The sequence below is a fragment of the Triplophysa dalaica genome, chromosome 5 (assembly GCF_015846415.1).
Source record: "Triplophysa dalaica isolate WHDGS20190420 chromosome 5, ASM1584641v1, whole genome shotgun sequence".
In the NCBI taxonomy this organism is placed as follows: Eukaryota; Metazoa; Chordata; class Actinopteri; order Cypriniformes; family Nemacheilidae; genus Triplophysa; species Triplophysa dalaica.
Genome location: NC_079546.1, coordinates 24,475,152 through 24,547,240, shown reverse-complemented (window position 1 = coordinate 24,547,240; position 72,089 = coordinate 24,475,152). Strand labels below are relative to the sequence as shown.

The 72,089-nt window shown below is 38.7% G+C and overlaps 1 protein-coding gene across 1 annotated transcript; it reads right to left on the bottom strand.

The window, feature by feature from the left end:
• Nucleotides 1–20,566: 20,566 nt before the first annotated feature.
• On the bottom strand, nucleotides 20,567–64,526 carry LOC130421458 (uncharacterized). The gene is made up of 43 exons (XM_056749335.1): nucleotides 64,513–64,526; nucleotides 61,001–61,049; nucleotides 60,825–60,910; nucleotides 59,409–59,437; nucleotides 59,307–59,328; nucleotides 59,152–59,179; nucleotides 59,006–59,066; nucleotides 57,940–58,083; nucleotides 55,601–55,788; nucleotides 53,947–54,050; nucleotides 53,742–53,860; nucleotides 53,504–53,668; nucleotides 50,136–50,335; nucleotides 49,892–49,992; nucleotides 49,645–49,763; nucleotides 48,546–48,713; nucleotides 45,966–46,165; nucleotides 45,716–45,816; nucleotides 45,490–45,608; nucleotides 45,240–45,407; nucleotides 43,010–43,209; nucleotides 42,767–42,867; nucleotides 40,345–40,463; nucleotides 40,089–40,256; nucleotides 31,698–31,897; nucleotides 31,448–31,548; nucleotides 31,198–31,316; nucleotides 30,942–31,109; nucleotides 28,515–28,714; nucleotides 25,807–25,907; nucleotides 25,572–25,690; nucleotides 25,311–25,478; nucleotides 24,440–24,639; nucleotides 24,196–24,296; nucleotides 23,937–24,055; nucleotides 23,681–23,848; nucleotides 23,382–23,581; nucleotides 23,130–23,230; nucleotides 22,895–23,013; nucleotides 22,646–22,813; nucleotides 22,283–22,482; nucleotides 22,034–22,134; nucleotides 20,567–21,892 (listed from the first exon to the last, which is right to left on the bottom strand). Exons 2-43 carry the CDS (start codon nucleotides 61,018–61,020, stop codon nucleotides 21,693–21,695), a joined length of 5,583 nt encoding a protein of 1,860 aa, XP_056605313.1. The 5' UTR covers nucleotides 61,021–61,049; nucleotides 64,513–64,526; the 3' UTR covers nucleotides 20,567–21,692.
• Nucleotides 64,527–72,089: the final 7,563 nt, after the last annotated feature.

Here is a 72,089-nt window from a genome sequence, read left to right as displayed (position 1 = left end):
ATTGAAAAGAGATGTATCACAATATTGTTTTGATGTGTAAGGCTGGTACAAATGTGTCCACACCAAAAGGGCAACACAGAGCTTCATTCAATACAATGAACTTCTCACAGAGTTTGCATCTCTGTCTCAGAGAGCATAAACAATGACTGAAGATGACAAACTCACACACTTCCCCGCTTCTCTTTCTCTCCCACTAAACTCAACCATTTTACAGAATATAGATGTAACTTTGTCAATAATGAATAATTTATCTTTGTAAATCTTTTGGAAAAAACAGACTACATTATTTTAAATGTAGGTTTAAAACGACTGTAGAGAAAATCAGGATATAGAGAACATGTAAGGATTCTGACTTGTATGCGCAAGACTTTAAACAACATGAGAATCGGATAATTGAATATACTCTAAAAAAACAACAACTCACTAACCCTTTCTCTTAACAGGCAGTGGTCTAGCTTTAGTTGAAACCAGTAACTTTCTATTGGCACCTAATGTATTATGTCTCCTGTATGACCTATCGCTTATTGCTCCCTAACTCTTTGTAAGACCCTTTGTTAACAGCGTCTGCTGAATGACTAAATGTACAAATGTATACCAGGAGAATCAATCATGTATCCCTATTTCACCATTATTATCAAACGTAGTAACCAAAATACAAATAATATCATTCAACAAGGTTTTCTTTTTCATCTTTTGAAGTCAGATAATATTCTGCAAGGTTAAAATAATATTAACACTAACAACACAGAGCGCCAGTAAGACAGAGTCTGTGCATGACTCGGCTACGCCACTTGGACTCCGCCACTGGGCCAGTGGGTGGTTGCTGGTTCTTCTCACATTTTTCACCACCTTACAGTTGTGTTCTCATGACAGTTGGTTTATTCTCATCATAACGATTTATTTTCATATTCTCATAACTGTAATTGTGTTTTTATATAGTTTTTTTCTAATTTGGCTACCAGGTTAGGCATTGGTTATATCGACTCAAAACAATATTTTCCGTAATTTATTTCAATAATGATATTTTGACAATTGTACGGGCATTTCTGGGTTAGGATACACAAGCAGCTTTATTAAATATACATATATAAGCATAAATGCATGGCTCCGGAAGGGCAAACCTGTATCAATTAAGCCATATATATATATATTTAATATATATGTGCGGTTAAGGATTATATTTGGTTCCAAAGTTTGGTTCCAAGATAAGTTCAAATGTTTTTTTTATTGTGCATTCTACGTAATATCAATAAAACTGCAGTTGCTTTGGTTTGTAGCCATGATGACAAAATAAAAAAATTCGGAACAATTTATTAATGCAAAACACTTTTGTTTTTGCCCCCATTTTTCATGAGCTGAACTCAAAGATCTCAGACATTTTCTATGTTATTTCCTAACCCTAACCGCTGTTATTATTTTATTAAATGTTTAAATGTCTTCCGGTTCCTGTCTCCTTCCTTCCTTTTAATGAACCTTGCTACATTGGTGCTGAAACCAGGGAGGAAGGAGAGAAATGCTGTCGGAGAGTCCTCGCTGCCGAGTGGCCTCGCGGTGCTGGAGAGTTCAAGCAGCGCGGACGAAGGGCGTCCGCCAGTGGCTGCCCGAAGCCGTGGCTCTGGGGAAACGGAAGTGCACAGTTCGGCCTCCGCCAAAGCTAAGTGCGCCCCTGGGTCAACCTTACCGCCATCCGCCAGAGGCCGGAGCCTGCGTCCATCCGCTCAAGGGGAGGAGCAGGGGACGGGGAGCCACTGCCGGCTTGAGATTACTGTTCCTTACACTGAGGATAACATACAAAAACCTCATTGCTAGTGCTACCTTACTTTCCATTTTCAAAGCATAAATAAACAAGGTAATTTCACTACAACTACAGTGTAACATTTTGTTAAATCTCTGTTTCATAAATACTGACATGAACAAAGTAAAGTTAATTAGCTGACCAACCTTTACCCACATGGTCTGTCTCGATGTCAGTCAACCTATTCTGAATATTCTTATTCAAATTATACCCCCAACTGGTGTAGATTTGTGGGGGTATGAATACTAATGTGAATCTAATGTTTTTAGATTAATGTATTGTTTGTTTTGAGACTTACATTTTTGCAATTTTACGTGTCTAATTCATGCACGGACGAATTTTCCTACCCTTTTGTCATGTCAAACCTGTATGACCTACTGTCTTCCACAAAACACATAAGAGATTTTAAAGAATGTAGATAACTGGTGCCGGTGCTGTTTGGTTAAAAACATTTTTCAACACATTTTCTTTTGTAATTTACTGTAATTGGGGACTGCTTAGTGGAGGAGTTCATGGCTGTGCCCTCAACAGATGAATGGCGGTCCATTGCAGAGGGTTTCGAGGACAAGTGGAACTTCCCACTTTGCTGTGGAGCACTGGACGGCAAGCACGTCCTGATAAAGGCACCCCCCAAAACAGGTTCACAGTTCTTCAACTGCAAGGGAACTTTTTCCCTTGTTCTCCTTGCTGTTGTGGATGCAAGGTACCGTTTTCGGGTGATTGATGTCGGGGGATATGGCCGGACGAGCGATGGTGGGACTCTGTCCAACTCAGCCTTTGGCCAGGGACTCCGTGGTGGCACCCTCCATCTGCCACCTGACCGTCCTCTCCCAGGAGCTGACCATAGAGGACCCCAGCCCCACGTCTCGCGCCTTTCGCATCATTTGCGCCGCCTCATTCGCGCCATTGGTGCCGCAAGTAGGTCTATCGCGTCTTTGCATTGACTTAACATGTAAATCACTCGTGCTTGAAGCGCCATTCGCGTTTGGTCTGAACACACAGTGAGATTGTGCGTGAGGGGCAGAGATTCCGACTAGAGATAGTAGGGATCACCTCTACGCACAGCTTGGGCTCTGGAACCGCACTCCTCGAGGGAGGATGGACTCTTCACCACTCTGGAGTGGCCCATGGTGAAAGGCGGCGGGCTGGTGTGGGTTTGCTTATAGCCCCCCAGCTCAGCCGACATTTGTTGGAGTTTACCCCGGTGAACAAGAGGGTTGCTTCCCTGCTCCTCCGGGTCGGGGATAGGTCTCTCACTGTCGTGTGCGCCTATGGGCCAAACGGCAGTGTAGAGTACCCGACCTTCTTGGAGGCTCTGGGAGGGATGCTGGAAAGCGCCCCGACTGGGGACTCCATCGTTCTGCTGGGGGACTTCAACGCCCAAGTGGGCAACGACAGTGATACCTGGAGGGGCGTGATTGGGAGGAATGGCCCCCCTGATCTGAACCCGAGTGGTGTTCTGTTATTGGACATCTGTGCTAGTTACAGCTTGGCCATAACGAACACCATGTTCAAGCATAAGGGTGTCCATCAGTGCACCAGGACACCCTTGGCCGGAGGTCGATGATCGACTTTGTGGTTGTTTCATCTGACCTACGGCCGTATGTCTTGGACACTCGGGTGAAGAGAGGGGTGGAGCTGTCAACTGATCAACCCCCTGGTGGTGAGTTGGATCCGATGGCGGGGGAGGAAGCTGGACAGACTCGGCAGACCCAAACATACTGTGAGGGTCTGTTGGGAACGTTTTGCTGAATTCCCTGTCAGAGAGATCTTCAACTTCCACCTCCGGCAAAGCTTCGACCAGATCCCGAGGGAGTCTGGAGATATTGAGTCTGAGTGGACCATGTTCTCCAACTCCATTGTCAACGCGGCCACTCGGAGCTGTGGCCGTATGGTCTCCGGTGCCTGTCGAGGCGGCAATTCCCAAACCCGGTAGTGGACACCAGAAGTAAGGGATGTCGTCAAGCTGAAGAAGGAGTCCTATCGGGCCTGGCTGGCTTGAGGGATTCTCGAGGCAGCTGACAGGTACCGACAGGCCAAGCGGACTGCAGCCCGGGTGGTTGGGGAGGCAAAAACTCGGGCCTGGGAGGATTTTGGTGAGCCCATGGAGAAAGACTATCGGTCAGCCTCGAAGAGATTCTGGCAAACCGTCCGACGCCTCAGGAGGGGGAAGCAGTGCCCTACCATCGCTGTTTACAGTGGAGGGGGGCAGCTGTTGACCTCGACCGGGGATATCGTCAGGCGGTGGAAGGAATACTTTGAGGATCTCCTCCATCCCGCCGTCACGTCCTCCATTGAGGAGGCAGAAGATTAGGGCTCGGAGGCGGACTCGTCCATCACCCGGGCTGAAGTCACCGAGGTAGTCAAGAAACTCCTCGGTGGCAGGGCACAGGGGGTGGATGAGATCTGCCCTGAGTACCTCAAGTCCCTGGATGTTGTGGGGCTGATTTGGCTGACACGCCTCTGCAGCACCGCGCGGCGGTCGGGGACAGTGCCCTTGGACTGGCAGACCGGGGTGGTGGTCCCTCTTTTTACGAAGGGGGACCGGAGGGCGTCGGGTTTGGGGACTACATGATTTCATCTCTGCTCTTTGCGGATGATGTCGTCATGCTGGCCCCATCAGACCAGGACCTTCAACATGCACTGGGACGGTTTGCAGCCAAGTGTGAAGCGGCTGGTATGAGTATCAGGACCTCCAAATCTGAGGCCATGGTTCTCAGTCGGAAAATGCTGGCTTGCCCACTTCAGGTAGGTGGAGAGTTTCTGACTCAAGTGGAGGAGTTCAAGTATCTGGGGGTCTTGAAATATAACCAGCTGCTTGTACATTATCCCTTACATAAACATCTAACATCTGTACATTTTCTGTCAAGCTAACTTCTTATAAGACCTTTAACACCAGAGAGTAAACTAAAACTCATATACTTCAAGTTCTTTAAACGTTATTTTTAAATTGATATGGCTTGTTAAGTCAAAATTAGATCCTTTTGTTATGAATTTAATTGTCTATTCTTTCTCATTAGGAAATGCAGAGACAACTCTGTTTGAAGGGGAAACCGACCACCTTTTGCCCACTGCATCATCTGTGCTTCTTGAGAGTGATCTTTTGGTAACGGCTGGAATAATGATTGGCCTCTCATTATTTAATCAAGGTTTAGCAGGGCTAAGCCTGGCAATAGTATATTCTTTGACAAGTGAGACCAAGGACACAGCCACCACAAAGCTCTGTTTAGAGGACTGCCCTAACATTGAACATCGGGACACAATTGCTCTAGTGAGAACAAGAAAAAAAATGTATTTGTGATAAAATTCTTAAATGTAACAATAATTGGATATCTGTACTAATGATTTTGTAATTCATCAAAACCCATGCATAAACAATAGGTAATTTGACCTGTGTGTGACACATGTCAATTGAGCTGCTATTCAAAATACATATTTTGTTACTAGTACATTGTCCATTACACCATCACACCCTTAGATTTCCAATCAAGTGACAGAAATGTTTTTATATGTACTTTTTTAAAGTTTTTAAAACACAGGAAACTAATCCTTAATAATACATAAAATATTTGTTTATTGATATTTGTATATTATTTGTATATTGCAGCTTTTGAAAGATGAATTGACCGAGGATGACACCTTACGTGTGACCAACCTGTGTTTGGAGTAGTACTTTACAGTGCCAAACAAGATGACTAACAAGATGTTGCTCTTCCAACAGCTTCTCAGTCATGCTGTAATATATTGTGTATATATACAGACTGTGTGTGTGTGTGCTTAAGTATTTTTTCAAAATGATCTTATAGAGAATATCATGTAACATTATAGACAGTAATGTTTTATATATAGTAAAACATGACAATCTTCAGTATTCCAAAATAATTGTAATGTGTTTTCTGATTGCTGTAAATTTTTTTAATGACAGGTCCTTGGTCGACTCGGTGCTCAACTGAAGCAGTTAAAAAAGGGATTTAAAGAGACCGGTGTTTGGCCTCTTCTCAGCTTTAGACCAGATGTGTTACCCCTGCTGTTCCCAAGAGAAAGTGAAGCTGAAATCACATCTCAGGTCAATTGACCAATAAAGCAAACATTTGAATTCAGTTATGAAATACTATTTTCCTAATACCATGACCATAAGCCAAACATTTTATGTTTGAATGGATTGCAGATGATCTTGCAAGCGATTCAGTGGCCACAACTACAACATTCAGCTGACAGTGAAGACAGCGAGTCTGATGATTTGCATCCTGAAAACTAAACCTCATTAGTGGATTTGTGAGAACCTTTGTTGAACACGCTAACATTTTTGTATTACATGGTATTTTATAAATATTTTCCTCAACTCTTTTCTGCCCAGATATTAAAGCTCTATTTCTTTTTATCTCAGCATCACCCAAAAACTTAAGGAAACTTATAAAATTTTGGGTTGGTTGGGAAGTTGTGCCACGTACCCTTAACCTGGAAATTGTTCGGTCCACTGGACAAAATCTGTTTCCAAAGGCATATACCTGTTATGAGTGCCTGCGCCTGCCAGATCACTACACATCTCTTTCTGCATTTACTGCGGACATGATGGTTTGTCTAAGGTCTGTGGAGAGTGGTTTTGGCCTGGTTTAAATTCAATCAAATTTTAGATTTAAAATGGTTCTATATTAAACATGCAAGCAATATAATTATTTCATTTAAAAAGTATGTTTGGGGTCATCAATCACCGCCAGTTGTACCATTTAGCTCACCTGAACCTTACTGAGACATTGTATAGTCCCTGGATATCATTTGATAAGACCTGAGTTGAGACTTTTGTATGTTCAATAGTAAAAAACTTCACTGTTACATGTTCAATAAAACGTTTGGCCAACAACTGTTATTTATTCAATGACATCTTTTGGTACAAATTAACAGTTGAAAGCACATTACATCCAAAAAGATAAACATTCAATTAGTAAAGTTTGCAAATATTGAACTGTGCTCAAAAATATGACCATGCCATTGGACTCAGAGAGTTGTAAAGGATCAATGTGTTGTCTCAACTGTTCCATTTGTTCTGGAGTTACAGGGCTCTCAAACTGTGGAACAGTCACCACAGTGAGCGCATCTTCAGAGTACCCACTGTCCTCCCAGTCAATATAAGGAATGTTCATCTCCTAGCATAAAACATAAGATAAATGGGTCAATTATTTAACCATGACACCATTAGATAACATCAGGAGTTAATTTCTGGTTACTACAGTATAACAAAACTTTCTGAATGACAATTGCTTCAATACCTCTGGATTAGTAATGTGATTCTCCATCTGCCCCATCTCCCACAGCTGGTTTGGTGTGAGATTTTGCTCTGTTCTCAATGGGTGGTTGTCCCACAGAACACATCAAGATTTGCTTGAAGTCGGGGCAAAAATACATAATGGCAGCAAAACAAGTGAAGAGTGCTACTTATATCCAGCATGTCCTCTTCCTCAAGTGTGTGCAATATTTGGTAGAACAAGCTAGTGACACCCATCCAGAGGTCACGCCAGAGTCGCTCAACTCTTTCAAAAAAATAAGACAAGTTACATTTCAAGTCTATCAAATAACTATGAAATTATTTCTTTAAAGGAAATAATCAACCTTACCTCTGATTGTGGACACTTTTGCCTGCTATAAAGCAGTTAGTGTCTGGCCCACGCACAGTAAACATGAGACGAGCCACTCCAACATTCTCTCCTCCTTGATCAGCTCCAACTCTAAACAATGAAACATTAATGCAGCTGTCTTGCTCTTTACTGTGTATATCTATAATTGCAATCATATGCACTGTAATATGAATTAGTTTTGCTTTGAAATAGAGTTAGGTTGTCTGAGATTTTTGTTGCTTTAGCGGGTATCCAAATTCCTCAACAGCCTGACTGAAGAAACACAGTTTTGTGTCAGATCGGTTGTTGTCTGCAGCTCTCAGATACATTGTCTAAAAAAGCATTCAAATGTTTTTATGTGTTTAAAAGCACCTATCTGCACAAAGAGATAATGTGTTACCCAGTAAACATATGACCCCCAAGTTATAAAATTAGGTATGCGTCATGATGCTAATTTTCAGATGTTCATTTGAAATATTTCGAAATGTTGCTCACCTTACGTGAAAAGCCATCAATCCCAGCAAATATCACAATATTGTACATAAAGAAAAGTTATTATTTTAAACAATGTTTGAAATGACATCATAAAGATACAAAGCATGTTAAAAATAAAGTAACAAACAGAGGTTACCTGATAAGTTTATGGTTTGTGTCAATATGTACCAAGTACTTTGGGCATGGCACAGAATATGTCCGTCTGATGACACGCCCCAACTGAGTCATTCTTGACAGAATCCCAAGACTATCTATCCAGTGCATTGCAGCTATGACTCTGTTCCAGTGACCTTGTGCTTTCAGTGCTCCTTTCATCAATCTGTAGCCAGCATGTGGCATTCTTTCCTTGACTTGTAAAACAAGTTGATGGAGTTCTGCATCAGTGCAGGTACTGAACAGTCCTCGAACTGTTAGGCTGTTATCTGTCATCCTCCTGAAGAGTGTAGCACGAGAAACTCCAAGCAAATTAGAAATCGCTGTAACAGGAAGTCCAATCTCCAGTAGATGAGCAATGTGCTCTATGGATATTACAATCCTTGGACGCCCACTTACACTTTGTCTATCCACTTGAACTTCTGGATGTGTCAATGGTGCATCTCTTTGAATCTGGATTGCATTATATAGGTCAGTTAATCGTTCTGTCACATCCTGAGACATATGAATGTGCTGTGCTAAAGCATCAAGAAATACAACTTCTTGCCTGCATAGAGAAGCTAAATAGTCTATATCCAGTCAGGGTTATTGAAGAGCATGCGTAACCCGTGTAAGAAGTCTTTCTAGTATGTAATGTTTAAATAAATCCTACAGAGAAATGGAAAATTCCTGAAAATAATGTGAAATTAATACAAACATGAGAATCAGGCTGGACATGAGTTACACCATGTTTACAAATAATACATGTAGTGGTAACTGTTAGGTTCTATCTGCTGTGAGTAGTTTTATGATAACAATCTTTTTGTGTTTCATTTGAGTTTGAACATAAAACCTTTAAATTTTCTTATTAAAAGTTAAAAAATGTACACAATATGAAGAAAAAACATCACATAAGTAAACAAGTTGCCACAGAATAAGAATATATGAAGAATTTAATTTTGACAAAAATCGCAGATAAAACCTTATAATTCCAAGGCGACGAAATCTTTACAAATGCCACTTCAATGAATTTCTAAACTATAGGTGTTGAAACTTTTGGTGGCCTACGGTTCTGTAGAGTTCAGTTCACACTTGTTTCAATACACCTGTGCGGATGTTGCTAGTAGTTTCCCTAGCAAGACCTTGATTAGCTTGTTCAGGTGTGTTTGATTAGTGTTGCAATTTAGCTTGTTGCTATTACAATCCATTAGCTTAGCATATTGTTAAGAAACTTGCTATATCTACTGTCTTTAAATACAGTGATAGTAACAGATAACGTAACTATAATGCCACAGAGAATTGATACAAATATATTAATATAGCAATGTTCATATTCAAAATCACACATGGCTGATCTCAACTAGTTCCAAGTAAGCTCGCAAATCGGTTAACGTCACTTACCCATCCAGTTTCGCGGTTTACATTTACATTGTCCATTTGATGCGGTTAAAGAAAGATGCGTCCAACATCAGTTTCTTACTCCAACTTTTACTGCGGTCAGGCCAGCCTGATCCTCCACTTTAAAAAAAACGCTTATGTATTGTTTCAAAAAGATTTTCTTTTATTTCTAATTTTTAATACAAATGTTTTTCAGAATGCAAGTGATGTTGCTAGGGCAGTGAAAGACGATGTAAAATAGGTTTTTACACAGTTTCTATGCTGTTCAGGGAGGTTTTGCTTAGATTTAGTGGTTTAATTTAATGTTTTTATATCAAGGGTCTCATAAATGCGGTTTTATTTGATATGTTTGGACCTAGGAACTAGAGTGAAGTTTATTGTTTCCTAGATTGTCAGTTTTAAGTGCAACCCATCAGTTAAGACTGCTGACTGTTTATGCTGCCTGCGTCCATAATATTGTTTTATGTGTTCATAATTGTACATTGTACCTTGTTCATTTGTAATTATTATTTGTTATTATTTCTCTCTTGTAGACCACATTTCATTATACAGTTTACCGACAAATGAAATAAATGGACGACCAATAAATACTAAATACTTCAAAGATCTTTCTCCTTCACTCTTGATTCTCTGAGCTTGGCCGCCTCAACCAGTAATACACTGAATGTAGTAAAGTTTACCACATGTATGTTAAAAAAACGACCTGTTTCCAGGAAATAAAACCACCTCACAATTACAGTACACCATCCCAGATTATTACTCATAAAATTTCAGTACTGTCTGGTCTGATAGTTTTTATATAAAAGCTCTTCTAATGTCCCATATGCTGGTTTATTCTATATGTTTGGATGCATGTTAAAAAAACTGTTTCTAGAAAATAATTACACATCACAGATTATAATTTATACAATATCAGGATTTTCTGGTGTGTTTTCTAATAAAAGCCCTTTTAATGTCACATATATGCCGTTTTATTCTCTAGATATATACCTCACTTGTTACTTAAAATATCAAAACTGTCCGATGTGATTTTTAAATCAAATTTGATTTTGCTAATAGGAATATACTTTTATTGCTTGTGGTTATGAGAGTAATTTATATCACTTAGTAATAGAAACCAGGGGAGACAATTTTCTGTTGCTGTTATTAAGTTATTTATTCTATTTTATTGTTGTGTGTTTTTTCTTTGTTTTTGAACAGCCTTTGGTCTACTGTGTAGTTGAAAGGACTACATTAAATGTAAAACAGGTTGGCCTGTGGAACTCCGTATGTGTGAATAAGCTGCATCTGCATACAAATCAACCTGTTTCTTTATTTTTTTTATAAATCTCAATTTTGACTCTTCATCTGTGAAAGCGAAATGTTTTAAATATGTGATTTTTTTCTATAGATATATTTTGTATATATGCCAATGATAGAAATATGATATATATATGCTGATAAAAATTATGTATATATTATACATTAAACCAACAAAATTTCTCAGTCATTGAATGATTTACTAAAGGCTATTGGCACCCTTGGTAAATATGAACAAATGCGGCTATATACATAAGTCTGCATTGTTTCTCGTTTTGATCTTTTATGAAAAAAATCTACAAAATTCAAACATTTCAAATAATTTAAACAATTTGAAGTGAGGCGATTGTCTTAGCACACCAAGGTGTGAAACATGATGTTGTCCAGTCACGACTTCTTGTTGCACAACATCAGGGCAAAAATGTTAAAGTTTTAGGGGTGGTTTTCCGGAAAGAAATTAGAATAGACTAAAATAAATAAAATAACTGTCCAAACTGAAATAACTTATGCTGACATATTTGACGAAAAGCTAAACTTGAAGTTTACTAAACAAAACTTGAAGTTCACTATAAAATCTATAAAGACAGCCTGCATGCCTTTAATATCGAATTAGGCAAAGCTAGACAGACTTATTTCTATTGACTGCAACAACAGTCACAGGCATTTTGCTACTGTAGAGAGACAAACAAACCCACAAGTCAAGTCCTCTCCTAAATGCTTTCTGATGACAAGTTTGCAACTTTTTCCCTTGAGAAAATAAATAATTTCAGAATGGCAGTCAGCAAAGCCCAACATGGCACTCAGGTCAGTCTGACTTTATTACAACAATCTAAGAAATTAGCAACACTATCTGAATTTCAGAAAATTGATCAGAAAACTTTGGAGAAAACATTATCGCATCTTAAGTCCTCAACATGCAACCTGGACACACTCCCCACATCCTTTTTCAAAAAAGTGTTTAACTGTTCAGAGGCAGATCTTTTAAAAATAGTAAATACGTCATTTCTCTCAGGAACTTTCCCATACTCCCTAAAAACTGCAGTTGTCAAGCCTTTACTAAAATAAGACCAATCTAGACAAAAACTTACTGTCTACCAACAAATCTTCCTTCATAGGCAAGATCATTGAAAAGTTTGTCTTCAATCAGCTGAACAAGTTCCTAAACTCAAATGGCAATCTGGACAGTTATCAGTCTGGTTTCTGTCAGCATCACAGCAGAGACATCTTCTGCACTGTAACTTTAATAACTGCATTAACTCATCTGCTGCACTGTAACTTTAATAACTGCACTAACTCATCTACTGCACTGTAACTTTAATAACTGCATTAACTCATCTACTGCACTGTAACTTCAATAACTTCATTGACTCTTCTACTGCACTGTAACTTTAATAACTGCATTAACTCATCTACTGCACTGTAACTTTAATAACTGCATTAACTCATCTACTGCACTGTAACTTCAATAACTTCATTGACTCTTCTACTGCACCGTAACTTTAATAACTTCATTAACTCATCTACTGCACTGTAACTTTAATAACTGCAGTAACTCATCTGCTGCACTGTAACTTTAATAACTGCATTAACTCAACTACTGCACTGTAACTTCAATAACTGCATTAACTCATCTACTGCACTGTACCTTTAATAACTGCATTAACTCATCTGCTGCACTGTAACTTTAATAACTGCATTAACTCATCTACTGCACTGTAACTTTCATAACTGCATTAACTCATCTACTGCACTGTACCTTTAATAACTGCATTAACTCATCTACTGCACTGTAACTTTAATAACTGCATTAACTCATCGACTGCACTGTACCTTTAATAACTGCATTAACTCATCTACTGCACTGTACCTTTAATAACTATATTAACTCATCTACTGCACTGTAACTTTAATAACTGCATTAACTCATCTACTGCACTGTAACTTTAATAACTGTATTGACTCATCTACTGCACTGTAACTTTCATAACTGCATTAACTCATCTACTGCACTGTACCTTTAATAACTGCATTAACTCATCTACTGCACTGTAACTTTAATAACTGCATTAACTCATCTACTGCACTGTAACTTTAATAACTGCATTAACTCATCTACTGCACTGTACCTTTAATAACTATATTAACTCATCTGCTGCACTGTAACTTTAATAACTGTATTAACTCATCTACTGCACTGTAACTTTAATAACTGCATTAACTCATCTACTGCACTGTAACTTTAATAACTGCATTAACTCATCGACTGCACTGTACCTTTAATAACTGCATTAAATCATCTACTGCACTGTAACCTTAATAACTGCACTAACTCATCTACTGCACTGTAACTTTCATAACTGCATTAACTCATCTACTGCACTGTAACTTTAATAACTGAACTAACTCATCTACTGCACTGTACCTTTAATAACTATATTAACTCATCTACTGCACTGTAACATTAATAACTTCATTAACTCATCTACTGCACTGTAACATTAATAACTGCATTAACTCATCTACTGCACTGTAACATTAATAACTTCATTAACTCATCTACTGCACTGTAACCTTAATAACTGCATTAACTCATCTACTGCACTGTAACATTAATAACTGCATTAACTCATCTACTGCACTGTACCTTTAATAACTGTATTAACTCATCTACTGCACTGTACCTTTAATAACTGTATTAACTCATCTACTGCACTGTAACTTTAATAACTGCATTAACTCATCTACTGCACTGTAACTTTAATAACTGCATTAACTCATCTACTGTACTGTAACTTTAATAACCGCATTGACACGCTATGCCACCATAGATTGAAATACTGAAGCACCCACAAGGTCCGCCTGCCTAAGATGGCCCACCTGGCTCACCTGAAGTTTGACGATGAACATCAAGATGATTCAGAAAAGGTTTGTAGAAAGTGCTGAGAGACCACAGTTGACTCATGTTTTTGGAGGGAGAGAATTGCTGACTATGACCCCAAGAACACCATAACTACAGAGAAGCACAGTGTTGGAAACATTTTGCTTGAGGGCTTTTTCCCTGCAACGGGTACAGGATGACTTCACTGCATTGAGGGGCTGAGGGACAGGCATGTGTATCGTAAAATCTTGGACGAGAACCTCCTCCCCTTAACTAGATAATTGAAGATGGGTCGTGGATGTGCCTTTAACATATTGCCAAGACACCCAAAGAGTGGCTTAAGGAGACGCACATTAAATGTCCTAGCCAGTCTCTAGTCCTATAGAAAATGTGTGAATGAGCTTCAACTCCAATTTACTGAGCGACAGCCAAGAAACCTTATAGATTGACAGATGAGTGGACTCAAATATATCCTGACACATGTTCAAACCTGGTGACCAACTATCAGAAATGTCTGACCTCTGTGCTTGCCAACAAGGGTTTCTCCACCAAGTGCAAAGTTTTGTTTTGCTCGGGGATCAAATTCTTATTTTCACTGACTGAAATCAATTTATAACCTTTATATAACATTTTCCCCCTGATTTATTGTTGTTGATATTCTGTCTCTATCAGTTAAAATAAATCTACCATAAAAATGATGGACCCTTCATTTATTTGTAAGGAGGCAAACTTAAATCAGCAGGGGATCAAATAATTATGTTCCTCACTGTATGTATGATTAACAATAGTTTTAGCATTTGTCTTTTGTTTTAGTTCTCAGTTTAGGCATTGACTCTTTGTTTCCAGTGTAAAATAACAGCTTTATCCGGTTGTGTGAATGTAGATATCACTATGTTTTGGAAATGTTTGAGATTAAGCTTGAGGGAGCTGTGTGTGTGTGTTTGTGTGTGTTTGGTGATGGAATGATATGTAGAAGACTGGATTTATAGATATGCTAACCATGTTGTGCCTAGACTAGGGCTTCTGTTGTCATACAGTATTGAAGATATGCTGTGAACTGGACATCCATGTGTACTGTAGATATTATCCAAATTATCTTTGTATCAGTACCTATTGTATTATTGGTCCTGTTTGACATATCGCTTATTGCGCCCTGAACTCTCTGTTAGTCGCTTTGGATAAAAGCCTCTGCTAAATGACTAAATGTTAATGTAAATATATAGTTTTATCATTTTAGTTTATTAACAATTTCTGAATAAGCTCACGCCCATTGAGAATGAGAAACCCCTTGATAAAGCAGAGTTATATACACTGCCCGTTCAAAAACAGTCAACAACTCCATGGATTCAACTAAGCAAATAGGTAAGAGCCGTCCATTGGATTTAGGGCCCAGAGAATGAGGTCAGTTAACTGAATGACTCAAAGTTATGCCATCAATGGGTTCTTTCCTCCCTGATGGCACAGGCATATTTCAACATGACAATGCCAAGATTCATCGGGCTCAAATTGTGAAAGAGTGGTTCAGGAAACATATTCATCATTTTCACTCATTGGCCACCACAGAGCCCACACCTTGACCCTATTGAGAATCTTTGGGATGTGCTGAAGAAGACTTTGCGTAGCGGGTAGACTCTCCCATCATCAATACAATATTAGTTTTATTGTTTAGATTTTGTAACAATTTCTGAATAAACAAAATGAAAAACCTATTAATAAAGCAGATTAGCTTTTGTTGAGAAAAACAAGCACATCTAAATTTTCAGGTGAAAGTGGAGTCTGTACAGTAGTCTAGGTGTCGACAGAGACACTTACATACAGATGTCACGGTTTGTGAAACAAACACTCAAGACAAGCAGATACTCCAAACATGTATAATTTAATCAACAGAGACACAGGAAAAAGCACAACACCATAAACACATTCAACACCGATAACAAAACTATGTGATCATGATCTGCTGTTTTCTATTTGTCTTTCATAACATCAGTTTTACCTTTTCAATGTCTTGCAGTTTGTGTTTACATTGTGTGAGCATATTTTTATTGGTTCAATAAAGCAATAAGCCCCAAGAAGCCCCAAGAAGCCGTGGGTTACAGTCCGCTTCATGTCGTGACTAACAACGCCCCTTAGCTGTTATAAAATGCACTGTAACCCACGGCTTCGCGGGGCTTATTGCTTTTATAAAACAGTTACTCCATATGCTTAGCAAGGTTTCATTAAATAAACTAAATAAAATGATATTTAGGCTATGTGGTGCGGTCAGCCGTTATATCGGGGTATTTTATAACTACTTAGAACTCCTCTCAGCCAATCAGAATCAAGGACCAGAACTGGCAGTTTTATAATGTTTGTTATACAAAGTATAGAAATTATTTTGCTATTAAAGATATTTTTTTGGGCCTATTATTCATTTTTTATGTGTATTTCACAAATATACTTATACATTTTCTATTTATATATTTGCTTCAAAATTAGATTTATTTTCAAGTGTTTATTTTGATTTAAGCCGTAAAACTTAAAAGTACAATAAAATCTCAAAATATAATAAATACATATATGAATTTTTTTCATTATTCAAATCGTTAACTCATTTTTTGATTATGATATTAGTATTTCTCTTCACTGATACATTACTAAGCTATTCTGTAACAAATACCTTAAATATAGCTCAGCACACTGCTATATTGCACGCTTGTTCCCTGCTGGAAAACAATAGAACCCCATAACAGAAATTCTTAAGGTTTGCATTAAAATACCATCATGAACCAATAGCCTTTTCTATTAAAACCACAATCTATTTAACCTACGAAAATAATTAGATATATGACAAAAGATTAAATAGACTAAAATATGTACCAGGGTTTTTTAAGGCCATGTTACTTTAAAAAAAATATTCTGCCTGAAGTACTTTGAATAGACTGGTTAGGAGTGCTGGTTTACTGGATATTTCAACATTTCAGTAGAACAGGCTGAGCTGAGTTAACCAAATCTGCCTGTAACCTAGAGCCAAAATGTACATCGTAGAATATGTATAAATGTGATAAATGTGCAATAATTGTGAATCACACAATGTCAAATGTAGCCTACAATCGCTAGACTGATCTGTCCCACAGACCTGGTATCAACAATTTGTTTTACACCTCCATCCACAATCAGCCCAATTATTGTTTGCCATCACGGATCCAGTACCATCACTGCCGCACATGACCCACACTCGGCTAACTTGTTGCATGCCACTGCCGGAAGTGCCCCAGCAGTGCCATTCTGAGGCCACATTCGGGCCGAGTCTGTCTGCTATGTGGGAATATCACAACAACAGCCTTCTTCCATCTTAGAAATGTTGCCAAATTACAAAATATTTTATGTGTTGCTGGCGCAGAAAAGCTTATTCATGAATTTGTGACCTCACGGCTTGACTATTGTAATGCTCTACTTAGCGGTTGTCCTGTATCATCGATAAACAAACTACAGTTAGTTCAGAATGCAGCTGCCAGAGTTCTTACTAGGTCAAGAAAATACGATCACATAACCCCAGTTTTATCATCGCTTCACTGGCTACCCATTAAGTATCGCATTGATTTTAAAATTATTTTAATTACTTACAAAGCCCTGAACGGTTTAGCACCTACTTACTTAACTGAGCTTTTATCACGTTACAACCCATCAAGCTCTCTAAGATCTTAAAACATAGGACTTTTGATAACACCTAGAATAACTAAATCCACCAAAGGGGGTCGGGTAGCACCTTAACTCTGGAAAAGCCTACCTGATACTATTCGAGGGTCAGACACACTCTCCCAATTTAAATCTAGATTAAAGACTTTTAATCTAAGAGATCTTTTCAGTCAAGCTTTCATTCAATGCATAGTTAATGAACAGCTACTACGCTAATCATTCTCTTTATTCTCTTTCTGCCTCCGCCTCGGGATACCCATCCTGAGGTAGGAAGAAATTCCACCAGGTCCAGATGATCAACATATGCCCATCCCCACCTAGAGATTACGCCAGATACAGCTGCAGACTGACTGACCATCCCAGCTCCATCTAAGGCAATTCCACCACCAGCCAAGAGAAATATGACCATCGGACCATCCCAGCTCAGACCACTACATCTCCAACCAAGAGCAAAGACGGACTACTTGACTTATTAATGCTGAAGTTACAATGCTTGGTATTTAATGCTAAACTTACATCACATGTCAGCAGTTTGAAGTTAAAGCTGCATTCAGTGGGCCAGATTGGAGGTTCCTAGATGGTTGTTTGTGGGTGTTTGTGGGGAGTGAGGGGGCTCGTTGGTTGTGGTTGTGGGGATTCATTTGTTTGGGCTCTGTGGGTCCGGTTTGGTCTTGTTTTGTGGTCGATGTCAAACAACAGAGGAATTGAGTTACAACATGCTATTACTACCTTCCTTGTTGTTCCTCTGTTTTCTGGTGTAGGTCGTGAAGTGGGACCGGGTTGTACCTGCACGAGTGGGACTCTCTGGGTTGCGTTTGCCGGGCTCTCAGTCTTCCTCGTGGATATTTGCTCTGCGGCTTTTGGTCGGGGCCACTGATTACAGCTATGACACTTCAGGGGGATTCTGGCCCTCCCGGCTGAGCCTGGTTTCTCCCAACTTTTTTGTCTCCACAAATCAATCATTGGAGTTTGGGTTCTTCGCCACAGCAGGGCAGTGTTGGCTTGCTCACCGGGAGACTGCATTTATTTATTCATTAATTAGATATTATTTACTAGAATGATCTTGCTTGTTCTATGAACACAATGCTCTGTGCTGTGTTTTAGTGTTTCTGTTTTTCTGTTTGCCCCTTTAAAGCTGCTTTGCAACAATGCACATTGTGAAAAGCGATATATAAATAAACTTGAATTGAATGTCATGTCAACTTTGCCTACCTAGAGCAGTTGAAATATCGGATATCAAGAGTTCTTTCTCCAATTTGAAAAAGCACATCCAGATAATTAAATTCAAATGTTTTTCCCTCAAAATGATTTGGCCAAAATGGTATAAAAATCCTCTCTGAAAACATGAACTTTAACAAATATTTTTGATGATGCAAACAGATGGCAACCAGCTTGAGTAAATGCAGCTTTATAAATGCAGCAAACATGTCTGCATTGTGGACTCATCAAAAGTGCCAGAAGACCCAAAGATGATAATGAGCGGCAGTTTAGACTTTATGTTATTATGTAGTCAATAAGAGGAAGGGGTGGAGCTGTTATCGCGAAATAGCTTTCAACAATTGCTAAACACACTGCAGAATGGGATGTTTTCAAATATATGCACAAATTGATGTATTCTGTCATGTAAACTCATTAACCTGCTTCCTGTCGGTTTACTATAGATGCATAAAAAGATGTAAAATATTAATGTGTTCAAACATGGGGATTCAAAATTTTTGTCAATGAATGTCAAATAATTCATTAAACATCAGTTTAATATTAAAATCATGTTTATTTATATAAATCATGCAAGCAAAAGTTTATCAATGTGTACAAATGTGAGGTCCTCAATTTCGAAAAACATCCAGCGAAATTAAAGCAGTACGAATGTGTCGTGTAAAGAAATAACTCAGTATACAGAGCTACGTTAGAGATGTTCTTCTGTGTTAGGTTATATGAGACCAGGCTTCTTTTTCATTGCACTTATGTATTTTGCTGCCCTTATGCTCTCCCAATTGCTTCCATTGCTTACTCCACCTGTAAGTCGCTTTGAATAAGAGCGTCTGCTAAATGACTAAATGTAAATGTATTTGGAAAACATAATGTTTATGTTTGTGTTGATTTTGACATGAGTTATTATTATAGGATGAATCCTGTTGAACTTTCTTACCTTTCTGAATACTGCATTGTGATGAAGCCAGTATCCACGGCCTTGAACATCCTTCAGTCCGAAACAAATACTCGGATGGGATGGCTGCTTCCCACCACCTACCTTATTGATTCAAAGCTCAAAAAGATGGAGGCTTCAGTCAAGCAACAGCATTCCTTATATGCAAGCAGCAGCATGTTGTGGATGTACACATTACATGCCACGCTGCTTCCCCACAGCAGCGTGGCAGATCTATTCATGAACACTACCATGTTAAACCCTCTGAGAGTTATCATGACAGAAATTAAACTAGTTCTTTATCAAACTCTAAATGGTGCAGTCCTAACTCAAACCTATCCGACATAATAACTACTTCACGGCAAAGTGATTGGTTCCCAACGTACCAGCAGCCAATGAGCTTGCTGCTATATGTTTAAATCTTAACTAGTGATTGTTGCAGCAGTGCAGCATGTTTTAGATGGTGTTGAGATGGTGGTCTAGTAGGTTAAACCACTGAACTTGTAAATCAAAGGTTGCTGGTTCGATCCCAGCAGCCACCACCAGTGTGTCCTTGAGCAAGACACTTTACTCCATGTTGCTCCAGGGGATTGTCCCTGTAATAAGTGCACTGTAAGTCGCTTTGGATAAAGAGGCCTGCCAAATGACTAAATGTAAATGTAAATGTTTCAGAACCCTCCTCCTTCCCCAGCTCCACCCGTATAGATCTGCTACAAGGTGACCACATAAGCATGGGGTTTATTCATACTTTATATGTGCAGCAGGAGCAATCCTTATACGCACACAGCACCGGTCCGCAAGCGGGCAATAAAACGGTCTATATCGAGACATCTAAAATATTCTGTCAGGTGGGCCCGGAGGACAAGTAATGGGCAACACTGGTGTGGACACATATAGACTCACAGCAGAGTTAGAGTTCATTTAATCTCTCCTGCCCTTTTAACCAATACACACTATTGGATGTTATTGGCCTTTCAGATTTTGCTATGAATAACATCAGCTGCCAGGCACATTCATGAAAGGAGAATCACAAAAGTGGTGCTTTTAACAAGATTAGAGCTTGATATTTTTGAGTGGATTTTAAATATCTGTCCCTGTCATGTGTGGTGGGTATAAAACAATGAGCCAGATAAAGGTAAACTAAAAAGTACTTTTAATCAGAAAAGCTCAGAAATATAGGAGATTACATTAAAAAGATTACACATTCATCACACACACTTTCAAAAACTTTTAAATGGACTCTTTACTAATCATATTTAAAACAGTTTATTAATGGACGTACTCAACAACCCTAAACACTGGGTTGTTCCAGAAATAAACTCATCTACTTTTCAAAACACACTTTGTACCAATTTACATAAGAGAGAAATAAAGAAGAAAAAGTTTAACGCACAGAGTTTTGTGCAAGTTCTATTCTTCTAAACACATAAATGACTACCCTGATAGGACACATACTTCTGGGAGACGTCCATTTCTGGATTATCATCTGGATCACATTTTTTTTTTGTTTAATATTTACTCATCTGTAATACTGTGAGCATGTTTAGAAGATGTTTATACTTTGTCTGTTTCACACACATTTAGTTTTAATCATTTCCTAATGTGATTATCAGATGTTTTTATATACAGCAGATGTGTTCCAGATCTCCAGATCTTAAAGATGGGGTTACATGCTATTTAATGCATTCTGACTTCTTTACACTGGGAAACATGCAGGCTCCTCATGCTTAACATGGTCAACTTGTTAAAAATTGAGTTAGATGTGTGACATTATATTATATATATATATGTGATATTTCTGTGCTCAACACACTCCCCCATCACTCCAACTTGTTTCGGAAGTTTTTTATAAAAACTGACAAATAGGGCGGTCCCAGTGCTAAAAGATGCTGAACATGAACTACAGGCGGTAAGTGAAACCAAGTCATGTGTCTGTGTTTTGTTGGCAATTGGCAAGTGCATAATGTAAAATACACGAAGGGACTAAATGGATTAATGCGATGATGTGATGTTATTATGCTCTTGTTCTGCCTTCAGCAGCTCCTGTTTTTACAGAAATAATCACACAGCTGCTACTCTGTTTTATAAATGTGATCAAACGAAATACTATTCTAGATACGACGTATGCAAAACTACTGTATAAGCACTCAAGATTAATTCAAACTGGCAGAAACTGTGTTTGTTACCCGATCTTTAAGCAGACATTTAAAAGACGTATCTGTGCTCTCTGGGTATCAAAAAAATCACCATAGGGGAAGGGAATCATACAGAAGGAAGGGTGGGCATAAGTAGGGAAGAGGGGGAACATAGTTGACATAATTGGCAATACATCATATTTTGACAAAGATTGCCCTCGACTTCTCTCTCCTGCAGATCTTCAAAGGCCACATAGAGCGAGAATTTACCAAAGTTCACATCAAGCCAAGCGCTGACACTGCTGGTGTTTGATCCACAGGTTGTGCCTACAACCATAACACATACAAGAGACTCATTAAGAGACAAACAGGATGACAAAATCACACTAGTGCTGACTTTTAAGGTGCTATATGAACATGCAAAAAAAAGACAAAGTGGAGTGAAACTCTGGACCCAAGTAGACTCACCTGATCTGTAGCTTTGTTTTAAATATCTTGCTAGAACAAGTGCGATCTCCTTCCGTTTCAGTAGTGTCATCTGGTCAAAGGCACTGTTCAGCCCCTCAACACTAAAGTAGAAAGATCAGAGATAAAGGTAAGCATCATGTGTTTTGGTCTTTAAGTGTCTCATTAAAACAGCTTGAGAAACCCCCTCATGTTTTCAGTAACAATGCTACAAGTGTGTATTACATTGCTCAACCTGAGAGGGTCACTTACATGATGTGGTATTCGGCGCAGTCAGCGCTTAATGTTGCTGTTTGAAGCATCTCAGCACTCAGGCTGGGGAGGAGAGGAACCAGTTTCACTGTAAACCAGGAATCCCAGTCTTCGTCCAAGAAATTTGAAAAATGAAGACTGATGATGGCAAAGGTCCGATTCATCATGACGTCCATCACCACTGGATTGATTTCTAAAGCCTAGAGGAAGTTTCACATAAATAATATTTTTATCTCGCAAATTCCTTCATAACAACACTTCTGTCCTGCCAGGGCATTCTGATCAATCACATGCAGACTGGTATGTTTGCTTGCATGCTCTTCTATTACAACCTGCCTCCCCTTTACAAAAGATTGAAAATACCTGGGAAGTCTGGGTGAGACCTGACAGGAAGTCATCAACATTCTTTAATGCATAGCTGTCTCCGAGAAGATCGAAGACTATGTTGATCATGTCTGTGTTGTTCAGAGCTCCAGAATCCACTGTCAGTTGAGCTACTTGGAAAGCACTCTGGATATTCAGTGCCTCAATCTGATGAGGGAAAACAGGAGAAAGGTTGCAGACACAAAAATGGAGTCAATGAAGAATTGTGCAGCACGTCCTGGCCCTTACACTTGAGAAGTCTGTGTTGAGCACCCGGAGATCTTCATAAGCCACATAGAGAGAGAATTTACCAAAGTTCACAGCAAGCCAAGAGCTGAGACTGCCGGTGTCTGACCCACAGGTTGAGGCTGTAACCATATGATGAACAGGATTAAACTAACATAGTAGTTATACTTATTAAGACAAATAAAACAAACGCACACAAACAACAATAGAGGTAAAATATGGGCCAAAGTAGACTCACCTGATGTGTAGTTTTGTTTTAGATAGTCTACTAGAACCATTGTGATCTCCTGTTTTCTCTGCAGTGTCATCTGGTCAAAGACACTACTCAGAACCTTAACACTGAAGCAGAAAGATCAAATATAAAGTTAAGCACCATGTGTCTTTGGTCTTTAAATATGTCTCATTAAAACATATTGAGAAACCCCCTCATGTTTTCAGTAACAATGCTACAAGTGTGTATTACAGTGCTCAACCTGAGAGGGTCACTTACATGACGTGGTATCCGGTGCAGTCAACGCTTAATGTGACTTTTTGGAGCATCTCTGCTGTGAGGCTGGGGAGGAGAGGAACCAGTTTTACCGTGAACCAGGACACCCAGTCTTTTCTCCAGAAATTTGAAAAACGAAGACTGATGATGGCGAAGGTCCGATTCATCATGACGTCCCTCACCATAGCATTTATTTCCAAAGCCTGGTAGGAGTGTCCAAACACAGAAAAAAATTACAGTTTTCCCACAAACTTCTTCACAACAATGCTTTCCCCTTCCCTATGCTCAAAGATTGAACATACCTGGGAAATATGAGCAAGACCAGTCAGGAAATCATCAATGTTCTGAAATGCATTGCCATCTTCTAGAAGGTCAAAGACCATGTTCATTACGTCTGCGTTGTTCAGAGCTCCAGAACTGACTGTCAGTTGAGCTGCTTGGGAAGGACTAAGAGAGTCCAGTGCCTCAATCTGATAGAGAAAAAACAAGGTTGTCGACACAACATGGTAGCCAAAATGGAATTACTTGGAGAATTGTGCAGCACACCCAGGCCCTTACATTGGAGAATTCTGTGTTGAGCACTCGAAGATCTTCAAAAGCCACATAGTCAGAGAATTGATCAAAGTTCACATCAAGCCAAGTGCTGAGACTGCTGGTGTCTGACCCACAGGTTGAGCCTAAAACAATACCCCATGGAAGAAAGTTATTAGCAGAGACAAATGATTAAAAGAACAGAGCAGTGATGCCTTTTAAAGTTGCAAAAAAAACATGCAAACAAAAACATTGTTGAGGGAAGATTGGACTCTGCTTGAATCACCTGATCCATGTCTCTGTTTTAGATAGTCTACTAGAACAAGTGTGATCTCCTGCTTTCTCAGCAGTGTCATCTGGTCAAAGGCTCTGTTCAGCCCGTCAACACTAAAGTAGAAAGATCAAATATAAAGGTAAGCACCCAGTGTCTTTGGTCTTTAAGTGTCTTATTAAAACAGCTTGAGAAACACCCTCATGTTTTCAATGATACAAGTGTGTATTCCAGTGCTCAACCTGAGAGGGTTACTTACATGACGTGGTATCCCGTGCAGTTAACGCTTAATGTTGCTCTTTCAAGCATCTCTTTAGTCAGGCTGGGGAGGAAAGGAACCAGTTTCACTGTAAACCAGGAAACCCAGTCTTCGTACGAGAAATTTGAAAAATGAAGACTGATGATGGAAAAGGTCCGATTCATCATGACGTCCCTCACCACTGGATGGATTTCCAAAGCCTAGAGGAAATTTCCACAAACAAGTAACAGTTCACTGACAGTAAGTGCAAATGTGTTGTTGTGAAGTAACTTGTCAGACTTTATCAACAGATCAAACCTTTGCAGACTGGTACCTGTTAGCTTTCATGCTCTTCTACACTCAAAAAAATGACTTATTGGTCTAACATGATTCAATCATGGACATTGGTTCCACATGAATGAATCAAATAAACATAACATGAAATTAACATGTATAAAGAACCAATCACCATTAATACTATTGCTGTTTGCTTTAGTTGGGCTTTTCACTCTTCACTTTTAATGTTAAGTTTTCTTTAGCTGTTCATGTGTGTGAAAACACATATGTTGAGGCAAAGAGAATTACGATCCAGTGGGGTCAGAAAGTTATAGTTATTTCATCACAAAGCAGTTTTTTTTAAGTTTTTTTTGTGTGTTCTGTTATAAAAATGTGAGATGAAGATATTAAAGCAGTGTTATGCTTCACTCATGTTCTCTCTACATGTTAAGTTCATGTTGAGGTTACTTGATTCATTTATGTTTTTGCTACATGTTAAAATCATGTTGAGAAACATGATTCAAACTTTTTTTTTGGAACCAATGTCAATGATTGAATCATCTCAAACCAGTGGATTACAACACCATGCGTCCACAAAGTTAAAGATTGAATTTACCTGCGCAGTTTGAATAAGACTTGTCAGGAAGTCATTAGTGTTCTGGAATGCATTGCCATTTCCTATTCGTATAAAGACCATTTCCATCATGTCTGTGTTGTTCAGAGCTCCAGAATTCACTGTCAGTAAAGCTATTTCGGAAGCATTTAGATTGTCCAGTGCCTCCATCTGATGAGGAGAATAAAATAGGATGAAGGTAACACACACAACTTGCTAAAATGGAGTTGAATGCAGAGATGTGCAGCACATCCTGGCCCTTACGCTGGGGAATACTGTGTTGAGCTCCTGGAGATCTTCATAAGCCACATAGACAGAGAATTTACCAAAGTTCACACCAAGCCAAGTGCTGAGACTGCTGGTGTCTGACCCACAGGTTGAGGCTGTAATCATGTTATGAACAGGATTAAACTAACATAGTAGTTATACTTATTAAGACACATAAAACAAACGCAAACAAACAACAATAGAGGTAAAATATGGGCCCAAGTAGACTCACCTGATGTGTAGTTTTGTTTTAGATAGTCTACTAGAACAAGTGTGATCTCCTGCTTTCTCTGCAGTGTCATCTGGTCAAAGACACTACTCAGACCCTTAACACTGAGGCAGAAAGATCAAATATAAAGTTAAGCACCATGTGTCTTTGGTCTTTAAATATGTCTCAATAAAACATATTGAGAAACCCCCTCATGTTTTCAGTGAAAATGCTTCACTGTAAAAAATTTAACCTTTGGACAAACTTAAATAATTTACTTAAACTGTGGACCAACTTAAAACAAAACATTTTTTTTCGGGCAATTTTATTACGTTTACTCAAGTTATAGTTTTGCTTGAATTAAAACTTAAAATTTGTATTTTATAATAACCAAAATATTTATTTTACCTAAGCAAAAAGGTAAAAAGAGGATTTATTATCCATTTTATACTATGTTAAATATTTTCATTTTGGAACAACCTAATATTTAATTTATATTAACTATCAGCTGATAGCAAGCGAGCATTAAATCAATGTTAAAATTGTAAATGTTGTCAATTGTCAGTTTTGCACCCGCAATTAATCTTGAATGTTGAAAGTTCAACAAACCACCGTTATTGTTATAGTGTTTGCTTTAGTTGGGCTCTTTACTATTGTGTTTTGATGTTAAGTATTTTTTGTCTGCTGCGACAGTGTCCTAAAATACATTTATAGAAACAAAGAAAACTAAGATCCGTTAGGATCAGATTATACTTCTATAAATTGACTGAATTAATTAGACATGAAGATTCAGTGAATGAATCTCAACAAAGGTGACTATCAACAAAAGAAAGCTTCATGTTGCAGTGCATGCCGGGTAACATCATCGTTCAAAACTCATTTATGATTCCCAGCATGCATTGCAGTTGATGTGAATAAGTTTAATCAATGTCACCATTGTTGAGGTTTGATAAAGGAATGTTGTTGTCTAAGTGTGTCCGTTAACGTTTCTGTTTAATTTGTTATAGGGTTTTAACATTTGTAAACCAGAACAGTCAAATCAGTCATGAAAGTTCAGTTTCATTACTATTTTTTATTTTCCCATCTTTGTTTCAGCATGAAACACATCACAAAACTTGACTTTAAAGCATCTCCTTCTTTATTAATGCATAAGTGTTCTAATAGAAACATGACTAAGTTCTTAAAGGGGTCATATGGACCGAATATGTGTTTTTCTGTGTCTTTGGTTTGTTATAAGCTTGCTATGCATGTATTAGACACGTACAATTGCTCAAATGAAAGTGTGGGAAGAAAAGATGCATTCTATCTAAAAGCAAACTCTCAACAAGACCTGCCTGAAACGCCATATCTAACCACACCTGGCGAATGTACGTCACCTCATAACACGTTTGACCAAGACCATCCAAATCTGAACGCAGGTTGATGTACTTGTAAATCTCATTGTATCGTCACCTCTGAAGCCATGTCGTGTAGATGCTGTGTGGTTCGTTGTGAGAAAAAAGACTCTTTGTTTGCCTTTTCAAAAGATGAGGCAACTAAAAACAAATCTTTACATTTAATTTAAAACACCGTTTCAGAAAAGAACAATCCAAAGATTAAGGGTTTGTGCAGTGCACTTCACCAAAGATTGCTTCACAAACCTGTTAGAGATCATGACCGGCTGTGCATGAAAGCTTTGGTTAAAAAGTGGGTGATCAAGAAGAGTCAAAGCGTTGGCGTTAATTATTATGTGACCATTCCCTGCTGTAATGCGAGCTTGTTTCTATCTCAAACAAACTCTGTATAATGTATATGGTTGTTTGTTTATAGTCTGTATAACCTCGTATATAAAGATGAAAATAAATATATTTTTAATGAAACCTTACCAATCCTTAACATCCTGTTCAAGTCTACTGGCAAAGTTGATGTATCAGCTTCATCATCTTCATTTTCAGTATCAGAATTGGGCTCGAATTGATATAAGGAAGAACACATGACATTTTACCTCCTGTCAGTACAATTGCTTTGAAAGCTGATGTTCCGAATATGGAAAGAGGCTTTACGTTTCCCTCACACTCTTGCAGTATTTCACCTACTCCCTAGTTGCCAATCATAGCACACCTCGCTTTTCAGAGCCATGAGCTCTGTAAATAATCTTTTCGTATATACACATTATATTACATCTACAACAAACGGTAATATTCGATTTAGTCTTGTCAAATGACCCATTTAAAGAGGGAAGAGATTTAACCTCACACAAGCCAGGGATCAAGAGCCCTACTAAAGCAAACACTGATCACAATCATGGTGTGTTTTTGAAGTTTTGTACATTTTTTCAACATTAATTGTGGGGGAAAAGTGATATTGACTCATTCCAATCGACATTGAAATTTTTTACATAAATTTGAGCATTGAAATCGAAACTTGGGAAATTGTAATTAATTTGCCTATAACAAAATCACATTTGTTTAAATGCAAAAGCTATAGTTGGGTTAAATAGTAAATAAAATGTAAATATTAGGTTATTCCAAAATTTAAAAATGTAACAAAGTAAAAATTTCCAATGGTCTAAATAATAAATCCTCTTTTAACTTTTTTTGATTTGGTTAAACAATCATTTGAACCAAAGCCCAAAAAAATTCCTAAATTAAAGTTTTTTTTTAAGTTGATCCAAAGGTTCCAAATGTTTCATTTTTTTCAGTGTGCAAGGTGTAAATTACAGAGCTCTACTTCAGCCTGAGAGGGTTACGTACATGACGTGGTATCTGGTGCAGTCAACACTTATTGTTGCTCTTTGAAGCATCTCTTTAGTCAGGCTGGGGAGGAGAGGAACCAGTTTCACTGTGAACCAGGAAACCCAGTCTGTGTACAAGAAACTTGAAACATGAAGACTGATGATGGAAAAAGTCCGATTCATCATGACGTCCCTCACCACTGGGTTGATTTCTGAAGCCTGGTAGGAGAGTCCAAACACAGAAAAAAGTTATGTTCCTCCCACAAATTTAATCGCAACAATGCTTTTGCTTTTTCAGAGTCCATTTCAACAGAATCAGAAGAGCTTAATTGGCAAGTGTGCTTGGTCTCACAAGGAATTATCTTTGGTGTTGGAAGCTTCTGGTACAGACATTCAACACAATGAATACAAATTAAATGAGATTTAAAAATATTCATATATAAAATAAAACAATATTTTTCAGAAAATGGGGGATAATAACATATAAGAGACATGGAAAATATAATAGAATATACAGTAGAGGTAGTGTTATATACATGTAGAAATGTAAAGCTGCTTTGGAACATTGCACATCTTGAAAAGCACTATAACAATAAATTGAAATTATTTGAATTATTTAAATAAAATGTAGATATAATAAGGCACAATACTGCACACTATAGGAAGTGGAACATTGCTCTTAAGGAGCACTTATATGTTTAGGAGGGAGATTGCCTTGGGGAAGAAGCTGCTTCTGTGTCTGGAAGTACTGGTGTTTGGTGCCCTAAAGCACCGGCCAGAGGGCAACAGTTCAAAAAGTTTGTGCGCTGGGTGTGTGGAGTCAATTCTGATATTTCTTGCACTTTTTTTCCGCTCAGGTCCTGAAGTGTGAGCAGAGGAGCACCAATAATCTTCTCAGCACTACGAACTGTCCGTTGTAGACTTTGGTGGCATGGCCATACCAAACAGTTATTGAAGTGCACAGAACAGATTCGATGACCGCCGAGTAGAACTGGGTCAGTAGCTCCTGTGTTAGGTTACAGTTCCTCAATTGACGGAGGAAGTATAACCTCTGCTGGGCCTTCTTTACAATGGACTCTATATGCACTTCCACTTCAGTTTCTTGAGAGATGGTGGAGCCATCTACTCGTGTTTCCGACACATTCCCTGGTGCAACACAATCTCACCATCCATCTTGGCAATGCCACAATCAATCCTTCCAAAACAGCCATGAACCTTTGAATCATATTTGATGAACAGCTGTCTTTCAATGATCACATTGCAAAGACAACACTGTCATACCGATATCCCTTATTCAACATTAGAAAGGTTAGACCCTATCTCACTGACCATGCGGCACAACTCCTTGTCCAGGCCCTGGTAATCTCAAGGCTGGACTACTGCAATACTCTCCTTACTGGTCTTCCTGCAAAGGCTATCAAACCGCTCCAGCTGGTCCAGAATGCAGCACGCCTCGACCACCAACAGTCCAAAAGGGCTCACGTGACTCCCCTTTTCATCTCTCTCCACTGGCTACCAATTGAAGCCCGCATCAGATTCAAGTCACTTATGCTTGCCTACAGGACTATCACTGGATCTGCACTGGCTTACTTTCACACCCTCCTGCACTCCTACATCCCATCAAGATCCCTGCGTTCAGCAAGCCAGTGGCGTCTTGTACTGCCTTATTATAAGGACAGTAAATCTCTTTCACATTCATTCTCATTCACAACTCCTTACTGGTGAACCATTCTTCCTAACTCTGTCCAGTCAACCACATCTCTCACAACATTAAAAAAACTATTTAAAATCCATCTCTTCTGTCAATACTTGAAAAACAAACCCTCTCTCTCAACAGGTAGTGGTCTAGCTTTGGTTGAAACCAGTAACTTTGTATTGGCACCTACTGTATTATTGCTCCTGTATGACATATAGATTTAATCGTTTAGTAGAAGCTTTCATCCAAAGCGATTTACAAAGAGTTCATGGAGTTCATGTATACGCTTATTGCTCCATGAACTCTTTGTAAATCGCTTTGGATGAAAGCTTCTACTAAACGATTAAATCTATATGTCCGGGATTATGGTGTTGAAGACCTATAGGAAGTCTACAAACAGTATCCTGGTATGTCTAGGTGTTGTAGGATGTAAAGAAGTCCCATGTTTACTGCATCATCCACAAAGAAGGGGTCTGATGATGTCCTTCCGGTGGTCAGTACTAGTCTCTCAAATGACATCATGGCCAGATATTTTAAAGCAAGGCCTGTAGTCATTAAGTCCAGAGATTAGGGGTTTCTTCTGTACAGGGATGATGGTGGAGCGTTTGAAGCATGAAGGGACTTCACACAGCTCCAAATATCTTTTTTTGGACCAACTATTTTTCAGATTGAAACAACTAAAAAAAAAGTTTGCTTGCTTGCTATTCTGTTAGAACATTGCGCTTCCTCCCACTCAAAGATTGAACATACCTGGGAAGTATTAGCAAAACCAGCCAGGAAGTCATCAATGTTCTGAAATGCACTGCCATCTTCTAGAAGGTCAAAGACCATGTTCATCACGTCTGCGCTGTTCAGAGCTCCAGAACTGACTGTCAGTTGAACTGCTTGGGAAGGACTAAGAAAATCCAGTTTCTCAATCTGATAGAGAAAAAACAAGGTTGTTGACACAACATGGTTGCTAAAATGGAATTACTTGGCGAATTGTGCAGCACACCCAGGCCCTTACATTGGAGAATTCTGTGTTGAGCACTCGAAGATCTTCCAAGGCCACATAGACAGAGAATTGACCAAAGTTCACATCAAGCCAACTGCTGAGACTGCTGGTGTCTGACCCACAGGTTGAGCCTAAAACAATACCCCATGGAAGAACGTCATTAGCAGAGACAAATGACAGAGCAGTGATGCCTTTTAAAGGTGCAAGAAAAACATGCAAACAAAAACATTGTTGAGGGAAGATTGGACTCAGCATGACTCACCTGATCCACGTCTCTGTTTTAGATAGTCTACTAGAACAAGTGTGATCTCCTGCTTTCTAAGCACTGTCATCTGGTCAAAGACACTTCTCAGCCCCTCAACACTAAAGTAGAAAGATCAGATATAAAGGTAAGCATCATGTGTCTTTGGTCTTTAAGTGTCTCATTAAAACAGCTTGAGAAACCCCCTCATGTTTTCAGTAACAATGCTACAAGTGTGTATTACAGTGCTCAACCTGAGAGGGTCACTTACATGACGTGGTATCCGGTGCAGTTAACGCTTAATGTTGCTGTTTGAAGCATCTCTGCAGTCATGCTGGGGAGGAGAGGAACCAGTTTCACTGTGAACCAGGAAACCCAGTCTTCGTCCAAGAAATTTGAAAAATGAATACTGACGATGGCAAAGGTCCGATTCATCATGATGTCCCTCACCACTGGATTGATTTCCAAAACCTAGAGGAAGTTTCCAAACAAACAAAAATAATATTTGTCTAACATTTAACTTTTCAACAACACTTCTGTGTTCTTAAACCCATGCAGACTGGTATATGTTTGATTGTATTAATCAAATGGTAGTTTCTTGAAATGGCACTTGCAAAAAATCCAGTCAGAATTTAAACCACACCATAGGACAGTGACTGCTCACCTTAGAGTTACAAATGATTGCTCTTGTCGTCTAATCATGACTGTATCTGCCTACTAGTTTTACCTAACCAGTGCCGCCTTTGACACTGTAGACCATTCTAAATAGGCTACAAACCATTTCCAGTTGACAGCCATAAACGATCTTACTGATTACGAGTTCAGTATGGAGTCCCACAGGGATAAGATGGTTAGTTTTCACTGTTATGCTGATGACACTATATCTCCCCAAGTCCCCACGAAACACATCAATTCACCAAAATGATGGAATGTATAATCACATAAAAACTGGATGATTAGCAATTAGCAATTTCCTTAAATTCAGACAAGACAGAAGGTTTACTTGTTGGACCGAAAACTATCACACGTAACCGCATAGAATATTTGCTGACTCTTGATGGATGGTCCATAAAACCTTTTTCGTTAGTAACGAAAGGTTAGGTTTTATATTTGATAGTAATCTGTCTAGTGAAAGCCACGTCTCCAGCATTTGTAAAACTGTGTTTCATCATCTTAAAAATATATATTCTGGTTCAGAACGCAGCAGCACGCCTCGTCTTCCAACAGCCCAAAAGGGCTCATGTGACCCTTCATCTCCCTCCACTTGCTTCCGTTCGAAGCCCGTATCAGATTCAAGTCACTAACGCTAGCCTACAGGACCATCACTGAATCTGCACCGGCTTTATTTTCACACCCTCCTGCACTCCTCATCAAGATCCCTGCGTTCAACAAACTAGCTGCGTCTTGTATCACCTTCCCATAAGGGCAGTAAATCGGTTTCCCGTTCATTCACAACTCCTTCCTGGTGGAAGATTCTTCATAACTCGTTCCGATCAACCACAACTCTCACAACATTCAAAAAACTATTTAAAACCCATCTCTTCTGTCAATACTTGACAGACAAATTAGAAAAACAAACCCTCCCTCTCTCTTTCTCGCAACAGGTAGTGGTTTAGCTTTTTGTTGAAACCGGTAACTTTGTATTGTCACCTATTGTGTTATTGCTCCTGTTTGACTGTCGTAAAGTTCACTATAAGGGAAGGAAGGAGGCGGGAACCGTCAAACATTTAAACATTTAATCAAAATAATAACAAAGAACATAAACAGCCGGCAGCCCCTCACGGACGACTGCCGGTGAAATAAAACAAACCACAACTAAAATCCAGGCCTGTTCTTCTATCATCGACGGTCCGGTCGCTAGATCTCCTTCTCGACTCACAGTCTCGCCCCCCTACTCCACTACGATGACATACCGCTTATTGCTCCCTAAATTGTTTGTAAGCCGCTTTGGATAAAAGCTTCTGCAAAATGACTAAATGTAAATGTCCTCCTTTCTCATTATGGTCCTTCAAGTTCAATGCGGTCTCATATTCTGTTTAGCTGGTTTAGCTTCATCTAGAATTTCAAAATCAACCACTTGAGGCAGATCGTTTTTTCTATTTGGCACCAAACTTTCTGTGCCGTAGGCAGACATAAAATCTACTGTAGATTAAAAGCTAATTCATTCAATTTTCCCTACACATGATTCTACTGCTCTACACCCCAGAACAGGGGTTTTCAAAATAATGAGATGATTGAGAAATGATGATAAACATCTGCTGTTAATGAACACAATCACTGAAAAACACATGAACAATAAGAAGTCACGATAATGGCTTGTGAACACCGGGACAAAAATTGCACAACTTTATCGCTGACATTTAACGCCTTGTGGACGCCAGCAAAGCAAAGGACGCCAGTGTCAGTATGCACAACGACGCGCAAAACGCCAGGCATAAAAGCATCAACGCTTCGGGCTCGTTTGTCTGGTTTGATGCTTCTGGAGTACAGTAAAATATGACTTGGTGGCCGTTAGTGTACCAGGATATTTCCCTTTTTACATTAAGCGCCTTCTATGTCAGGGAGTGAATTTTCAAGTTCACTCAGCTCATAGCCAGGGAAAATCGCTTGGGTCTGAACGCTGAAAAACGCTGGCGTTAAGTGCGTTCGATTATCATCCTGGCGAGGAAAAGCTTTTATGGTGTTTTGTGTTTCCTTTAGTTGGGCTCTTGACATAGTACTGTGTTTCTGGGATGCTGTAAGGGTTTTCAACACTTGTATATTTAGCAAAGTGGAGCCAAAGGGCATCAGACAATGTCAGACAATGTTAATCATGTTAATCACACAATCATTGTTTAAGTTGCTTAAATGTGATATCTTAAAACAATGTTGTGATAACCATTCATAATGAAACAAGTATACATTTTCTTTCAAAGGCTTAAATAGTCGGCCAACCACAGATATCAAGAATCAGTGGACTAACCTCAACAAGCTAATCAGATAAACAGATCAACACTACACGTTACAAAACAAGCTCCCGACAAAAATGGCAAAATTAAAAGCAAATAAAAAAAACTTATTGAAACACTATTGCAAGCTTTGAAATTTTTTGACACATAACTATGTGGTGACCCAGAATCATTGAAGATTTTTGAAAATCTTAAATAACAGTTTTTAACCTTGATTTTATGGTTTTATAAGCTCCTTTCTCACGACTGTCTATCCAGAGGCCTCATGTATCAACGCCAGCTTTCACTTTCGGCTGTGCTAACAGTGACATTAACGTGAGAATGTGCGTTCCTCCATTTCTCTTGTTTTTTGTCCTTTGGCTACTCTTAGAGGCAATGAAGTGAAGTTTCAAACATATAGACTATCAAATCATAAGACAAGTAAATCGCACCACCAGCTGTGAGAAACAATACGATTAATTTGCAATTGATAAAATAATTGACACACTATTGTCACACGAGTCTCATGGGAATATGCTAAGTAAGAACATATAAAAGCATGAGAAAATTAATACAAACCTTAGTCCATGACAATGGCAGCGTTAGCCTTATTAAAGGGACATTGCAGATAGCAAAGTTTTTATGGACCACAATCATTTTCTGGCCCACGATGATGACTGGCTTATCAGCCGTTTCAGATTTCCAAGGGCTGTCCTCTTGCAGCTCTGTGCTGAATTTGGTCCAAATTTGGAGAGGAGACAACAAGGAGCCACGCATTACCCGTTCCTTTACAGGTGCTGACAACACTTGGTTTCCTGACAACTGCTGCATACCAAAAGGAACTGGCAAACCTCTCAGGAATAAGCCTTTGAGCCGCGCAATGGCAGCTGTATGGGACGGGATCATCATCATGTCTACCAGATATATAAGGTTCCCATATGATGCAGTTGACCAGCCAAACATCGAAGCGCAATTTGCAGCCATAGCCGGTTCTCCTAATGTAATCGGAGCGATCCACTGCACACATATTGCTATAAAGGCGCCATCCGAGGAAGAATTTGCATATGTGAATCGTAAACATTTCCATTCCATAAATGTGCAGATAATATGTGACGCACAACTGCGCCTAAAAAATATTGTGGCAACGTGGCCTGGGTCAACCCAGGATTCATACATCCTTACAAACAGAATGGTTGGGAAAAGGCTCCAAGCTGGCAAGGTGCCTGATGAGTGGCTTCTTGGTGAGTGATGCATTTAAAGTTCTGTTTCTATATAGAAAAAATGTGTGTGTAGTTATTGAACTGCCCATCAAGAAAGACGTAGCTGTTACCCACAAACTGTCCGAGGGCACAGATAGAGTGATGTCCATTCTTGGAATTGGTCTGTTGTAGAGCGGCGATTGGCCGACTGAAATGTCGATGGCGCTGCCTTGACAGGACTGGGGGAATGCAGCTATACCGCCCTGACAAGGTCTGCACAATGAAGGCACGGCATACCACTCGGTGAGGTGGCAGCACACCCAGTTGACACCGACCCAGTGCCAGTATATGTGCATCCCAACCAACTAGCTTGTCAGGCCCGCCATCATGCGACAATATACAGTCAGGTCCATAAATATTGGGACATCCACACAATTCTACCATTTGTGGCTCTATACAAGAGGATTGGCTTTATCAGGGAATCCTGTTCACAGATAAACTGGCATCCTATTTGATGATATTGTCAGCTAAAAGATAAACTAAATTTCACAATGACCATTGTATTCATGATTCTTTCACAATGACCATTCAATTCATGATTCTTGGGTAAAAAAGGTGCATTGTAAAAAGTTCTATGATTTTAATTAATGTTGTGCCTGCCTGGTATAATAAATTGTTATTGTTGATATTATCTGAATTCTTCAAAGTCTGTTATTACCAGTAGATTGAAAGGAACCTGTTCTGTTACCGCAAAATCGATGTGTCAGGATAGGATCAGTTAGTTCATAATAGACTTTTTATTATAAATGGAGCATTACTAAAGCTCACATGTTACAGATTTCCACCTATAATCTGTCCTAGCAAGTTGCATGATCGTGACCAAAATAAATACTGTTATGTTTCTGAGCAAACATATCGCGGCCAAACTTAATGTTATTAGTTTACCCGGCAACCTCTGACTAGATCAGAACTGACCGTTTTGTGTCTGTGAGATCCATGAACCAAGCCTGCATGTGACTGTGCAACTCTAAATAATAAGTATTAAAGTATGAAGATTTATAGATAAATTAACTATAATCAACAGATACACTTGAAATGACATAAGTTATTTTAAATTGAAATTGGAGTCAGATTGGTATTAACCACAGGGTCATATAAATTGAACTAACTTGTAAAATTTAGTAAAAAAAATTAAATAATTTCATGTAGAAATCGCTGAGGAGAAACAGAACACGAGATCCCTTCAAACTCGACATTGGATTCCTTCGTTGAGCCAGTGGGTGGTCTTTTACAGTAACAACCAAGAATACTGCTTAACTATTGAGAGACGCTCTATAAAACCCACGTTGTCAGCTAAGAATCTTGGCATTCTATACAATAGTAATCTGTCAGTTGCAGAGAAGTTAATGCATGCTTTCATGACATCAAGACTAGATTACTGTGATCATGCTCAGTGCCCCTGGTTTTGAATGGTATAACATGACAACACAGTACTATAACCTCAACGGAACCATATGCGCCAACCCGTTACTAAGGCTGTTCTAGCCTCACTGGCACAGTTAAAGCATGCTCAGTGCCCCCGGTCTCGAATGGCATGACATTACAACACACGACACCACTTTACTACGTGGTCATTTGTTTCTGCCACAGCCAGTGGCTGCTTCTTCCTTTCAAAGGCTTTGTTAATGGCCTCTTCCCAAGGTACAGTCAACTCAACTATGATGACGTTACTGGAGTTGGACCAAACAACCATATCCGGCCACAGATTGGACGCTATAAATTCCAAAGGGAAAGTAAGTCTGTGACTTAAGTCAACTCTCCATATAGAGGGATGTGCACGCAGCAAATTTGCCAGTGTTAAGTTAAGTTTCCTTTAGTTCTATATTTCTAATAATTAAAGAACCGCTAATCCAGATGTTTCTTGCAATGTAAAAATAGTCAGTGGTATCCCCAGAATGTGTCTTTCAATTTTCAGCTCAAAATACCCCACATATATTTCATTAAAATATGTTGAAAATGGCCATTTGTGGCTGCAATGGAAAACGCGCCGTTTTTGTGTGTGTCTCTTTAAATGCAAATGAGCTTCTGCTCCCTTCCTTGTATGCAAAATATGACGTAGAGTGCTTACACATGTGCTTTGGATGACAAGCAATATAGTGGAAAGCGAAATTACGTCTGTACTGCCCAGTCCAACCTAAGCCATACACTAACTGCAATAAAAATCACCTCCATGTCATTGATGATTAATCATGTGCATGCATATTATTAACGGACATAAACATGCTCTTTAAAAGCTGCGAAAATGGAGAGCAATTCTGGTCGTATGAAAGGGCAAACAACGATAACAAAGGCCTTTGCAGCGAAACTTCCAACGTCAAGTGCAAGAGCCACGGCAATAAGGAGAGACAAGGCGTTTTTATTGCTGCTGATATGAGGCCATTTTCTGTGGTGGAAAATCTGGGATTTCGACGACTCATCCATACACTTGAACCAAAGTACGCGATCCCGTCACACATTTCACTCGCACAGTGGTCCGGAGCCTCTACAAAGCGTGCAAGGTAAAAGTTGTACAGACTCTAAAAGATGCAGAAATCATTGAATTAACTACTGAAGGTTGGACGTCGAATCCTGCCTTGATGCCCGATGACCCGAGGTAGTTCGTATAAAGCGGTAGAAAATGGATGGATGGGTTGGACGTCTAGGTGTACACACAATTAACAGTAACTCCGAAATGGTACATTTTGTACTGCAAAGCTACACACAGTAGCTACCACAGTCTTGTGTGAAGAGAAAACCCCTACAGTGTCTCTCATTGTGCCACTGAAGAATATCATGTTTATTTTTGTGCATTAACGTGTCTGTGATTTTGTGACAAAATATTTAGCAGTGTTACTGCATTGTTTACTGTTCATTATTACTGCAGTGCATAGTGCATAATATCATTTATTAAATTTGTTTCAAAATTTCGTCTTGTTCTTGTGAACCCAGTCTTGTGTGTTGTCTTGTCTTGTGGGATAAGTGATAAGCTTAGATTTTTAAACCCTTTCGGCTACCAGGAGCTATAGCTCCCAACATAGGGGTCGCATCAACTCGCGGCCAGCGTTGTTTGGATGCTTCGGCTGGAACCTTTCCAATGAGTCCTGGCTCGTTTCTGGACCGGAGATACGGAACGCTGAAGGTTGGTTTGTTGATTCGACAAAAGGAAATTCTTCCCAAATGCTAAGAGATCATCGTACCAGTGTCTCTCATTTTCGATCGTTAATAATACCGACTCCCGAGGTCGCAGCGGGACGAACCAGGGCTCATCAGAAAGGTCTCCTCTCGGCCTACTTTTTATGTTCCAAATTACATTCAACAACAGCACACATTTGTTGTTTCTAAAACATTATTGTAGCTGGCTAGTGACTACATCTGCTCTTGCCTGAAAATGGCTGACAGTGTGCTTCTGGCGGAAGGTGGAACTACTTGCTCATAAGGCTGTGAGTTGTCATGGGCAGCCGTAATCAATGGGACATCATTTTGTGAAGGGATCGCCAACAGCCTGTTTTATTTCACTGTTATGTTTCAAAGGAGATTACAAAAAGAGGAATTGATGGATTTGTATAATTACAGGGTGTTCCTGCACACACGCTGGAGACTCGATTTCTGGTCGATAAACATTAAAAGTGCATTTTCTGGGATATAGGCCCTTTATAGTTTTTCCTCCAGTGTGAATGTTGTGCTTTGTAAGCGTCTTTATTACGGCGAAAGCAATATTAAATTAAGCTAAATAATGATATTGGCAAATGGCAACAACATTATCCAGAAGAATCTTTGATAATCTTTACCTTTTATCTTTTCTTTTTGACCCTGTGATTCAGGACTGTAAAAGTACCCAATTATTGTTAAAGGAGACAAAGCTTTGCAAACATTTAACCACACGGACATTAAGAATCTGTGAAAGAATCTCGACAATGGTGGAAATCAACAACAAGAACATTAAGAAGAAATGCAAAGGGTAACATCATAGTTCAAAACTCCTCTTTGATTCCCAGAATGTATTGCATTGTATTGTATTGTATTGTTGTTGTCTACATGAATTCTTCGCCAGACTGATTTAGGTGAAAGTTCAGAAACATAGAGCATTTTGAATTTACCATAGCAAACTTAAACTAGCAAATCTAGATTTTCAATAACATATAAGTGTCATTAAGACAACAGCACTGATCATCAATAATCATTTTATGAATCACTTCATCATCTCATTATCTTTAACATATTCAATGTTACTTTAACACCCGGTAGTGTTGACATATGTAGACACCCATCAGTCTTAATTTAACACTGGCCATTTTGCTGTTTGTTTGCATTTGTATATGCATTTGATTTTCTTTACTTTCCTCTATTTTATATTCTTTTTAGGGTTTTATCTTAAATTATCATGTTTGATAAACATTTGGCTTGCACAACTGCTTTGCAACGATGCAAATTATAAAAAGGGCTCTAAAACCTGACATGACATGCTCTTCTCTTTCCAAGCTTTAAGACTGGACATACCTGGAATGTCTGGGCAAGACCAGCAAGGAAGTCATCAACGTTTTGAAATGCATTGCTATCTCCGAGAGTGTCAAAAACCATGTTGATCATGTTTGTGTTGTCCAGAGCTCCAAGATTCACTGTCAGTTGAGCCAGTTGGGAAGCACTCAGAAGGTCTATTGCCTCAATCTGATGGGGAATAACAGGAGAAAGGTTGCTCACACAACATGGTTGCTAAAATGACACAAAGAATTGTGCAGCACACCCAGGTCCTTACACTGGAGAATTCTGTGTTGAGATTCAGGAGATCTTCAAAAGCAACATAGATATAGAATTTTCCAAAGTTCACATCAAGCCAAGTGCTGAGACTGCTGTTGTCTGACCCACATGTTGAGCCTGTAACCATACCATATACAAGTGACTCATTAAGATAGAAAAGTGAAAGTGATGATATTTACATGTACATTAATGCTCATCCAAAACAGCTTACGCTGCATTCAGGCTGTGCATTTTTATCAGTATGGGTTCATTAAAAATTGAAACCATGCACAGCAAAGTCCCTGGTGTAAAAATGTACACCCTGGTGTATATATGAGTCTGTACCTACGGGTGTACAAATGTACACTGAAGGAGAGTCTTTCTGGTGTGAATAGTTAATTTATTCATGCAGTCAATTAATCAATTGAGTTCACATTACAAGTGATGATTGATGATTAATGATAAACACCTGCTGTTAACAAACACAATCACTGAAGAAAACATCAACAATAAGATTTCACCCTGATAGTGTTTAGTGTTTCCTTTAGTTGGGCTCTTGATCCTTATTTTCCTGTAATGAATGTGTTTCACTGGTTGTAATATTGTGCTTTACATGTCTCGTTATTACCGTGAAAGCAAAGTAAAAAGATGCTAAATGATTTTATCGGTACAGGATAAACAACTGAAACATTATACTTGAAACGTTTTGATAATCGGAAGTTTGTTTTTTGACCTTGTGTCGTGGAATCCATATATTTATTTGAAGGGACAAAAGTTCACAATCATTTAAACACACAGACTTCAAGAATCTGTGAATGAATCTCAATGATGGTGACAATCAACAGCAAAATAACTTTCGGTTGCAATGGATTCTGGGTAACATCATGGTACAAAACTCCTCTATGATTCCCAGCATGCATGGAAGTTTCAGTTGAATTTTAATAATTCTGTGTCTTGTCACCATCGTTGAGGTTTGTATGAAGAGTGTTGATGTTTACATGTATCTCAGTAACAGCGTAAATTCTTTGTCCAGAATGATTTAAGTGATATTTTTACTACTGCAGGATTATTTATGTGTTATAGAAAGCATTTTAAATTAAAAGCGTTAAGTCTGAAACCTAAACAGAAGTTCCAAATGTGTTCCACAATCAACCAGATATATTTTCAGCATCTTATATAACTTTAGTAAAACTTGATTTGTAACAACCTGCAAGTGTTAGTAAGACAACAACACTGAAAGTATTAAAATCAACATATATCAATAGAATATAGGCCAAGAGATTAACTAAAGGAATCACTGTTCCCCATGATGGTGACCTCAAAATCTACTGTCATATTTCATGTTTCCTTCAGTGATTGTGTTTGTTAACAGCAGGTGTTTATCATTAATCATCAATCATCACTTGTAATGTGAACTCAATTGATTAATTGACTGCATGAATAAATTAACTATTCACACCAGAAAGACTCTGCTTCAGTGTACAAATGTACACCTGTAGGTATGGACTCATATATAAACCAGGGTGTACATTTTTACACCAGGGACTTTGCTGTGTGGGCTTCTGCATTCCCTGCAAGCAATCTTCCGCAAGCACTTTATGGGCGCCCGAGAATTTGCTCACTGGCCAAACGTTGGCCCTGTTTTTATTAAACACTATTACAAGCCCTGAAAGAAAAATTAACTTAGTCAGATTCAAGAGCTCAACTCAATCAAATCATCATCAAACTAATTCAGATTAACTGCAATGCATGCTGGGAATCATGACTGAGTTTTGTATTATAATGTTACCCAGCATGCATTGCAGCATGAAGCTTTCTTTTGTTGATTGTCACCATTGTTGAGATTCAAACTCCAATTCTCCTTGTCCATTCAGAAATGTAACAGTTTTGTGAAATCTTTTTTTTAAGCTGTTTCACAACTCCAAATTCAAATGTTATTCACAATAACATATTACTCTCAAAAATCATGTATAGAACTTAATTGTGGTTAAATAACTATCCTTTCTGACCCCTCTGGATCTTAGTTCTTGTTGCCTCAACAAATGTGTTTTAACACAATGAAAACATAACATTAAAACCCCAGATTCAAGAGCGCAACTAAATCAAACACTGATCGCATTAATGGTGTTTTGATGAATTTTTTTATAAATTCAACGTTAATAGCGAGTGCAAAAGTGATCAGCATTTCAACAAATCAACAGTAGAGGTTAAGTGAGAGCTGCCCGTGCAGGACCAGCACAAAGGGGTAAACGTTTGGGCAGTGAGCAAATTCTCCAAGGGGCCCTTAGGCTAGCTCTCAGTGGGCCCGTAAAGTGCCAACAAAGACTTGCTTGCAGGGTTGCTATAGCAACGCTGTACCACTGAGCTAGTTTTTAAAACATATAAATATTAAAGAAACAAACAACAATAGAGGATGGAAGATTGAACTCAGCGTGACTCACCTGATCCAAGTCTCTGTTTTAGATAGTTTACTAGAACAAGTGTGATCTCCTGCTTTCTCAGCACTGTCATCTGGTCAAAGGCACTGTTCAGCCCCTCAACACTAAAGTAGAAAGATCAAATATAAAGGTAAGCACCCAGTGTCTTTGGTCTTTAAGTGTCTCATTAAAACAGCTTGAGAAACCCCTCATGTTTTCAATGCTACAAGTGTGTATTACAGTGCTCAACCTGAGAGGGTCACTTACATGACGTGGTATTCGGCGCAGTCAACGCTTAATGTTGCTGTTTGAATCATCTCTTTAGTCAGGCTGGGGAGGAGAGGAACCAGTTTCACTGTAAACCAGGAATCCCAGTCTTCGTACGAGAAATTTGAGAAATGAAGACTGATGATGGCAAAGGTCCGATTCATCATGACGTCCCTCACCACTGGATCGATTTTCAAAGCCTGGAGGAAATGACCAAAAACAAGAAAAATGTAAAGCTATGTTACATATTCCTTCACAAAAAAACTTCTGCCAGGCTATTTCTACTGATCAATCACATGCAGACTGGTGTATGTTTATGTATACACAGCAAAACCTCCAGTGTTAAATTAACACTTGTAGTGTTTATATAGTTCTCACTCAAAGTATTAAAAAGTAACACTGAAGCAGAGTTAAAGTTAATGAGATAATTAAGATTATAATTATGATTAATGAAGTGATGATTGATGATTAATGATGAACAAATGCTGATAACAAACACAATCACTGAAGAAAACATGAAAAATAACAAGTCACCATAATAGTGTTTTATGAAGAAGACAGTCATCATAAAAACCTCAAAAATGGTGACTATCATCAAACTAGTTAAGATAAACAGATCAACTGCAATGCATGCTGGGAATCATGGTTGAGTCTTGTTCTATGATGTTACCCAGTATGTATTGCAGGATGAGGTTTTATTTTGTTAATTTTCACCATTGTTGAGATTCATGCTCTGATTATAAATTTCTAATTTATTTATAAGTTAAATGTTTGTTAGCATATGTAATTTGTCTCTTAGTATATTCACAAAGTGATTTCAAACACCACTCTTAATAAGTGATTCATAATGATTAAATCATCAATTGAAAACTGCTGCCAGATCACTGCGATAAGTGTTCACCTTAGTTAAGCTCTTGAGTCTTACACATCAAGGCTCGTTAACATATGACTGTTTAGATGTTTTACTAAAACCCTATTTGTTGTACCATATGAAAGTTACCTCCTAAAAGTGTAGCTGTTGAGTTGTGAATATATGTCAATAGTTTTGGTTCTGCCAAAAACTGATGGATCACACAGATCGCCAGACAATGGTGACAATTAACAAAAGAAAACTTCTTGCTGCAAAGCATGCGGGGTAACATCATAGAACAAAACTTAGTCATGACTCCCAGCATGCATTGCAGTTGATCTGTTAATCTGAATTAGTTTGATGATTGTCACCATTGTTGATGTTTCTATGATGAGTGTTGATGTCTAAGTGTAATCTAAATTCATAGTTAAGCTAATGCATTTGGCAGTCGCTTTTATCCAAAGTGACTTACGTTGCATTATCCTATACATTTTTACATGTAGTGGGCAATCCTGGCCTTATGGTTAGAGAGTCGGACTAGTGACCAGAAGGTTGCCGGTTCGATCCTCATGGTCGGTGGGTAACGATTGCGGTGCCCTTGAGCAAGGCACATAACCTCTACATGCTCCCCGGGCGCTGCAGTGATAGCTGCCCACTGCTCCGGGTGTATGTGTGTTCACCACTTGCTGTGTGTGTGTGCTCACTAATCACTGGATGGGTTAAATGAAGAGGTCACATTTCGGGTATGGGTCACCATACTTGACGATTCAGTTGAATCTTAACATAGGTAAGGCAATCCCCTAGGACTAGTTTAGCATTTCTGCATAGTATATGTTCTGGAATCTTTGTTTTGTCATGTTATTTCAGAATCCTTGTCAAACGGAAGGATTAGTGTTAACATTTTTCTGTTCTGGCTGCTGTCCCACGTAAAATGCATCTTTTTGGGGGGAACCACCTGAGACCGGGCACACACCGGACCCAGGCTCTCTCCCTGAGTAAGTGGAGAACTTGTGACTCCTTCCTGGTGGAACATCGTTCCTAATTCAGTCCGGTCAACCACAACTCTCACAACATTCAAAAATAACTTAAAACCTATCTCTTCTGTGGCAGACAAATGAATAAAACAGCTATCCCTCTCTCTATCCCTTTCTCTCAACAGGTATTCTACTGTCTTTTGTAAAAACTACTAACTTTGTAATAGCACCTATTGTATTATTGCTCCTGTATGACATATCGCTTATTTCTCCCTGAACTCTAAGCTGTAAGTCGCTTTGGATAAAAGCATGTGCCATATGACTAAATGTGAATGCAAACATATGTTTGCTCGAAGGCTCTTCTGTTACAACAACATTTTTCCCCACATTTAAGGACTGAACGTACTTGCAAAGTCAGTGTGAGACCTGACAGGAAGTCATCAACATTCTGCAATGTCTCGCCATCTCCTAAATGGTCAAAGACCAAGTGGATCATGTCTGTGTTGTTCAGAGCTCCAGAATTCACCGTCAGTTGAGCTACTTGGGAAGCATTCAGGACATCCAGTGTCTCAATCTGATGAGGGAAAACAGGAGAAAGGTTGCAGACACAAAAATGGAGTCAGTTGAAGAATTTTGCAGAAAACCCAGGTCCTTACACTTGTGAAGTCTGTGTTGAGCACCCGAAGATCTTCATAAGCAACATAGACAGAGAATTGACCAAACTTCACATCAAGCCAAGTGCTGAGACTGCTGGTGTCTGACCCACAGGTTGAGCCTGTAACCGTGGCATGAACAGGATTAAAGAAACATAGTAGTTATACTTACTAAGACACAAAACAAAAAACAACAGTAGAGGTAAAATATGGACCCAAGTAGACTCACCTGATCCAAGTCTCTGTTTTAGATAGTTTACTAGAACAAGTGTGATCTCCTGCTTTCTAAGCACTGTCATCTGGTCAAAGACACTGTTCAGTCCCTCAACACTAAAGTAGAAAGATCAGATATAAAGTTAAGCACCATGTGTCTTTGGTCTTTAAGTGTCTCATTAAAACAGCTTGAGAAACCCCCTCATGTTTTCAGTAACAATGCTACAAGTGTGTATTCCAGTGCTCAACCTGAAAGGGTCACTTACATGATGTGGTATTCGGCGCAGTCAACGCTTAATGTTGCTGTTTGAAGCATCTCTGCAGTCATGCTGGGGAGGAGAGGAACCAGATTCACTGTGAACCAGGAATCCCAGTCTTCGTCTAAGAAATTTGAGAAATGAAGACTGATGATGGCAAAGGTCCGATTCATCATGACGTCCCTCACCACTGGATCGATTTCCAACGCCTGGAGAAAATTTCATAATAAAATGAGTCATATTTCTCATGCAAATCTCTTCACAACAACCCTTCTGTACTGCCAGCTTTTTATACTGATCAAACCCATGCAGACTGCACCGCAAAAGCCCCAGTGTTAAATTAACATTCTCTGTGTTTATATAGTTCTCAGTGAAACATTGTTGAAGTTAATGAGATACTGAAGTGCTTGATAAAATGATGATTGAGTCAGTATAACCAGCCAGCAAAGACTCATGGGGCCCAGATGGGTTTGATGTGGGCTGTCTTCTGGGTCTCAGCTGGTTTTGTCCGTAGGTTCCATGTAGGCCCCACATGGGTTAGCCCAGATGAAGTGAACACTGTTTAGTGTGCATAATACAGACTGCTAAATGTAACACTGAACGTTGCAGTTAATGGGATGATGAAATGATAACAATCAGAATCACTGATGGGTAAAGAAACAACAAGAACATAAAGAAATAAAAGTACAACTACAACTTACTTCAGCCACAGTCTCACAAACACATCAACATCTTGACTTATTATTGAGAATAAACAGAGTATTTTCTGTTAATGTTTTACTGAAAATAACTGGTTTGATGTAACCATTATGTTGATCAGTGTTTGTTTTAGTTGAGAAGTTTGACTCTTCAGTTTTGTATGTTTCTTTTCCTTTGACTGTTGAAGCTCATTTTGTTATGGCAAATATTGGTCATCATGAGAGAACATGATCTGATGCTTTTGGCTGTTTTGTGCTGAGTTCATATTTCTTAGGTGAGGTGAAGTTACTAAACTTGTGGAAGAATTATATGTAAGATTGAATTTAGATATTCACGGTTCATTAAAGCACAAATAAAAAAAACTTTGAATACTATCAACATGAAATGAATCTGGGCAGGTGTTGGTCTAATGTGTTAAAATGTGTTAAATTTTCTTTAATGAAGCTGTGATGTTTATTATTAGCGATTTGGATTTCAGCTTTTTTAAATGACTCAAATATCAATAATTAAACCCTCTAAATTATGATTTTGTCTTAAAAGGCAGTCTATAGCAGATACAGTAATATTAATTTCTCCTGATTTCCTGTCATAACAATATGAGTTACAGCAATACAAATAATGGTGACATCAAACCAGTTCTTTTCAGCAAAACATTAACAGAAAAAACTCTGTTTATTCTAAATAATATAAATTATTAAAGATATTGATGTGTCTGTAGGATTGTGGCTGGCGTCACTTGTAGTTGTGGTTTTATTTCTTTCTGTTTTTGTTGTTTCTGTGTCCATCAGTGATTCTGTTTGTTATCACTTCATTATCTCATTAAGTACAACATTCATTGTCACATTTAGCAGTCTGTATTATGCACACTAAACAGTGTTCACTTCATCTGGGCTAACCCATGTGGGGCCAACATGGAACCAGTGGACAAAACCAGCGGATTCCCAGAAGACAGCCCACATCTAACCCATCTGGACCACAAGTGTCTTTTCTGGCTGGTTACAATGATGAACACCTGCTGGTAATAAAGAGAAAAGACAGAAAACACATCCACAACAGACATCTGTGATCGGTCATGTCTGTAAATTGTAAAGTAAAAACTCCCCCGCAAATGACCTACAATATTTTTACAAACATAGAGGTCCTGTAATTGTATAAGTCCCATGCAAATTGGCATCTCTGTGATTTTTAAGGACTCCTATATACTTTTGTATGGTTTTATCCACCGTTTGGGTAATGGAGGATATTTTGACTATAGGAGCGAGGTGAGCTACCTGGCCAGGTGGTGCAGTGACAACAATCACACATCACATCGCTGAGGATCTCTCCTGGACCAACTACACTGGCCCAGAAAGCACAGCAGCATCTCTACTTCCTCCGCAAACGGAGAAGAACCAGAGCCCTAGCCCCCATCATGTGCACCTTCTACAGAGGAATCATCAAGAGCCTTCTGACTGGCTGCATAACTGTGTGGTATGGCACCTGCAACGCGTCCTACCGCAAGGCCCTCCAACGCATAGTGAGAGCACCTGAGAAGATCATCGGTGTCTCTCTTCCCCTCTCCCGATCATCTATGGAACCCATCTCACCCAGGAAAGCACACTGCATTGAAGGTGACCCCACCCATCCGACACAAAGCTTCTTCAGGGTGCTGCCATTAGGGAGGAGACTGCAGAGTCTACAGGCCAGGACTAGCAGACTAAAGGAGAGCTTCAACCACCAGGCAGTCAGGAAGCTAAAATCCTGCCCCCCCTCCCCTCTCTTGCCCCATGCAGCACTGAACTCTAACCTCATCCGCAGGGCCTTCCGCTCCCAACCCACAACATACATTAATTAATGCTCTTTTTGCATGCTCTTCTATTACAACATTCTTCCTCGGAAGATTGAATATACCTGGGAAGTCTGAGCGAGACCTGACAGGAAGTCATCAACATTCTTTAATGCATAGCTGCCTCCTAGAAGGTCAAAGACTATGTTGATCATGTCTGTGTTGTTCAGAGCTCCAGAATCCACTGTCAGTTGAGCTACTTGGAAAGCACTCTGGACCTTCAGTGCCTCAATCTGATGATGGAAAACAGGAAAAAGGTTGCAGACAAAACATGGTTGCTAAGATGGAATCACAATGCAAAGTTTTGCACACAACAAAACCTCCAGTGTTAAATTAACACTGATAGTTTTATATAATTCTCACTCAGAGTGTTCAAAACTAACACAGAAGCAGAGTTAAAGTTAATGAGATAATTAAGGTGAGTAATGAAGTGATGATTGATGATTAATGATGAACACCTGCTGATAACAAACACAATCACTGAAGAAAAGCTCAACAATGAGAAATCACCCTAATAGTGTTTAGTGTTTCCTTTAGTTTGGCTCTTAAACTTGGTATTTGTCATTAGCTGTAGTAGTGTGTTGCAGAGGCACATTTATAACTGCCAAACATGAGCTAATTATCTTGGATTATAGCTACTGTATCACCTTATTTGAGATGAGCATATGAGACATGTCAAATTTAGATGTAATATTCTTAGTTTAATTATGTGCTACAATTGTCTAATAAAGTCTCTTTTGAAAGTCGCACATTTTCGAAGATTAAAAGGACATAATTCTCTGATTTTAGCTGCAATGTTTGCTAGGTAAGAAAAAGTCATACATGACTCCCAGAATGCATTGAAGCTAAAATAAAATATACAAGTTTTGTCACCATTGTTGAGATTCATACACTGATTACTCATGTCTAATTGATTAAAACTATTGGATTTTTTAAATCTATTAAGAGTGTACTTTCATTGTAAAATATTAGTGATTGTGTTTGTTATCAGCATGTGTTCATCATTAATCATCAATCATCACTTAGGTAATCATCTTAATTATCTCTTTATATTTAATTCTGCTTCAGTGTTACTTTTTGACAGTCTGAGTGAGAATTATATCAACACTAACAGTGTTCATTTAACACTAGAGGTTTTGATGTGCAGTACACCCAGACCCTTACACTGGGGAAGTCTGTGTTGAGCACCCGGAGATCTTCATAAGCAACATAGACAGAGAATTGACCGAAGTTCACATCAAGCCAAGTGCTGACACTGCTGGTGTCTGACCCACAGGTTGAGCCTAAAACAATATCACATGCAAGAGACTCGTTAAGAAGAAAACAGGATGACAAGGAAAGAGCAGTGTGCTTTTCAAGAAAAACACAAATATAAAACAGGGAGGGAAAATGTGGACTTAACTCGACCCACCTGATCCATTTCTCTGTTTTAGATAGTCTACTAGAACAAGTGTGATCTCCTTCCGTTTCAGCAGTGTCATCTGGTCAAAGACACTGTTCAGCCCCTCAACACTAAAGTAGAAAGATCAGATATAAAGTTAAGCACCATGTGTCTTTGGTCTTTAAGTGTCTCATTAAAACAGCTTGAGAAACCCCCTCATGTTTTCAATGCTACAAGTGTGTATTCCAGTGCTCAACCTGACAGGGTCACTTACATGACGTGGTATCCGGTGCAGTCAACGCTTAATGTTGCTGTTTGAAGCATCTCTCCAGTCATGCTGGGGAGGAGAGGAACCAGTTTCACCGTAAACCAGGAAACCCAGTCTTCGTACAAGAAATTTGAAAAATGAAGACTGATGATGGAAAAGGTCCGATTCATCATGACGTCCCTCACCACTGGATCGATTTCCAAAGCCTGGAGGAAATGATGAACCATAAGCAAATGCAGTTGTACAGTTGAACTATTAGAAACAAGATCAGAATGTTTAATAAACTTCTAAAGAAAGTTATTAAAAAAAATTGTTACAGCTACCTGCATTTAGATTAAAAATTATTTTTCTGAGAAATACGTGACATTGTCATCAAATTAGTAAGGTGTTGCTGTCTAGGTGTGGTCTAAGTGCCATACAACTGCGATTGTCAATCCAAATATAACTAAGGCAGTGATATTTGTCTTGGAGGTACATTTTGTAAATACACATATTGAAAAAAAAGCCTCATAGAAAAGGATCCATTTGCATGGTTTAATGATTCTCTTGAACATGTGGTTTGAAAACAGTATTCTCACCTCAACCCAATAACGCCCCCTACAGCTTAGACTTTTAGACAACACACTACAATTAAATTGGCACACACAAATAAGCATTCAAGTAACTCGGAGCATAGGCTAAAGACTGTAAAATAACTAATGTAAAACCATTAAAAGCTCCTACAGCAAGTTTTACATGGGTTTACAGGCTCATTTAACGCACCATACTGTATTTGTGTAGGTGAAGCAGATTACATCAAAGCCTTCTTGTGCTACTACTGGGGTCCCACAGGGCTCGGTTTCGGGTCCTTTTTTAGTCATTATTTATCTTCTCCCTCTGGGTAATATTTTTCGGAAATGTGGTATCCAATTTCACTGTTACGCTGATAGCACATAACTTAACATGTCTTCAATACCCACCTCTGTTTACCCACCATTAACCTCTTAGACTGTGTAGCTGAGACTAAAAAGTGGTTTGCTACAAATCTTCCTAAACTAAATAGTAGTACTATAAAAGTAGTAATAATAGTAGTTGTGTTTTGCTTGTTGCCTAAAAAAGCTGTTACTCTGTGATTTTTGATGACTTATAGTTGTCTATTTACACTCAGGTAAAATCCTTGTGTTTCATCTTTGACGGTTCTTTATCATATGAAGCACATATGAACAGTGTAGTTCATTCTGCATATTTTCCCCTTAATAATATCAATCGTCTTAGCCCGGTGCTTTCAGTAGAGAGGAGCGTAAATCTGGTTCATGTCATCAAATCAGTAAGGTGTTGCTGTCTAGGTGTGGTCAAAGTGCCATCAAACTTATGTGACATGTTAGTTAGGTTTAATGGTGAATCCACTTGTGTTGTAACTCTCTTTTTTAAGGTTTGCTGTCAAAGCTTCTCCATGAACTCCAACTGGTACAGAACTCAGCTGCACAAATTATTCGTGGAAATTCTATAACTGAACATATTTCTTATCGTGTTTAATCCCACTTCATTTCATTTCTTTCTCATCAAACAACCAGACTAACTTAAAACAACCAGATGAACAGCATACTGGGGAAGAGCCTAGACAGGGCGTTCTTCTCGGTGCACGTATATTCTTCTACTCATTAAATCAATTACATGGCGTGGTATGACGGCTGTATAATATATATAATTCAATCAGTAGAGTTATTGTGGTTTTGTTGTAGCCATGGTTTTACTACCATGGTTAATTTTCGTAAAGAATTGTCAACGTAGCTGATCAGAACTACTACTATTATATCTTTAAACTACACCACTGTACTTTTTTACGATTAGTGATTACAGAGAAAAAGCAGCTCACGAATGTGATCTATTGGGTGACTGTTTTTTTAATAGAGCTGAAAAGGAGGAGGGAAGTAGGGGGTGTGTTCTATGCCGGAACCTTTTGAGTTACGTTGTTGATTCATGGAGCCGTGTGAAAGCCACATGTTCTGTTGCTGCTATGTTCAGAAAAGGTTCTTAAATGTTTGACTGTCTCCTTCCGTCATTAAATAATCTTACAACGAACTTTTCAAGTTGCGCCTTAGGGCGCCACCTGCTGGATGCCAAAACTAGGTTGTTTGGCCTCTGCAAATGCACAAAACATTTTTGCTTCAAACATAACACAGATACAGTGTGTGGTACAAAAGAAGAGAGTGTAGAAAACAACAAAGGTTTCCTGTGGCTCAGTTGAAAGAACATGCTCTAGCACCACCAAGGTCATGGGTTTGATCTCAGGACATTGCACTCATATAATGCAATGAAGGTTGCTTTGTATAATTTATAAAGTATTCAACTGTCATGAATTCACATACTGATTTATGCAAAACTGGTGTGTGAATGCATGTCTTTTGATTTAGGTGTGTGAATGAGTTTTGCACTAAATGAACAGTACTGCAGGAATTGCGAAAAATGTGAGTGCATGCGTATCTTAGTGTGTTATTTCTAGAATTGGATTTGCGCACTTGCACTGTAGTGCTTGTGGGAGAGAAAAAAATCTACAAGTTTGCAACTTTCAAATTTACTGATTCATATGTCTGGCCGACCTCTTCTACATCCAATTCCATTCTCACAGACGCCCAGTTGCTTTACACCAAAAAAACCTTCATAGAGCTGTTTCCAATACGCCACATTGTGCATCATCTCTCGCCTCTGTGCTCTTGGGTACGGATAGTTTTAACCTTATCTTTTTGATGGGCGTTATACCTGCATTGCATGTATGGGGTTCCATATGCTGAAGCAGCGTTGACAGATCCGGCATATCCTCTACGTGACAATATGCTGGAGAAAGTGGGCAGTGCGTCCGATCTGTTTCAAGGGGCGAGGGGTGGGCAAAGGGGTATGAAATATAATTGTGTCTAACTGTAACGCAGGCCAAGTGTGAGATCTGTGCAGGTTGATTGTCGTTTCGAGTCCCACTTGTAGTTAGGATCGTTTACATGAAGCTACCTTCTGTCAGTGAAAGCATCCGTGCTGATGTTGCATTTATTTTGTGTTATTAATTTAAATTAAACGCATAAATCTATTCAAATCATCACAGTAGGAAATTCAGTGTCTGTTTTTATATGAAATATATGTCTAATAATAAAAGGTATGAAGCATATGTAGCAGCTCAATCAACCCAATGAGAAAGCGCATGAAGTGACCAGGTATTAAAAATCCCTATGTAACAGAGCTTAAGAAGAGTATTTATTACAAAGAGCAGCTTCGTGAATATGTGGTTCCTTGTGCACACTGAGGGTACACCCTTGAATAACTCGAACTTATTCTTGACAAAAACTATTTTCTTCTTATTATGAATAATTATTTTATTATAATTGTTTTTTGTGTGTGTGACTGACCTTGGATTGAGTTAGTGTCGCAAAAAATTCATCGGCATTCCGGAAGACATCGCCTTCCTCTAGATAATCGAAAATCACGTTGATCATATTGACGCTGTTCAGCGCCTCTGAATCCTGAGTGAGCTCAGCTGCTTGAGATGGACTCAGCATACTTAATGAATCAAACTGCAAAGAACACGGATGTTTTGCATTAGCTGTGTAACGGCTGTTTTATCATGTATTTTCGAACTGAACTCACGCTAGCGAAATAGCTGTTGAGCGCTTGCAGCTGTTTGAGGGTGGCATATCCAGAGGACATTCCTAAATTGTCAAGTAACCATTCAGTGTTATTGGCGACGTTTGATAGACAGCCGGGATCTGAAATGAAATATGGCAAGCATTACATTCAATCATTTGTAATAAATGCCTCTTAAAGCACGTGGGTGTTGGTGTACTGGGGGTACCTGGGGTATCTCTCCTGGACAGGTAAGCGTAAATCAGATGAGTAAAGAACGCTTGATGTTGCGTGTCTGTAACCAGGGTTCCCTCCATGCTAAGAACCTTCACTCTGTACATTCAAACAAGGAAAATTACTGTAGAAGTACTTATGATCAACATCGAGAATGAAATAGCAAAACATTATTTCAGTAATCGAATCCAAACAAAGAACGTCTGAGCAGACGATGCTTGCAAACTAGACTTTAATCTCTCAAAGATTTAGAGCAGCGGTTCTCAATTCTGGTCCTAGCGCCAAACCGCTCTGCATATTTTCTGTATCTCTCTTGTTCTGTATCTTCTCTGATTTAAATCTCTAGCTCATTAGATGAGAGCTTAATGAATGAACTGCGTTCCGATTGACGTGTTCCCTGAACTGTGTTCATTGCTCTCTACTCCCTGCACACAGGAAATCGGTTGACGTTAACTAAATAACACGAATTTGTGCAACACTACTGCCTGCAGCGTCTTCGCACAGACAAAACCTACTACTGAAGATTGAAGGGTTATTTAACCGTATATAGAGATTTGCGCAACATTATGACCATTTCGAACTGGAATTATGGCAGAATATCTGTGATGTTTACTTCGCAGGGCTCTTACGGACGTATTAAACAAACCTCCGAAGCGGTAGGAGAAGCATACAAAATATGCAGAGTGGGGGGGGGGGGCGCGCGAGAACAAGGATTGAGAACCGCTGATTTAGAGTAAAGTTGACACTAAAGCACATACATCGATCCTGAAACACGTGGTAGGCAGCTAGAGCTAAAATACAGGAAGTCTCAATACAGACGGAGTACCATACTGCCCTGTAGATGGCTAAAACCATGTACTACTCAAATATCATCAGCAGTGGTGTTTCTAGCCCATGTGTTTTGTTTAATACTATTAGAGATTGCGTACCACAGGCAGTATCATATTGCTCTTGAGTGCCTATATAATAGTATTGAATATGTCTTGATTACTGGAACTCACTTGATGAAGAGGTTGCAATACGTACTTACACGTAAACATTACTCCTGTACTTTCTAAACTACACTGGCTTACAGTATGAACTCGGATTGACTTTTTAAGGACAGCAGCCATATCACCCTATAGCCCAAGACTGGTTGCCCACTGGAGCTAAGCATGGCTGAGTCTGGTGAGTTTCTGGATGGGAAAGCTAGGAAAAGGGTGTTAGTCCAGAAGGTAGCGCTCACCATGTGGTATGTGTGTGTCTTAATGCCCCAGTATAGTGACGGGGACAGTATACTTCAAAAAGCACTGACTCTCTTATTCTCTTTCAGCCCAGTTTTGAACTTGGAACTATGGGAGGAAGGTCTTTCTCTTGTATGTCTACAAGTCGTGGAACTCACTGCCCTCTTCAAACAGGACCTCTCCATCTCTAGATTGTTTTAAGAGACTACTTAAGATATGTTTACAGCGAGGAATTCCAAGTGTAATTGTAATTATAAATGTTTTATGATTTGTGACTTTTGTCTTAAATAGAAATAGTGTAAGTCTTTTGTTTATTGTTACATTTCACCATGTTGTAGCCCCTTGAGTGTACAAAAGGCGTATTATAAATAAAAAGTATTATTAACTCTGGAACTTCACTAATCTGTACATTCAAACTCCACGTACATCATCTGGAAGTTTTCACATGTGAAGTTTCTCCTGCTCAGTTGTGTCAGATACTGCTCACGGATGTATGGAAGAACAGGCAGAAACTTTAAATACAGCCAGAACTGGAAGAAGTGTCGGTTTTGGATGGTTTCTTCATCGAGATTCCCCCAAAACAAAGCAGCCACATCTACATTTGTCTGTGGGTCCTGGAGAAGTGAAGACAGATCCATATTACTGACTCAAAGCAGACATCTGAACATTGTGTTACCAATAACATGATTTCTGATTCCAGCATACTGCATGACAGGTGCGTTGACATTTTTGGAAGGGCTGCACAAGTGCAAAATATGTTTTTTGTTTTCCAGTTAAAATGTCTACAAATTCATAAATCAAGATACAGTATTGTTCAAAATAATAGCAGTACATTGTGACTAACCAGAATAATCAAGTTTTTTAGTATATTTTTTATTGCTACGTGGCAAACAAGTTACCAGTAGGTTCAGTAGATTCTCAGAAAACAAATGAGACCCAGCATTCATGATATGCACGCTCTTAAGGCTGTGCAATTGGGCAATTAGTTGAATTAGTTGAAAGGGGTGTGTTCAAAAAAATAGCAGTGTGGCATTCAATCACTGAGGTCATCAATTTTGTGAAGAAACAGGTGTGAATCAGGTAGCCCCTATTTAAGGATGAAGCCAACACTTGTTGAACATGCATTTGAAAGCTGAGGAAAATGGGTCGTTCAAGACATTGTTCAGAAGAACAGCGTACTTTGATTAAAAAGTTGATTGGAGATGGGAAAACCTATAAAGAGGTGCAAAAAATGATAGGCTGTTCAGCTAAAATGATCTCCAATGCCTTAAAATGGAGAGCAAAACCAGAGAGACGTGGAAGAAAACGGAAGACAACCATCAAAATGGATAGAAGAATAACCAGAATGGCAAAGGCTCAGCCAATGATCACCTCCAGGATGATCAAAGACAGTCTGGAGTTACCTGTAAGTACTGTGACAGTTAGAAGACGTCTGTGTGAAGCTAATCTATTTTCAAGAATCCCCCGCAAAGTCCCTCTGTTAAAAAAAAGGCATGTGCAGAAGAGGTTACAATTTGCCAAAGAACACATCAACTGGCCTAAAGAGAAATGGAGGAACATTTTGTGGACTGATGAGAGTGAAATTGTTCTTTTTGGGTCCAAGGGCCACAGGCAGTTTGTGAGACGACCCCCAAACTCTGAATTCAAGCCACAGTACACAGTGAAGACAGTGAAGCATGGAGGTGCAAGCATCATGATATGGGCATGTTTCTCCTACTATGGTGTTGGGCCTATTTATCACATACCAGGGATCATGGATCAGTTTGCATATGTTAAAATACTTGAAGAGGTCATGTTGCCCTATGCTGAAGAGGACATGCCCTTGAAATGGTTGTTTCAACAAGACAATGACCCAAAACACACTAGTAAACGGGCAAAGTCTTGGTTCCAAACCAACAAAATTAAAGTTATGGAGTGGCCAGCCCAATCTCCAGACCTTAATCCAATTGAGAACTTGTGGGGTGATATCAAAAATGCTGTTTCTGAAGCAAAACCAAGAAATGTGAATGAATTGTGGAATGTTGTTAAAGAATCATGGAGTGGAATAACAGCTGAGAGGTGCCACAAGTTGGTTGACTCCATGCCACACAGATGTCAAGCAGTTTTAAAAAACTGTGGTCATACAACTAAATATTAGTTAAGTGATTCACAGGATTGCTAAATCCCAGAAGAAAAAAAATGTTTGTACAAAATAGTTTTGAGTTTGTACAGTCAAAGGTAGACACTGCTATTTTTTTGAACACACCCCTTTCAACTAATTGCCCAATTGCACAGCCTTAAGAGCGTGCATATCATGAATGCTGGGTCTTGTTTGTTTTCTGAGAATCTACTGAACCTACTGGTAACTTGTTTGCCACGTAGCAATAAAAAATATACTAAAAACCTTGATTATTCTGGTTAGTCACATTGTACTGCTATTATTTTGAACAATACTGTACATTTTCTCGATGAGTAAAATGACCTAAGAAAATAAGTCTTGTTTTTGGGGAAAAATAAGGGAAACCTTTTTCTTAGTCGCTCAATTCAAGATTATTTTTCTTACCCCATTGGCAGATTTGTTTTTAACAGAAATTCTATGAAATTTCATATATTTTTACTAAAAACAAGATTTATTTTCTTAGGTCCGTATGCTCATCAAGAAAAAAGCATCTTGATTCAAGAATTTTTAGACATTTTTACTTGAAAACAAGAAAAAAAGTCTAAGCAAGAAAGTCATTTTTTGCAGTGCATGTTTGGTGTTTATGTGCGTTATGAGAGTTATGAACCAGTTCAATGGAGAGATTCATTGCGGATTTGAGGATCTGTTGGAAGTGCGTCTGCAGTTGCTGAAGCGTCACACTGGGGATGATTGTGTCGTTCCTTAGAGCACACAATGCCTGGTCACTCATTGTCCCCGCAGAGCTGATCACCTTAGAAATAGGAAATTGAACAGAATTGCCTCAGTAGACATCTTTACACTGCATGTGACAAACAGACGGGAGGTCATTCACTTGCTATTGAGCATCGTTTCTCAAAGTGTAGGGCAGGTCCCACTTTTGGGGAATAGAGACATGACAGGTTGGGCGCGACAAACGGGAGGAAATTGGAAAGAAGTCCTTTAATTATTGACAGCACACTCAAAACAAAACACCACATTTGAATGTAAGCCTTACACAAAACAACATCAGACAGCGAAGAAAACTGGGAACCATAGTGGCCTTCGAGAATGATTTCACGTGGGAATGTCAATCGGCGCAAAAACGTTTATGTAGAGAGGCGGTTGGCGGTAGTGTTTGTATAGTCAGGTAATTATTAGGGTTGGGTTAGGTTTACCTAATGAGCATCGGCCGATGGCTAAAGTGAATCATGGCAATGAACTATGACATCGCCCTTCGGCATTTTAAAGTGAGACGTGTCTGTCACGAGCTGCGAAAAAAGACACAACTTTATACAGTGCGAGCTGGGCAGTCATCAATTCAGACATCTCTACACCGAAAGCCTCACAGTTAGGCTGGTCTGATCTGTACCGTGCAAGGTGTTATTTCTCTTAGTCTTAATAACAACGCGCATAACAGGGCAGCGAGAGTCACATGGCGAAAGTGAAACATTTGTTGGAATGTAAACGCCAGCTCAACATCGTCATGTCTATAAGCCATGTTTAGTGCCATTTTGTTCGGCCGATTGGTTACAGGTGAGGTTCGGAACCTTTCCCTACCCCCAGAGTGGTGAATGGCAGAAAAGGTTTGAGAAACACTGATATAAAGAGAGGCTGTTATTCTGTAATTCTTTGACTGATTTTTTAAAGGTCATTATTGGCAGACAGGTGCATGATGGGAAAATGTGTAACCTTACCACTGAAATTGCACGGTTCACCTCAAGTGGGCTGCACGACGACATCTGAATATCCGCTACACTGTTCAGAGCCAAGAAACATCACAGCTTTAAAACAGATTGTATTAATGCCAGGAGGTATCAGCACAACACCTGACAACACTCACCTGTTCACAGAAACCAGCGGAAGTTCTGCTGAGTAACAAACAGAAAAGAAATGAACTGCATTCATGACTGTACGCTTATGAAATCACAGCCGCGTTTGAAGGATAAAAAAACTAGAAAAACGATACACCCGTTGAAAGAAACTACAGCAATTTACCAGTGAAAGGCACAACATGTTCCTAAAGAACAAAGAGAAAACAACACTTAATACTGAATAACAGTTTGATATGATTATTTCTAATCATTTGCTATAACGTACCTGTCCATGCAAAACCGAAGCAAAGCAACCTGAAGGAGGAGAAAAGAAATCATTTGCTTCTAGTTTTGTGTCCTGTAGAGTCAGTAGAGTACCGATACTATTTTCTTTATTTTGACTTATAATAGAACAAAAAAGATCCATGCAGCCATTGCTGTTGTTTTTAGGGTTAGCGGCGTGTTAACATCTGTGTGAATTGGTGGGGTGGACTTTTTTCAGCCCTGTGCAGATCTGAAACTCTAAAAATTATCCACAGTGTCCTGTTGACACTAATACGTCATTGAAAGAAAAGATTTCACATTTCTTGATTAAATAAAAACTGTAAAACTACTTTATTTAGTTGTGCTGTTGATAATAAGGTCATGCCTATGGGCTGATGACGTACTTCTCAGCCAGCTCAATCACTTCTGATCTTATTGCACTAAGGGGATTTTTCACCAAGTGAAAACGTTAAAATTTGGCCAACCGACATCACTATGGGTAAGCATTGTCATATGTTTCCGCACATCAAAGTGGTGTCAAATGTACACCCACTGGTGATTATATGAGACTGTACCTACGGGTGTACACATTGACACTGATGCAGAGCCTTTCTGGTGTGAAATGTTCATTTATTTGTTTTTGTTTTGTTGATTCCCTGATTGGTAATATTAACATCTTTCCATCATTTGCTTTATTTGGCCCTTCAAATAACCCACTAGTCCCAAGTTGACAGGCGTTAATGTTGAGCCCTGCTTATGTCATATTGTGTCTAACTGCAGCACAGAAACATTAAAACAAATTGATGTTCAATGGTTCATGTGACTGCTGTCATATTCCCGTTTGTCCCTGTCCTTTTTTCACCCCTGGATCTTCATTTGTACACGCTCCCTGATTATCGACTTTTCACCTGTTCCTCATTTAGTTCATCCCCTTCACCGGTTTAGCACCAGTTATCTGTTGTATTTAAATTTTCCCCCTTTGATTGTGTTCCTGATCTAGTATTATTTCTGTTTAAATGTTCATGTGAGTTCTGTTCATGGTTCCTGGTTTTCCTTCGGATCTCTTATTAAATGACCTTCTTTGGATTACCTGTTGGAGTACGCTCTTGTCTGCCAGCACACGTGACAACTGCAGGGTGTGTATGTCTGTGTGTGGACTTGGTTTTCATATGTTAGTGGGGACCCGAACCTGAATGCACACCAACTTATGGGGACCCGTGTCACTGTGGAGACCAAAATTCACATCCCCACAGGCACAAAAGATTCTAAATTGTACAGAACGATATTTTTCGAAAATCAAACTATTCAAAAAGTTGTTTAGGATCCCTAGGTTTAGGGGGAAAAATATACAGTTTGTACAGTATACAACTCATTACGCCTATGGACTGTCTCCACGGAGATAAAAAAATATATGTGTGTGTGTGTGTGTTTAACTCACCGCAGATGAAAACAAAGATGACAAAAACTTTGCTAAATTTTATTCTCATTGTCCCTGGGGTCATCGTATCCAGATCATATTTATATCTAGAAGAACACAGTCGAACACAGTCATAGCATATTCTTGAACGGCTCAATAATGACTTTTCATTGATTTCACATTCATTGACAGACTACCTGGAATCTTTGTACTTCATTTTGTAGAGTGCAGGACGACTGCAGCGAACTAGAGAACAAAAACACATTTGATTAAAAAATAGTGAGAAACAGAACAACAACATCTCTGCAAGCAATCTTGCGCTAGCACTTTACGGGCCCCCAGCAAACTGTCAGCGCAGCGCCCCCGAGAATTTGCTCACTGGCCAAATGTTGGCATCCTTATCGCTGGCCCTACACGGGCAGCCCTCACCTCATCCCTCAATGGTGATTTGTTGGAATGTTGATCACTTTTGCACCTACTGTTAATGTAGAACACATGTTGAAATTCAATAACACTGCTTTAACCTCTTCAAACTGCATCATAACTCTGCACTCACATGTTAATAACAGAACACACTCAAAAATACTTTAAAGAACTTTATTGTGCGATCTTTGCCACAACAAATGTGTTTTAACACATTGACAGCTAAAGAAAACATAACATTAAAACTCAAGAGTCAAGAGTGCAACTAAATCAAACACTGATCACGATAATGGTTCATTTGATGACATTTTTTAATCAGGTGCAAAAGTGATCAACATTTCAACAGTGGAGGTTAAGTGAGAGCTGCCCATGCTCGACCAGTACTAAGGGGTCAAGGTTTGAACACAGAGAAAATTCTGCTAGGGGCCCTTAGGCTAGCCCTCAGCGGGCCAGTAAAGTGCCAGCAAAGACTTGCTTACGGGGATGTGAAATATACACATGAACTTATAAACATTTAAGTCAGCTCTCTGGTGTTTTAAAGACACCTTTCTTTCTTTTGAGCTTCCATCATTCAAAAACGTTGCATGCTGATTGTGTGTTTCACATACAATGCGTTTGCAGCCGAGGCTTCTGTGATACACAAATTCAACAATTGTCACATATTTCTTAATTCAGCTGAGAAGCATAATACACATGCATTGCACACCTCCGCATTAAACAGAGGAGAGAATTGTAAGATGGCTTAGAGGAAGCGCAAAAGTTAAGTTAATGTATGCACAGTTTATATTGTTTGTAATTTTATTAATTGTATTAAGATTTTTGTTAGTTAAACAATATTTTTTTCTTCAAAATACAGTATATTACAATACAAACAAAATGTTAAAGCCTAAGAAAAAAGGCCTGTTTAAAAATAAAACGGCAGTGAAAATATGCAATTTTTTGTTAGTGGTATTTTTGTTTATTTTATTAAGATTTATGTTATTTAATCAATATTTTTGTAAGAAGGTTGTTAAAACATTGTATTTATTTGTTTAAATTACTTTTTTTAGTAAATTTGTTATTAATAGCTAGTACAAGTATGTAATTTCTCTTTAATTGTAATTATGTTTCTATTTAAAAAAAAGATAAATATATATATATATATATAAAATAATCTCTATCATCAGTATCGATATCGGTATCGGTATCGATACAATTTCAAGAAAAAGTATCGGTATCGTATCGCATCAAAAAAAGGTGGTATCGCCCATCCCTAGCTTTCAGCCTCCGAGTTACGCAACAAGGAAACCTACGTCAAACACCCCTTTTCTGCAACCCGTTAAAATAAAAGTCCTTTATTTAAGAACAAGTTATAACATTAATATTAACATTAATAATTCAGCGAAGGAGTATATTTACTAACTTAAGTAAATTGAAGTAAACATGCTAGTAAAATTATAAGAATAGTACATATAATTCAACAAATATTACTTGCTTAGAAAATAGTATTTACAATTATGTAGAGCAAAACCAGAAAGGAAAAAAGAAATACTGTATACCAGCCAAATAACCATAGTGATGTAAAGTAAATATATTGAATTACAATAAGATGTGCTAATACGCACATGCTAAGTGCTGTAAGTGGTATGCTTAGTAACAAACAAGGTTTTTTATGTGGCATTTTCTGTTGTAAACTGCAGTTCTTAAGCTCAGCTGTAGCCTTATAAAGAAACTTAAAATGTTTAACATCTTTCCACATCATGTGTTTTTCTATCAAATTATAGAGCGTAGGATCGATCACAGTATTGATAAGTACCGGAAATTGATATTGATAAAGTCTTAACGATATTCATCCCTAGAGTTGTCTGCAGAACACAACACTTTTCGCAACACGTTTTTTTGTAAAAGCAAAGAAAGTTTAAGAACAACAACAGCTACACTCAAGAAAATAATTCATTGGTTTAACATGATTCAATCATGGACAATGGTTCCACTTGTTTGAGGCACGTTTTCTCAACATGAAATTAAGATGTAGCACAAACATAAATGAATCAAGTAACCTCAACATGAACTTTACATGTAGAGAGAACATGAGTGAAACTTTAAAGGAAACATTTACATTTACATTAAGTCATTTAGCAGATGCATTTATGCAAAGCGACTTACAGGTGGGGTAAACAACGGAAACAGTTGGGACAGCATGAGGACAACAAAAAGCATAAGTGCAATCAAAAGGGCTGGTCTCATAAAGCCTACCACAGTATGCAGAGCTAAGTCAGAAGGTTTTTTTTTAGAGAGAGAGAGAGTAGAAAAGAAATATAAGTCAGAACTGAACAGTCTGGTGTGGACTGAAGAGATGGGTTTTCACACGATTCTTGAAGATGGACACAGAATCTGCAGATCTCGAGCAGCAGGCAGATCATTCCAAATAGGTGGACCAGATCCAGAGAAGGTACGTGAGAGAGATTTTTTAACTTTTTGGGAAGACGTGTGCTCTCTGCGGTTCATTAAAGATAACTCATACCAAAGGGTTGCCAGCCTGTGCTGTGGGGGGAAATGGCAGTGGCTCAAGCCACAGAACCACCGCGTGAACGCGTTCCGCTTCCCATCAGTTTGGGTGTTTCAAAGGAGAAATGATTGATGACTGGAGAAATAACATAACAGGGGGGTGGCGGGAGATTTAGGTATCAGGTGTTTTGGAACCCTTGGTAAGTATGATTAAAATGATTGAATCTGTTAACATGAGCACATAAAAATACTCATGGCAACCAGACTATGTTTGACACAAGCATTACATTTCCAAAAACCTGCAGCACTCTCTCCTCAGACCCCGACGTGGGGTTTCGCACATTACCATGTCAAAGAGCACTTTTATAATTATGACCATTGTCGTTGATTTTTTGCATAGGCAAGCTCTACGATGAAGTCTTCAATCATTTTCTTTTCTTTCTAAGGGCCCCATTCCATGCAAATGTCGACCTTACCATGAAAACAATCAAGTTTGTACCAAAGTCGTTCACCAAACTGATAGCACAGATATCAACAGCTTTTGTGGTATTTTTTTGCGCATGATTTTTCATATCAGATAAGATTTTCAGTATTGTAACATCCATAACGGTACATATTCCTCATGAATAAACAAATGAAAATTCAAATATATAACAACTTCACGGTATATGTTTGGACTCCATCAACAAGGGTTTAGTCAAATCTAAACAGGTGGTTCAGTGTATTGGTAGCAAATACATTGTGTGCGCTTTTATGTCACATCCATAAACAAAGTGTTAATAAGGAGAAGATTACCTACCTGTTAGGTGAAGTGTGAGGGTGTTTGTGAAGGTAGATTCCTCTGTCAGGCATCATTGTTTATATATTCATCTGACACCGCGTCACACCCATGAGTCATTCTTATAGGTTCAAATTCACTTCTGTCACTCAAATCTGCAACAAGGTCTCAAGTGCATGACAATAGTAATGACTTCATTCCCTGGAAATGCACACTTTCACCAAATATGCATTGAGAACACGCCGACAGATAAAATGTGGATGAAATTGTCAGCAAAATGCATAAGTAAAAGGTCCAAGAAATGTGTGTTATTAATGTTACAGTATGTGTCAACCCTTTAAATCAATAAGTTCAGATTTCTCCAAAAGGCGTTTTTCTGCATTCTTATCAGCTGGCCACACATCAATCACATCACTGTTTATTGAAACGCCTGACATGTGAAACAGGTGCGAGTGCCCTTAAGGGACAATCTGGCACACATGTGATGTTCCACCAGCAGAACAAAGATATGACAGTAGAATTAATGTAGAATGAGTCACACAATCTATACCTGTCATACCCAACTTTTTCAGTAAAACGAATATAGATCATGTCAGTTCATATTCTTCCTAAAGTACAGTCAACTCAACTGTGACGACGGTCCTGCTATAGTTGGACCACAGAACCATGTCTGGCCACAGGTTGGATAAGGGCTTGGCCTGCGCTTTCTGCCCCTCCTGAATAAAGGGTGCCATTTTAATGAGTAAGCCTTGGCATTTTGGGGGATGGCATTTTCTGCCACTCTCTTGGACTCTACTGCTGCAGCAAAGCACTTTATTCCTTGATTGTGGCGCCATGTGTATCTCCCCTGTGTCAAGCTCTTCTTCCAACACACAAGAATATGTTTGAAGTTAGCTGGAGCTGCACATAGGTGGCAGGCTGGGCCCTGCCCACACCAAACTTGCAGATTTGTCAGTGAGGGCAGAACATCATATGTAGCTCTTATGATAACCAGAGTTTCAGCTTCTCTGGAAGAGCTGAATATTGATTTTCTGAGTCTACTGATCTTCTCTTGCCTGAGTTTTTCCACCTGTTTGTTGTCTTTATGGTCTGTGCTTTACCACCCTCCAAGGCTTTTGATGGGCATTTCCGTGACCGTTGGTATGGGTTCACCCTTTATACAGAACCTGTCATTGGTAAACCGGTACATGGCAATAGAAACACTGCAGGATTTGCTGGGTTTGACCTCCATCTGTGACCAACTAATGTTCTCCTGGAGCTTATCTAGCAGCCACTTGGTACATGCTTGTAACACTTCCATTTGTCCCTTACACGGTTTTCCTTGTTTTTCCAGATTTTTGCCCATGCACGTTCATTTGTACACGCTCCCTTATTATGACTGTTTCACCAGTTCCTCATCTAGTTCATCCCCTTCACTTGTTCATCCCTTGTTAACTTTCTTATTTAAGTTCTCCCCCTTAGTTCAGTTCTTTGTTGAGTTCTAATGTAATGTTGGTATGTTTTTCCTCACATGTTTCTGTTCGTGAGATTACCTTGTTCCGTATATGTTCTGTTCGTTGGATTACCCTGTTTGATTCCTTGGATGTTCATACGTTTGGATTACTTTGTTTTTGTGTATTTTTACTCCGTTTTGTTTTTAAAACCTTTTTCACTCACCTCCTGTTCCTCTTGGATTCATCTGTCATCAGTGCACCATAAAAATGCTTTGGTTGTTGTGTTTGTTGTCCCGTCATGCTTTCCTGTGGCTCAGTGGCTAGAGCATGGCACTAGCAATGCCAAGGTCACGGGTTTGAACCCAGGGGATTGCACATAGTCAGAAACAAATGTATAATATAACGCAATGCAATGTAAGTGGCTTTGGATAAAAGCGTCTGCCAAATAAATAAATGTAATTGTCATCCATGTATACTCTGATTTGAGATAGGCGCAACCCATTTTACAAACGCTCTCTTCCTACCACCCAACGTTATGGCTGGATTATTATTTTCATTGCAATTGTGAAATCCAGTGGTGAAATTCTGCAATCTGCCATTATCCCAACCTCCAGCTGTTGCCACGTGGCGGTACTATCCTTTGTGGTAATATAGAAGTGGAGATCCTGAAAGTATGCCGTAATCAGCTTTGTTACCTGCTCTGGAACATGGAAGAAGTCAAACGCTATCCTCAGCAGCTCATGTGGCAATGATCCAAAGCCATTGGAAAGATCTAGAAAAATCATGTGCAGGTCTTTCTTCTCCTTTTTTGCCATACTCAAATGGTGCCAGATGATGTTCATATACTCCCAAGATGGGTGAATCCTAAGTGCACATCGCGAAGGCCGGTCTGTTCTGAATTGTTATATTTGCTCTTCAAACTTTCCTTCTCTTGCTCATCTTATATCCTTTGCTGATGTTGCAAACCAGTTAACTCTCTCATACTTTATTCAATAAAAAGGGAATTACGGTCAACAACGACGCAGGACAAACAAAAGCTGATCTCACGGCAAAAATAATGGGACGGCACACAACAGATGTAGACTGAGATGCTTACTCATCTTGATCGCAAGGTTGATCCCATACATCAAAACTGAGTGGTGATCAAGTCATATCGCTCGAACAGCAAACTAGCCTTAAAGAGGATAATCTGCAAGATACCATGACGAGGATTAAGGAGTTGCGCAAGGAAAACAATTACCGTATGGATAATATACAGAATTTGGAACACATCAAATAATCTTCAGAGACTGCCGAAGGCCGCAACATTTATGCCACTATTGATGTGAACTTTCCAGTTCTCACTAAGAGAACTTTCCAGTCCAAGGCCTATCCTATCCTTCGGTATCCATGCACATTAAATGGGATTGTTGATGGCAAGTATCAATTGTTTCCCTTTCATAAATCTGCTGAAGCTTCCCTTATGCCCACTATTCATTCTCCCTCGTAAGAGTGTATACTTTGAAGATTGCATGGTTCTGATGAGACGAATGGAAATGTAATAAGTTATGGGATATCTATGTATATACTGTGTGCATACATACACACTTGTTTATTTATTTTGTCTCTCTATTTCTTTGTATATGAGCTATAAAAAGTATTCTTTACAGATACCTATTGTGTGTATATGTATTGTCTTCGTATGCTTGTATGCATCTACATGTGAATTTATCTTCATTTTAGTTTCTCTCAACATTTTTGTTTATATCAAGCATTACAGTGGTGTTAAATATATCTTTTTTCTAAACTAAATGGATTCTTGAAAAAGTTTGAAAATGATTCACCTGAATATAAGAAGTCTTTAACCTAAAATTGACTTATTACGTGCTTGGGTAGATCAATATAACTATTATTATTACGCTGTTAGAGATGTGGTTAAGTACCAAGGGACGTGATAAGGATGTTAAAATACCAAATTATTCGCTATACAGAGCCTACAGAAATTCATTGCATCCAATTTAGCATAAGAGCTAATTGTACAACCTATTGAACCTAAACACTTTGAGTGTCTTTTTATGAAAATAGATCTGTCTGAATAAACATCTAACTATGGTGGTGTATATTAGACACCATGTGCACCTGTTGATTCTTTTACTTGTTTATCTACGGCTACCAGTGATTCTATCCCATGTAATAAGGAAATTATTATTCTAGGTGACTTCAATAAAAATTGGCTTGATAAGTTGCCTACTAAAGTTACAAATATTTACGAAAATTTAAATCTAATTCAAATGATTAAAGAACCCACCAGAACAACAAATTCAAATCAGTCTTTAATTGATTGGATACTTGTTACTCATTCGGATAGGATTGTTAGATCATTGATTCTTCAGTAAAATACCTGCTATTTGGAAATACTCTCGTGTATTATACCAATTTATACAAGACTTTCACTCACCAGACGTGGTAATGTGACAATAAACGTGAGTTGAGTTGTTGTATTAGGACCCCCTTGAAATGGTGATGGTCTATCTCAAAGGGGTTTATTCAATAAATACATTTGAATATACTGCATACAGGTAGTGCGGCATGTGAGGAATAATTGTGGCTGACACTTGGTTAGTGTTTGGGCCTCTGCTAGGCTGAAGCATGAGAGAGTTTGAGTCGAGCTTTTGTATGTCTGTAAATATGCCGGACTGTTTGGGACTGGCTGCATACACAGTCTCTGAACAATCAGAATGATTTGTCCTCTGCACTTTTATGTGGCTACCCGATTGGCTGGGTTACGAAACCTGAGGCGTACGACCAGTGCCGCAAAAATGGGGCATGCAGTATATGCGATGCATAGGGGCGCTGTATAGGGGGGGGCACCAATGTGCCAAAATATTATTTAAAGGTTTTTTTATCATTCATTATCTATAATAAAAAATATAACGAAAAAGTCATTATCGAAAACGCTTTAGTTTCTCTTTCGTCTACCATTTTATAAATATGTTTTTATTTATTATGTCAACCAATCATTCTTTGAAAGTCAAATGAAAAAATGGTCGAGCAAAGAAATTTCCCAAAGCACAAGTATTGACAAATAAAAAACAATGTCCGAGTGGATAAATATCGATTATCATTTCATCTCTGTAAATGTTTCAGTTATTTAACGTCATGCCCGTGTTTCATCATGTAACGCGAGCAGATGCATCTTCTGCAAACGGCACGCAGCACTGAGCACCAGAGAGATCACATGTGACACTGAACAACGCCAGTATGACACGTCTTATTCGTCTTATTGTGATAATAATAAATAATGTTATTCAATATTTTTGGTTGAAGGAAAGGGAATAATCTAAATGTATAACTTTGAAGATCAAATAAAGTTTATTTCCTCTCCAGCACATCTCTAATGGGCTACAACTCCATTGTTACTTTTATTTGAGATATTTAAAGAAGTGTTATTGTTTGAAACTGGACAAACCTGTTTGTTAAAGATACTAAATGTCAAAATTCTAGATTACATAAGTGAACTCACTTCTTAAAGAATACAATAAACAGCCTTATTTGGGGTCTTATTTAGTTATTATAAGCCAAAGATCAAATTAAAAATAGTTTAGACTGTTATCCGATTAATCATAAAAACAATGATCAAAAGAATCCCTAGTTTCAGCCCAAATGTATAGGTTATATCTGAACATTTGACTACTTTTTGCTCCTTTGTCTCATTTGTTTTCAGATTGTTATTTGTCTTTTCAGAATTGTGTCTCTGTTAAACTGTGAAGCAGTAGGAGACGTGTTTCTGTAAAAGGAATCCTTCATGCTTCTGTTATAGATACAAATCTGATTGTCACCTTCACATGATGTAAAATAATATAACTAAAATGTCTCCCAAGGTAATATACAACTTGTCTGCAGATTTTTTTTGTGTGTGTGTGTGTTTTCACAGGATGGGGGGCAATACTGATCTTGAATACCCCTCAGTATATTGGGCCCCTGCGTACAACGTATTAGTTGTATCTTACGGTCCCTGTCCGCCTGAATGAACTCCCTTTTGGTTTGGATGAGCCTCAATCTCTCAGTGCATTCATCTGTTTGGTTAGGTTTGGGAAGATTCTACCTTTATGATTGGTCACTTCTCTACCAGCGATTATTTGCCGCGCTTCTGAGCTACATGGGATTTATCCAGGGGAACTGTTGCTGTACTTTTATTTATTGTTAATTCTGCTTTACACTTTTTGTTGTTTTTGCTGTCCTCTTTTCATTCATATTGTTTTGCTTGGCACAGCTGTTTTGGTTTTGTTTTATTGAAATTAAACAGCTGTGCTTTGCTACATTGGCTAGCCCTGATGGTGCTGCTGTAGTTGAATGTCTATATTACATTTACATGTAGTCATTTAGCAGAAAGAAAAGTCACTTTTATCCAAAGTGACTTACATGTGGGGAAGCAAAAGAAGCAATTTTGACAACATAAGTACAAAAGCATAAGTGCAGTCAGAAAAAGAAGACTGGTCTCTTTAACCTAACACAGTATACAGAGATAAGATCGATTATTTTTATTTTTATTAAGAGTAGAGAAGAAATAGAAGTCAGAACAGATCAGTCAGATGTTGACAGAAGAGATGTGTCTTCAGACGTTTCTTAAAGATGGCTACAGAATCTGCAGATCTTGTAGCAGTGGGCAGATCATTCCACATAGGTGGAACAGATCCGGAGAAGGTGCGCGAGAGAGATTTTTTACCTTTTTGGGATGGGACCACAAGACGTTGTTCGTTTGCAGAGCATACACTGAAAAAAATAACAAGTAAATTCTACACAATTTTTCTTTTGCAAGTTTTTCCACTCAGGTTTTTTAAGTAAATGTAATACTTGTTAAATTAAGTAAAACTTACTTAAGGAAGTTGAGTAAAATTAACAAAGATAATAAGTAAATATAACTGGGCCTTTTAAATTTTGTTGAGTAGTTTTTACTCATGTACCTGATGAAATATATTGATATAATTAAGTAAATTCTATTTCTCTATAAATTGAATTTTACTGGTTTTGTTTAGTGTTTTTAATTATTTTAAGTCAAATGAAATAAGTCACTGTGACAACAAATGTGCTATCAAGATCTATTTATTGAGAGCTTATTTTTACCAAATAACACGCAATTACAGAAATTGAAGATCTTTAAGATCCATAAAAATCCTTAAAATCAATGCATATAGACATTTTACTCACATATTGTAAGAATCAACACTTTTGCAAAGACCGGACAGAATCTTAACTTGAATAACAAAGACTGCTGTTACACAATAAACCTGCCTACCAAGCACACTCAGCAAGTCCATGGCCAAATAATAATTTGAATGTAATTTAAACTATCAAAAAACATCCCTTACAGAAAAGACTCTAGAACCCTTGTTCTAATAAAGCATATAAAATGTACATACAGCCAATATACGGTGAATGTAAACATGAACATTTGTAAACATTTGAACACTAACAATCAATCTGCATCCGCCAGCAGTTTGGTAAACAAAACAGATTAATAAAACAAGACAGTACATTTCACACATTTCAAGTGTGCAGCTTGGTTTTCAATGACTGTACTTTAGGAGAAAGCTTAAGTCCATCGAGATCCAGAAACAGTTTCTGAAAAATCTCAAAAGTGTATTGCAGATTTGACGGATCCTTTAGATTGAAGGCATAAATCAGTCAAAGAATTGAGTGGTTTTGCATGCTGTGCCAGTGTTTCAGTCTGTAATGTTTCAGGAGTTCTGCTCTTTTTAATGCAGTAAAGGCACATTTCTTGCATAACCACATACTGAACAAAGTTCAGTCATACTTAAGAGTTTGATTCATTTACTGTACCCCAATGTGGACTGAAGACAAAATGAATTGTGTTTGGTCCCTTTCAAGTGATCTGGAACAAGTATAACACACTGGACAGGATCCAGATATGATCTGCTATTAAGGAAACATAAAAAGAAGTAATTAGTAAACTGTAAAATACTATCTATAAACCAAATATTCATATTTGAATTCACATCACTGAAAAAAATAAGGTTAAACAAAAAATTCTGGGTATTTTACGTTAATTGCAGCACCCAGAATGAGATTACACATACAAACGTGATAAAACGAAACCGCAATCTATAATGACATGTTCAAATCCGTCAAATCCTTTCTAACATCAGACGCGAAAAGAGATTATAA

Coding starts and splice junctions, on each gene's coding strand:
- LOC130421458 (XM_056749335.1), bottom strand. CDS start 61,020: ATGAAGTACAAAGATTCCAG. Junction 28,715..30,941: donor GTTTTGCTAATACTTCCCAG/GTATGTTCAATC, acceptor CTCTCCTACCAG/GCTTCAGAAATCAACCCAGT. Junction 22,135..22,282: donor TGCGCCGAATACCACATCAT/GTAAGTGACCCT, acceptor TTTCTACTTTAG/TGTTGAGGGGCTGAACAGTG.